Consider the following 70718-nt stretch of genomic DNA (forward strand, 5'->3'; position numbering starts at 1 on the left):
GGCATTCAGTCCCCATGGGCAGGGACCTTCTTCCCCTACCCATATACCAAGGAGGGTGGGCTCCTCAGCCACCCCCCATACCTCTGGGTCCCCTAAAACTTCCTCCATTTCCTTTTTAATCTTATCCCAGGTTGACCCCTGTACCTGGTATGGGCCCTGGTCCTCCCTTATCCATTTATCCAAAAAATCCTTTACCCTGGCTTGCCAGAACCCGCAACTACCATCACGAGAGTTCGCGATACCCCCTCCAAGCAGCTGCGTGGACTGTTGGGGAGGGGGACTTACAGGCTGCCACTCACCTATCCAATGCGATGCATCCGAGTCATGGCACCAAGATGTTAGGGGGCTTATTCCTTCACCCACTTACTTCCCTGGTCCTTCTCGCATGAACAGAGAGCAACAATACCCGAAGTCCAAAGGTGCAAACAATTCAATGTTTATTGGGGTGAACTTCCAGCAAGCATGATTCCAGTTTCCTTCCTTAGTATCCTCCTTCCCAGCTCTGACACCACAAAGCCTTACACCTGTGTCCCTGTTCCCATTCCTGCCCTTAGCCAAACATGATTCCAACTTCCTTACCCCCATTCCCTGTTCCCATCTCCCCCTTTAGCAAAACATGATTCCAATTTTCTTACCCCCATTCCCTGTTCCCATCTCACACGCCCACCCACTTCCTCATTGACTACAGATTATATAGTAAAACTTGAGTTCTGCTTAGCTATACCTTAACCAATCATTTTCCTGAAATTTAACTAACCAATCCTAACAGATTGTAACATGATTATGTAACCAATTATATCCCACCACCTCAATTAGTTTACACCCAGCAAAATTAATTATACAGCAGACAGGAACAATCACAGAACCAGACAGAGATTATACAGACAAACAACAGCAAAGTGGGAACTATAATGACAAAACAATACAGAAGTGAGGATTTCACATCCCAGCTATTGATAAGTGAGTTCTTGCCAGCCTTTCACATTTTCTAGGCACTTCCCTTTCTCTGGAGGTGATAGGAATACAATCCTGTCCTGATAGTGCCTAACAGCCCAATAGCACCTTATTTCAATGTGACTAGTTTGGAATGTGAGGATGTGACCGTTCGCTTCCCAGCTTATGGCTGCCTCTGCTGCTTAGCCAAAGGCCTGAGCCTAAGCACAGGGCCTCAGACTGTCACAGTAAGAGAAGGCCCTTACACTGGCAGACAGTGGTTTTGATTCTTTCTTTTATACCTCTATCACTAGCCAAGTGATAAGAATACACCTAAATTCTTAGAGTATAGGCCTTTACAGACAGGCCTGAATATCTATATCCTAACACCAGGACTGACTGAACGGGCATACCACTCCATTGACACAGGTAACGCTCACCCAATTAATTAAAGTCCAACCTTACCGGGTGTCTCCTCAAGCTAAAACTGCTATAGAACGGGAGATCCAGGATATGTTACGGATGCGTGTAATCCGCCCCTCTGAAAGTGCATGGGCATCTCCAGTCATTCTAGTTTCCAAATCAGATGGGGAGATATGTTTTTGCATGGACTACCATAAGCTAAATGCTGTAACTCGCCCAGACAACTATCCAATACCACGCACAGATGAACTATTGGAGAAACTGGGACGGGCCCAGTTCATCTCTACCTTGGACTTAACCAAGGGGTACTGGCAGGTACTGCTAGATGAATCTGCCAAGGAAAGGTCAGCCTTCACCACACATCTCGGGCTGTATGAATTTAATGTCCTCCTTTTCGGGCTGCAAAATGCACCCACCACCTTCCAAAGACTTGTAGATGGTCTCTTAGCGGGATTAGGAGAATATGCAGTCGTCTACCTTGACGATGTGGCCATATTTTCAGATTCCTGGGCAGACCATCTGGAACATCTACAAAAAGTCCTTGAGAGCATAAGGGAGGCAGGACTAACTGTTAAGGCTAAGAAGTGTCAAATAGGCCTCAACAGAGTGACTTGCCTTGGACACCAGGTGGGTCAAGGAACTATCAGCCTCCTACAGGCCAAAGTGGATGCTATCCAAAAGTGGCCTGTCCCCAAGTCAAAGAATCAGGTTCAATCCTTCTTAGGCTTGGCCAGTTATTACAGACGATTTGTACTGCAATACAGCCAAATTGCCGCCCCACTGACAGACCTAACCAAAAAGAAACAACCAAATGTCATTCAGTGGACCGAAGAGTGTCAGAAGGCCTTTAAGCACCTTAAAGCGACACTCATGTCTGACCCTGTACTAAGGGCCCCAGACTTTGACAAACCATTCCTAATAACCACAGATGCGTCCGAGTGTGGTGTGGGAGCAGTTCTAATGCAGAAAGGACCTGATCAAGAATTCCACCCTGTAGTGTTTCTCAGCAAAAAACTGTCTGAGAGGGAAAGCAACTGGTCAGTCAGTGAAAAAGAATGTTATGCCATTGTCTATGCCCTGGAAAAGCTACACCCATATGTTTGGGGATGGCGTTTCTACCTGCAAACCGACCATGCTGCGCTACAGTGGCTTCATACTGCCATGGGAAATAACAAAAAACTTATTCGGTGGAGTTTAGCTCTCCAAGATTTTGATTTCCACATCCAACACATCTCAGGAGCTTCTAACAAAGTAGCTGATGCACTCTCCCGTGAAAGTTTCCCAGAATGAGCTGGGATTGTCCTTCAGATGTGGAAAATATTGTTAGTCTTTATGTACTTGTAGTATATTTAGAGGTGCATGTGTCTTATTAACTCTGTTTTCCTAGAGCTCCAGGAAGAAATCCCAGCCAGCGTTTCACCCTAGCTGAGATTTGGGGGGGGCGTGTCATAAATATAAAGGGAAGGGTAAATCCCTTTAAAATCCCTCCTGGCCAGAGGAAAAATCCTCTCACCTGTAAAGGGTTAAGAAGTTAAAGGTAACCTCACTGGCACTTGACCAAAATGACCAATGAGGAGACAAGATACTTTCAAAAGCTGGGAGGAGGGAGAGAAACAAAGGGTCTGTGTCTGTCTGTATGCTGCTTTTGCCAGGGACAGAACAGGAATGGAGTCTTAGAACTTTTAGTAAGTAATCTAGCTAGATATGTGTTAGATTATGATTTCTTTAAATGGTTGAGAAAAGAGTTGTGCTGAATAGAATGACTATCCCTGTCTGTATCTTTTTTGTAACTTAAGGTTTTGCCGAGAGGGATTCTCTATGTTTTGAATCTAATTGCCCTGTAAGGTGTCTACCATCCTGATTTTACAGAGGTGATTCCTTTACTTCTATTAAAAGTCTTCTTGTAAGGAAACTGAATGCTTTTTCATTGTTCTAAGATCCAAGGATTTGGGTCTGTGGTCACCTATGCAAATTGGTGAGGATTTTTACCAAACTTTCCCCAGGAAGTGGGGTGCAAAGGTTGGGAGGATTTGGGGGGCAAAGACGTGTCCAAACTACGTTTCCCAGTAAAGCCAGTTAAAGTTTGGTGGTGGCAGTGGAAATCCAAAGGCAAAGGGTAAAATTAATTTGTACCTTGGGAAAGTTTTAACCTAAGGTGGTGAAAGTAAGCTTAGGAGGTTTTCATGCAGGTCCTCACATCTGTACACTAGAGTTCAGAGTGGGGAAGGAACCTTGACAACTGGAGATTTTGTCCAGCTCTAATGTCCACACTTCTAGCAGGACTTTGGCAAATTGAAAAGAGCTACAAGAACAAGCTGGTGGGGAGAGCTCCAAGGAGAGTGATCTCCTGAGGGTATTGGAGGCGAAGAAGGGACTCGACCCCCTCTGTAGGAACTTCCATGGGGTGGGGGTTTGTGAGAGCAGGGAGCTCTTCAACCTCTCTGGCCAAGGAAGGGAAAGACCCGACGGCTGACAGCTGGAGTCAGAAAAGGACTGGCTGAGACTAATATGCAAACATTAAACATGGAGCCATGGGAACAACTGACCGGGGGCCGTGGCTGGGTGGGTTCTGGCTCTGGGGTGTCCACCAGGGGGTCAGGTTGGAAGGTCACAATGGTCACTCCTGCCTTTGAAATCTATGGGTCTGGGTATCTCAGTGCAGTCTAGGGGAACAGACTTGTGCTCCACCCCTGACACTGAAGGCTGGCTCTGAGTTACAGCATTTTTCTGGTGCAGCCTGGCACAAGGGGAGGGTAAGAGACAGGCTAGTCGGAGGATGCTGTCCCTGATTTGAGTTCTTGGGTCAGGGATTTTGAAAGGAGCTGAAGGGATTTCATGGAATCATAGACATGGAGGGTTGGTGGGGACCTCAAGAGGCCAGCTGGTGCAGTGGTTCTCAACCTCTTTTCATTTGCAGACCCCTAAAAAATTTCATTGGAAGTATGGACCCCTTTGGAAATCTTAGACTTAGTCTGTGGACTCCCTGGGCTCCACGGCCCACAAGTTGAAAACCACTGACAACCTTTCACGGGCCCCTCACACACCATCCCCATTATTTAGGCTCTCAGATTCCATTGAAATTCAATTCCAGTGCCCAAGAGCATCCCTTATGGCAGAAGAGGAGGAGGAGAAAGGTCTGTTTAATGTCTCGGCACCAGTCCAGAAAGGGGAGGCACCTGGAGAATCTTTCAGAAACGGGAACTGGAATATTACTCACTTAAAAGCAAAATCAGCACCATGGCTGAGCCTGGGATCCAGCAGTGATGTCACAGCTGGATTGCGAGTGACTCCTGCTGCCAAGTGTAATGCCGACAGACCCGGGGTCTTGGCAGGTGGGATTGAACCTGGGAACCTTTGGAGCTAAAGGCATCGGCCTCTACCGCATGAGCTAAAGGCCAGCTGGCACTTAGCTAAGGCTGTAGAGCGGACTCACTCATCTCCCTCAGTGGTCTCTGTGCCTCTGGGTTACACAAGCATGAACCTTACCTCCCTTCCCCTCAATACCTGCCCTGCAGCTGAGTCCCCCATACCCCTCACCACATAGAAAGGGGGCTGGCAAGAGAACTAGAGCATGGAAGAACCAGGGGCTGGAATGAACTGGTGTGCCCTGTCTATAGAGAGCATTGCTGTTTGTAGCGCAGCGCTGTCTGGAGGGCAACAGCCTGAACTGCAGAGAGATCCAGGACAAGCAAACACCTTACTCACCATCGCTTTCCCAAGGGATGTTCTTTCCAAAAGGTGGCATGGTTTTCTCTTTGCTGCCGGTTGATCTTTCCATGCCGGAGCCTGGGCGGCCAGGCCGAGGTGCTGGCTCCAGGACTGCTTTGCTGGGCAGCCACAAGGTTCCCCAGAGCAGGCAACGGGGCTGTGGCCCCAAGGATGGGAGTGGGGGTGTTGCCTTAAGTCCCTACTCTGACTCAGAGCTTGGGGACTGCATGGCCAGGGAGGGGTTTCCTCACAAGGTCCTTTGGGGCTGCAGCTGCTTCAAAGCAAGGAGAAAAGAGAGTAGCGAGAGCCAGCCAGGCAGCAGCTCTGTTGAGCTAATACACAACCTAAATCTCCCTGTCTGCAGATTTAGCCCATAACTTTTTGTCTCAGCTTCAAAAGCAGACGGTGGCCAATTATTGTCCATGGCTAAATAACAGCCCCACATATTTGAAGACTAAGTCCATCCTCATCCCCCTGAGTCGTCTTTTCTTAAGACTAACCAGACCCTCACAGGTCAGGTTTTCTAAACCTTTTATCATTTTTGCTGCTCTTCTCTGGACTCGAGTCAATTTGTCTACAACTTTCTAAAAGTGCGGCAGACAGAACTGGACACAATACTTCAGCTGAGGCCTCGCCAGTGCCAAGTAAAATAGGACAATAACCTCCTGTGTCTTACATTTGACACTGCTACTAATACCTCATAGAATCATAGGGTTGGAAGGGACCTCATGAGGTCATGTAGTCCAGTCCCCCGGCACTCATGCCCAGGACTAAGTGCTAGAGAACATAGGGGAGAAATCAAATCAGAATCTTACATGTCTGTATAGTAATGCGAGAAGTATGGGAAATAAGCAGGAAGAACTCAAAATGCTAGTTAATAAACAGACCTATGACATAGTTGGCATCACAGAGACTTGGTGGGATAATATGCATGACTGGATATTGATATGGAAGGGTAAAGCTTGCTCAGGAAGAACAGGCAGGGAAGAAAGGGAGGAGGTGTTGTCTTATATATCAGAAATACACTGGGACTGAAGTTGAGGTAGAAATAGGAGACAGACTTGTTGAAGGTCTCTGGGCAAGGGGAATAGTGGTGAAAAACAAGGGAGATGTCATGGTAGGTATCTACCACAGACCACCTAACCAGGAAGAAGAGGTAGATGAGGCTGTTTTTAAACAACCAACAACATCATCCAAAACACAGGACTTAGTGGTGATGCGGGATTTCAACTACCCAGACACCTGTTGGGAAGAATCATATTAACCTGTTTCACAACTGCATCCTATTATTGACTCATATTCAGTTGGTGATCCCCTATAAACTGAAATAATAATATAATATCATGCTGAAAAAGAGCATTACAACCACCTAGCTAGATACTCCCCATTTTGTAGTTGTGCTTTTGATTTTCTTTCCTAAGTGGAGTACTTTGCACTGGTCTTTATTGACTTTCATCTTGTTGATTTTTAGACCAGTCTCTAATTTGTCAGGGTCACTCTGAATTCTAATCCTGTCCTCCAAAGTCTTTGTAAACCCTTGGTGTCATCTGCAAATGTTATAAACATAAAGACAGGTTTCAGAGTAACAGCCGTGTTAGTCTGTATTCGCAAAAAGAAAAGGAGTACTTGTGGCACCTTAGAGACTAACCAATTTATTTGAGCATGAGCTTTCGTGAGCCACAGCTCACTTCATCGGATGCATGCCGTGGAAACTGCAGCAGACTTTATTTATACACAGAGAATATGAAAAAATACCTCCTCCCACCCCACTGTCCTGCTGGTAATAGCTTATCTAAAGTGATCATCAGGTGGGCCATTTCCAGCACAAATTGTGCTGGAAAATTGTGCTGGAAATTTCCAAATTGTGCTGGAGTCTTAGAACTTTTAGTAAGTAATCTAGTTAGGTATGTGTTAGATTATGATTTCTTTAAATGGCTGAGAAAAGAGCTGTGCTCATAGAATCATAGAATCATAGAATATCAGGGTTGGAAGGGACCCCAGAAGGTCATCTAGTCCAACCCCCTGCTCAAAGCAGGACCAATTCCCAGTTAAATCATCCCAGCCAGGGCTTTGTCAAGCCTGACCTTAAAAACCTCTAAGGAAGGAGATTCTACCACCTCCCTAGGTAACGCATTCCAGTGTTTCACCACCCTCTTAGTGAAAAAGTTTTTCCTAATATCCAATCTAAACCTCCCCCACTGCAACTTGAGACCATTACTCCTCGTTCTGTCATCTGCTACCATTGAGAACAGTCTAGAGCCATCCTCTTTGGAACCCCCTTTCAGGTAGTTGAAAGCAGCTATCAAATCCCCCCTCATTCTTCTCTTCTGCAGGCTAAACAATCCCAGCTCCCTCAGCCTCTCCTCATAACTCATGTGTTCCAGTCCCCTAATCATTTTTGTTGCCCTTCGCTGGACTCTCTCCAATTTATCCACATCCTTCTTGAAGTGTGGGGCCCAAAACTGGACACAATACTCCAGATGAGGCCTCACCAATGTCGAATAGAGGGGAACGATCACGTCCCTCGATCTGCTCGCTATGCCCCTACTTATACATCCCAAAATGCCATTGGAATAGAATGGCTCAATAGAATGACTATTCTTGTCTGTGTGTCTTTTTTGTAACTTAAGGTTTTGCCTAGAGCAATTCTCTATGTTTTGAATCTAATTACCCTGTAAGGTATCTACCATCCTGATTTTACAGAGGTGATTCCTTTACTTCTATTAAAAGTCTTCTTGTAAGAAAACTGAATGCTTTTTTTCATTGTTCTAAGATCCAAGGGTTTGGGTCTGTGGTCACCTATGCAAATTGCTGAGGATTTTTACCAAACCTTCCCCAGGAAGTGGGGTGCAAGGGTTGGGAGGATTTTGGGGGGAAAGACGTGTCCGAACTACGTTTCCCAGTAAACCCAGATAAAGTTTGGTGGTAGCAGTGGAAATCCAAGGGCAAAGGATAAAATTAATTTGTATCTTGGGGAAATTTTAACCTAAGCTGGTAAAAGTAAGCTTAGGAGGTTTTCATGCAGGTCCCCACATCTGTACCCTAGAGTTCAGAGTGGGGAAGGAACCTTGACAGCCGTAGTCTAGGCTAATTAGATTGTGAGGTCTCTGGGACAGGGAATCTTTTGTCCCATGTTGGACAGCGCCTAGCACAATGGGGTCCTGGTTCATGGCTCGGGCTCCTGGGTACTAGGGTAATATAAATAATGAATAATAATAGTTACATCTGATTTAAGCTCTGGAAAATCAGGTAGTTTGTGACTACAAGAATGATTTAAGAATTAATACAAGAATGGCTGAAGGCAGTGGTTCTCAATACAGGGATACCCCTGGGGATACGCAAAGGTCTTCCAAGGGGTACATCAATTCCTCTAGGTATTGGCCTAGTTTTAGAAAGCACTAGCAAAGTCAGTGACTCGTTTATAGTGCTCTATGTACCATACACGTAAATACCAGTGCAATACTTATATTCCAATTGATTTGTTTTGTAATTATAGGGTAAACATGAGAAAGTCAGTAATAGTGGGCTGTGACACTTTTGTATTTTTGTGTCTGATTTTGTAGGCAAGTAGTTGTTAAGTGAGGTGGAACTTGGGACTACCCAAGGCAAATCAGACTCCTGAAAGGAGTAGAGTAGTCTGGAAAGGTTGAGAACCACTGGCTTAAGGTAACTTTATCCCAGTCTCCCTGCAACTACATGGGAAGGAGATTTCTGAGCAGATGGCTCTTTAATCTAGCAGACAAAGGCATGACAAGAGCCAATGGCTGGGAGCTGAAGCTAGAGAAATTCAGGCTAGAATCATAGAACTGAAAGGAACCTCAAAAGGTCATCCAGTCCAGTCCCCTGCACTCATGGCAGGACCAGCACCAAATATAACATCCTTAACAGTTGTTTGTGCAACTTGCTCTTAAAAATCTCCAATGATAGAGATTCCACAACCTCCCTAGGCAATTTATTCCAGTGCTTAACTACCCTGACAGTTAGAAAGTTTTTTCTAATGTCCAACCTAAAACTCCTTTGCTGCAATTTAAGTCCATTGCTTCTTGTCCTATCATCAGAGGTTTAGGAGATCAATTTTTCTCCCTCCTCCTTGTAACAATCTTTTAGGTATTTGAAAACTGTTATTATATCCCCTTTCAGTCTTCTCTTTTTCAGAGTAAACAAACCCAGTTCTTTCAATTTTCGCTCATAGGTCATGTTTCTCCAGACCCCTAATCATCCTTGTTGCTCTTATCTGGACTCTCTCCAATTTGTCAACATCCTTCCTAAAATGTGGTGCCCAGAACTGGACACAATACTCCAGTTGAGGCCTAATCAGCACAGAGTAGAGTGGAAGAATTACTTTTCGTGTCTTGCTTACAACACTCCTTCTAATACATCCCAGAATCAGTGGTGAGCTGGAGCCGGTTTGCACCGGTTAGTGCGAACCGATTGTTAAATTTTGAAGCCGGTTCAGAACAGGTTGTTAAAGGGGTGGGGAAGCTCAGACGGAACGGACAGGATCTGGCCCGCGGGACCGTCCTGTCCGCCCCACCTGAGCTCTCGGCTGGGGAGGCTCCCATGTGAATTTGTACTGACCCGGCGGCACTTTGAGCCTTCGGAGGTGGGTCCTTCACTCACTCCGGGTCTTCGGCGGCGTTTTGGAGGCAGGTTCTTCAGTGCCACCGAAGACCTGGAGGACTGAAGGACGTGCCGCCAAAGTGCCACCAAAGACCCGGAGCGAGTGAAGGAACCGGTTCTTGAGCTTCTGGCAGCTCATCGCTGCCCAGAATGATGTCTGGTTTTTTTGCAACAGCGTTACACTGTTGACTTATATTTAGCTTGTGATCCACTATGACCCCTAGATCCCTTTCTGCAGTACTCCTTCCTAGGCAGGAGTTCTGTAATCGTGATTAGCCTTTGGAGCAACTTACCTAAGGAAGTGGTTTAAGGAATATTGATGTAGCGCACACACACCGACATCAGGGAAGCCATACAAATGGTTATAAGCAGCTGGCCCATGAGAGTACAAGGCGAAACATCAACCTGTCTCACTGTCAGGCAAAGAAATATATCAGGAATTTAAAAAAAAAAAAAGACAAGGGGAAGTGAATGCAAACAGAATTTCAGTGAAACGCAGATTGATACGGCTGTAAGTGGTTGGATTGGAATAGCCACTAAGGGGCAGCAGAGGGTAAGGGATATGGAGAAGGGGCTGGTTTTACCCTAAGGTTTAGCCTGAGAATGGCTTGGAGGATCTGCTGGGCCCTAGTGTCCCATCTCCAAAATAGGCTCGTGCCATACTGTGATTATTTCAACAAGCGCCTAAGGGCCTCATGGAGGATAGGCACATCAATGGCTATTAGTCAGGATTAGGGTGACCAGATAGCAAGTGTGAAAAATCGGGACAGAGGGTGAGGGGTAATAGGAGCCTATATAAGAAAAAGCCCCAAATACTGGGACTGTCCCTATAAAATTGGGACATCTGGTCACCCTAGCCAAGATGGGCATGGAAGTGTCTCTAGACTCTGTTTCCCAGAAGCTGGGAATGAGCGACAGGGGATGATCACTTGAGGATTATCTGTTCTGTTCATTCCCTCTGGGACACCTGGCATTGGCCACTGTCGGCAGACAGGATACTGGGCTAGATGGATCTTTGGTCTGACCCAGTCTGGACGTTCTTATGCCTCTATAGGGAGCCTGATGGGTGCTGTAAAAACAGATAGTGACAAAGGCTCCCTACGCCCAAGAGATTACTTATGCAGCAGGGAAAGGCAGACCAGAAGTGGGAGGGAAAACAGACACACAGAAGGCAGAAAGGACTTGCCCAAGTTCATACAGCCATTAGTGGCAGAGTCAGGAAGTCACCCTTAGACTGTCGGTTCTTTAGGGAAGAGACTAGACTGTGTGTCTGGGTGTCTACACCCCCTCGGCACTACTGCCAACAATGATAAAACCCTTCCACGGTCTACACCGAAGCTCTGTCCGCCAGGCCAAGTTGTTTTCCTATGTTCTTGCCGAGAAAGGCAGGATGAGAAACAATAGCTGGACGTTACAGACAGACAAATGTGAAATAAGTAGGGTTGGCAGAATTCAGGTTTGATGGATCCTGTCCATGGGTATTTTTAAGCATTTTTAAAATTATATTATCTATTTGTACAAAATTAGTAGTGGGAGGGTCGACATCACATGTGAAAATATAAAAGGTCAATATGCTTAAACTTTCCTTACTTTTGTCTATCGGTAAATTTCAGTTTTTATGGTTAGAAATATTTTCCATTGGTTTGTGTGTGTGCATGGGGAAATTGATCTTTACCAACATTTACCAATAAAAATCGAATCCTTCCAAGCTCAGAAATAAGACCTACAGTTTTGTTTTGTTTTAACAGTGAAAGTGATTAACTATTGGACTCAACTATCAAGGGACGGGGTGGATTTCCCATCTCTTGAAGTCTTCAGATCCGCACTGGAGGCTCTTCAGGAAGATGTTTTAGTCATGCGCAATTTATTGAGATTAATACAGGGGCTACTGAGAGAACCTCTCCAGCCTGTGTGACGTGGGCGATGAGACCAGATGATCTAAGGGTCCCTTTTGGCCTTAAACTCCCTGTTTCAGAAGGTGTCGGTCCCTATCGTTCATTGTATAAAACTAACCTGGGGGGAAGGAACTGCATCCGGGTGTTCAGCTTTGTCCAGAGCGGATAGGGTGCTAATAGCAACCTTGTAGTTAAAACACAAGGCCAGAGCCTGGGAGATCTAAGACGTGAGTCTCATTGTTATTAGTGGCCTGCTTTCCCGAGGCACACCCTGGCTCCCATCAGCAGTGTCCTTGTTCTCATTTAGTATCACCCCTCCCGCTTTTTTTATATGGGAGGTGCTGAGATTATGGAGAAAAGTAACAGAATAAAGCCCTCAGGCAGTGGCCCTCCACCTTTCCAGACGACTGTACCCCTTTCAGGAGTCTGATTTGTCTTGTGTACCCCCAAGTTTCACTTCCCTTAAAATAAACTTGCTTACAAAATCAGACATAAAAACACACAAGTGTTGCTGAAAAAGGGCCGACTTTCTCATTTTTAACCATAAAACAAATCAATTGGAATATAAATAGTGTACTGACATTTCAGCTGATGTACCCCCTGGAAGACCTCTGCCTGCCCCCGTGTACCCCTGGCTGAGAACCACTGCCCTACGGAATGGAACCCTGGTAGTTGCAGCAACAGTAAAAATGGACAGTCTGTCATCTCTCTTCTTATTTTGTGTGAGACACTTTATCCTTCTACACAGAACAGTTTTGTCGTCATAAAAAGTACATAAGAACATAAGAACGGCCAGACTGGGTCAGACCAAAGGTCCATCTTGCCTTTGTCCTGTCTGCCGACAGTGGCGATCCCAGGTGCCCCAGAGGGAATGAACAGAAGAGGGAATTTAGAATTAAGGGCCCAGAATAGACAGGGGCCGGATGACCCGTGGCTGGAAATCGGCCTCGCACCATTGGAGTCAACGGGCCACACCTGGAGCTGGGCGCACTGGTGTAGTTATAATAAACTCCGTGGTGCCAGATCCCCAGCTGGTGTAAACCAGAGTAGCCACAATACGGCTGCTGAGCCTCCGGCCCGCCGCTGGCTGTGAAGCAGACAGATCTGCAAAGCTGCACAGCTGTAACTAGAGTTTTAAGGAGCTGTGAGGTGTGTTTCCCTGTTGCTTGGTCAAAGTGTTACCACGTGATTTCTGGTACCCACTGAGGCTCGTTAAAAAACTTGCAGTTCCTCCCTGCTTTGACTTTTTAATTGTTGCCTTTGCTCCCTGCTTGCAAAGTGTGTAATCCCCAGGGCTAATTAGGGAGAGCTTTGAATTATTGTCCCTATGGGGCTTGTTAGCCGCAGCAGAAATGTTGGCAAACAGTGAGTGTAAATGAAACCCGACTGCGTGCAGAGGGGAGCTAAGTCAAGGTGAGACATTAGTAAGGCCAAAAATCCCTGGAGAACAATTACAATGTAACAAGCAGAAGCAGACATCTAACACCAGATCCCCACCTGGGGTAAATCAGCCGAAGACCAGTCGAGTTCAGTGGGACTCCGCTGATTTACTCCGGCCAATGAAATGGACCCGGGTTCCGTGGAGAATTTCTCAGCAACAATCCCTCACAAATGGATGGTAAAGACAAGTACAGAGTAGCACGTCACAGCTAAACACCCTGCGACAGCCAGATGGCTCATGGGTGGTCTGGAAATGGGATACGGGGCCTTCCCCCTCTTGGGGGCACCAGCTTCAATCCGGTCCTAGAGCAGGGGGACGGGCTGGCTCGGATGGTGGTGCAGGGTGGGGAATGGGATATGAGGCTTCTCCACTCTAGGGGCAGCTGGCTCTGATCTGGCCCAAGGCCAAGGGGTCTAGCTGGCTCAGGGGGTTAGGAATAGGATATGAGGCCTTTCTCCATTAAGGGTTGCCACCCCAGCTCCAATCTGGCCCTGAGCTAGTGAATATGGGAATGGCATATGGGGCACTGGTTCCAGTCCACTAATGGCTGAGGGTCATTAGCGCAAAGGGGGCATTCGATTGGCTCAGTAAAAGTATTTGGCAGTGGCCCACCCCACTCCCAGGGCACATACTAGTGGAAACACCAAGACATCGGGCACCAGCTCCCAGCCCTGTTGTATTGCTTGTTGGAGGTGCCAAGTGTCAAATGGGGCAGTGACTCTGAACTCCCTTCCCGCTCCTGGCGCTGACCCTGCCGGGGAATGGCTCTGAGTCCCAGTGTGACGGTGTGCTTCAGGGAGTGAGGTGGGAGGTCCAGTAGGGGGCGCTGGCCCCTCGCAGTCGGTGCTGACCTCAATGCCCCAATGTGGTGCTAGGGGGCATGATGCATTGGGAATTTCCCTCTTTTGGGTTAAACTTGAAACCAACTCTCTGCTCCTAGTCGCCTTGTCACTTTTCCTTAGAGCTGGTGTCCAGCCCAAACGCAGACTCAGTTTGTCTCATTCTGCCTTCTTCTGTTCACTCTTTTGGTCTGAACTTGGTACAGGGCTCTTCTTCCTCTACAGTAATGCACCGCTATAGTGCACTGTAAAACAGCCACAGTGTCCCACCTCAGAGGTGGCTACCCTTCAAAAGGCAACGAGGCACCTCACAGGTGGGTTATTTAGATAACATTTTCCAAGCAGTTTCAAGTCTTTGGGTGAAAAATCCTCAGGACTGGCAATCAATCCAGCTATGATTAATCATTACAAAGAATCAGGCAACAACTGGAAATGCTGTTTAAAGCCTTGCAAAGGCTTTCTACTGAAAAAAGGTATCTGTTTTTATTAACATTCAGCATCCAATAAATGTAAGACAGGATTCCACGGGGAAGAAATGTACTGCAGTCATTGTTATAGCTAGTTTTCAATTCTCTTTGTATGAGTGAGACGAAATAAGGGAGCTCGATGGATAAATGAGATATTGTTTGCCTTGTTGTAGCCATGGTGGCCCCAGGATCTGAGAGAGAAAAGGTGGGTCAGAGAACACCTTTCATTGGGGCAACTTCTGTTGGTGGAGGGGACAAGCTTTTGAGCTAGACAGAGCTCTTGCCCACCTCTGGAGGAGGGAACCATAGTGTCACAGCTAAATACAAAGAACTTTGGCCCAGATCCTCCCATTGATTTCAATGGTCTGGAGTTTTATTATTGCTATTTTCCAGATACAACCGAAATAAGTAAAAGAATAAAACCCCAAGGAAGATAACACAGCTTCGGCAATAGTTAAAATGGTCAGACTGTCACTTCTCTTCAGGTCATATGTTGTATGAGACACTTGATCATAAGGGGTTCACACATGTTGTAGGAGACGACCTGCAATGAAAAAAGAAAAGGAGGACTTGTGGCACCTTAGAGACTAACAAATTGGTTAGTCTCTAAGGTGCCACACGTCCTCCTTTCCTTTTTGCTGATACAGACTAACACGGCTGCTACTCTGAAACCTGTCACTTGCAATGAAGCCGTCACTTTTAACATCTCTGCAGGCAAAGGACAAAGGAAGTTTAGTAGGCACCACAGGGTCTCCGGTTGTTGGGATTCCTTCCAAAGCCTGTTCCACTTGGCTGATCCAGCTCTGGGAGAGCACTTCATCCAGTTCCCTGGGGAAACTCACTTCTACTCCATATCTTATCACTCAGGTCCCTTTATTCAGAATACAGCAAAGTGACGCTGAGTTGATTTGACTCAGCTCACCCCACTGATGACATGTCTGAGCGACTCGCAAATCTGTCATGGATTTAGCCTCCCAACAACCCCAAGGGAAGCAGAAAATCAACATTAACTGTCCAAAAAGTTGATTAATGCAGAATTCAGTGCAGCCACTCGCCGTGCACTGGGCACCCTTAATTCTGCGATGACAGAGAGTTGGGGTGGTTAGTTTCCATGGCTGTGTCAATCCCAGCACAGTACTCAATGCTGAACTAGTCCATCTCCATGCCCATGAGACGCAGCAGCAGGGACTGGCTGGATGGGTCAGTGAACGGTTTGAACTGGCCTGCTTTCTCTGAGGAGTTATAGCCCGAGGAAACAGCTGGTGGGGCAGCCCCGGAGCTGATTGTACCAGGCGATTAGATCCTCACCGGTTACACTGTTGTTACAGGGAAACTCAGCTGAGCCCCCACACTGGGAGAGAGACACCTCCTCATTGACTCCTCCACCTTGAAAAACTACCACCATTGAGCTCAGACTGTGAACAATAATCTAGGTGCTGACTGGAGAGCTTTGGCTAGCCTCAGGGAGTGAATGGCATTGAAGATGACAACCTCCTAAAGTGGCCAGATAGAAGAGAAATTTTGGCTGGCCTACCATAAGGGTCTAGGAGAACCCTGCACTCATGGGAGATGGGCACCTTGTGTCCTTGGGCTTCTTTGCAAGTCTCCCAGGAGTTGGATCTATCTTATGCATGCAGAGAAAGTGTTTGTCCACAAATCAGTTTCCTCAAGGCCTTTTTCATCTCCTTGTTTCTCAGGGTGTATATAAAGGGGTTCAGCAGAGGGGTGACTGCAGTATAGAATACAGCCACTACCCCGTCGGATGCTTGACTCGAAGAGGGATGCAGGTATATGAAGACTGGGGGCCCATAGTACAGCAGCACCAGGGTGAGGTGGGCGCTGCAGGTGGAGAACGCCCGCTGCCTCCCTTGGGCCGTGCGGATCTTCAGGATGGCGGAGGCTATGTAGGTATAAGAAACGCAGATGAGCAGGAAGCAGCCGGCCACCACTGCCCCAATGTTGGCCAGAATGACGACTTGATTGATGGCTGTGTTGGCGCAGGCCAGCTTCAGCATGGCGGGGATGTCACAGACGAAGTATTCCACGTGATTGGGGCCACAGTAGGGCAGGCGAAAGGTCAGGAAGGCCTGGATCATGGCATGGATTGAGCCGGTGAGCCAAGTGCCAGCTGCCAGCCACAGGCAGGTCTTTCTGCTCATCACCACGCTGTAGCGCAGGGGGTGGCAGATGGCCAGGAAGCGGTCGTAAGCCATTACCGTATAGAGGAAGCACTCGGTGCTGCACAGGAAATGGAAGGCGTAGAGCTGCGCCACGCAGCCGCCGAAGGAGATGGCCCTGCCACCGGGCCCCACCAAGCCAGCCAGGATCTTGGGCACGGTGACAGAGGAGAGGCAGGCGTCGAGGAAGGAGAGGTGGCCAAGGAAGCAGTACATGGGCAGGGCATGGAGTCGAGGATCGCAGAGCACAGTCAGCAGGGTGAGGATGTTGCCCAGCAGGGTGAGCAGGTAGAGGAGGAGGAAGAGGAGGAAGAAGAGAGAGGGAAGCTCCCTGGTGTTTGGGAGACCCTCCAGGATGAATTCCGTCACTGGCGTTTGGTTTCCTGGCTCCATCTGCTTCCCCCCTGTGCAGAGCAACAGTAGCTAGAGCAGTGCGAATCAGAGCAGAAGTTACCCCAGTATGTGTCTGTCTGTCTGTCTGTCTCTCTGTCTCTCTCTCTCTCTTCCACACTCAGTTCAATGGAGTAACATGCCACCATAACTCAGAGGTCCTTTCACACTAGTCTCCCACCGGCTCCTCGTTGCAAGGCAAAGCACAGCGATTATTCATCCCCTCCGGTATCTATCTAGACCCTGTGACTGTTGCATGTGACAACCTCAGACTTTTAAATGTATTTTTTCCTCAAAATACCTCTCCCAGGGTTTAGCATCCCTGGATTTACAGCCTATGAGCTGAGGCACAGAACAGCTCAAAGACACACAGGAAGCCCGCATCAGAGCAGGAGATTTAAACTCAGGTTTCTCAGATCCATGGCTCGTGACTTCACTGCTGGACTGTCCTTCCTCTCATCTTGTCTCCTCTCACCTCATCTGTGAACAATGTCCTGCTAATGTAGGTAGATAAATAGCCTGATTACCAGTCTGTCACCTCCTGACCAATCACTATAGATTATCTATCTCTCTCTCTATCTACCCCTATACACACCACTGTTCTCTCTTGCACAGTATCCATCTAGCCTAGTTCTCCTCTTGTCACCCATCATCAGCCTGCTGGATGCAGGAAGGGCGTGCTGGAGAGATGCCGAGTGTCACAAACCACTGAACGATGCTGGAAGCTGACCCTGTTGGCCCGTGTATCTATTGCATGATTTCAGTTCCAGTTCCCACACTTGCCCACGCAGGAAAGTCAATGGCCAGAGCGCCTGCACAGATGACAGCCAGCATGAAATTAGGGGGATTGTACAAAGCAGGAAAGGGGGTATCCTCTCCTGATCAGGGAATGAGGTGATCCCAAACTGGGAGAGGTTAGGGAGAAAGGACCCACTAGAGGCAGATGAACTCTTAGCTCCCCTCTGTAGGGTTTCTTGTACCATGCGTCCTATGAAAGAGTTGGTACCAGAGCCTCAGATCAGAGCCTGGGCTGGATGGACCTTGGGTTAACCTGGTCTGGCAGTCCCTCTGTCCCTAAAGAAAAGCCGTTCCCCGGCTCAGACACACTCACCACTGTCACGGAACCGGGATGAGGAACAGCCGCTTCGTTGTCTCCGCTGTGGCAAAGTGCCTGAGTCAGCCAAGTATTTGAATGATATTTTCACCCTTGGGTACGCTGCTCACCACGCTCCTGGGAGCTAACTGTCTGATGCAAATCCAGGCGAAGCCTAGCCCCAGGTGTCCCGTTCCCAGGCCTGTCAGCAGGGGAGAGCAGGCATCCCATCGGGATTCTTCGCTCAGTGCCTGGCGTTCGCTACCCAGGGCTGCGTGGCTGCTAGCTACACAGAGATCCTTTTAACGTGCCTCTGGCAGCTTCCAGAGCTTTACTGGGATGAGTCTGCATGGAGCATGATCTAGTGGTGAAAACCCAGCAGGGCAACGCTCAAACAGGCCAGGCACTGTGGGGAGAATCCCAGGGCTCAGATTATAGGGGGCTCTGGGTTGGGACTGCGGGGCAGCAGCCCAGCTAAGGTTGGGGGAAGCCCGTTGCTAGAGTAGCAGTGGGTAATCCCTGCTCGTGTAAATCCACCAGAGCTCCATTGGTGTCAATGTGGCCGGACCCCCATGAGCATCGCTGGAGTCATAGCAGCACCTCTGAATCAGGGCAGCCGCAGAGCTGGCCGATGAGAGCAACCTAGATAAATAGGTCTTGCCACATTCATCTTATGTGGGTCTGGGAAGGAATTTCCCCCCAGGCAGTGACGGCGGGGTTTTCCGGCCTTCCTCTGCCATGGCCACCTGGATATGTCTCACTAAATCAAACCCCCACCAGTGCAGGGACCCTCCACCCCAGGAAATGGTGCACCTCAGTCACTCCTGTTTTCTGCCTGTGGATGTAATGTCTTGGTCTAATTTCATGTGTTGGCTTTAGTGGGAGGATGCTGGGAGGGGTTGGTGGCCTGCGAGATACAGATGGGCAGACTGGCTGTGCTGATGGTCCCATCTGGCCATAGACTCTATGGCATGTTACAACAATTCCAGAAGCCTCCATTTTATGTCCCCGTCTGCCTGGACCGCATGTTCCTGGGGGGTTGTATAGAGGCCTGTGTGTGTGAGGACTGAGGAGAATGAGCAATGGACTTTCAGCTGTTCCTACTCCAAGCCACTGACCCCAGCTCCTCCACAGAAAAGAGGCAGAACAGGGGAGGCCTGATTTCTGTCTCCAAGTCCCTCTCTCCCTGGTCAGTTCTCAGGAAGCTCCTGCTAGAAGCAGGATAATCATAGCTCAGGGCCCCAGCAGTTTCCTGCCCCCCAGTCTCATCAGGGTATCCTTCATCTCCTTGTTCCTCAGCGTGTCGATGAGGGGGTTCAGGAGTGGAGTCAAGTGGTGTAGAATACAGCCACCACACCATCCAGTGGGTGTCAGGATCCTGGCCTCAGGTAGATGAATAACCCAGCCACATGGTAGGTCACCACCACGGTGACATAAGCCATGCAGGTGGAGAAGGCCCGGCGCCTACCCTCGGCTGAGTGGATCCTCAGGATCGCTGAGACGATGTAGACATAGGATGTCAGGATCAGCAGGAAGCATGTTAAGGCCAGGAAGCCAATATCCACAAATGTCACCAGTTCGTTGAGCGCCGTGTCCCCGCAGGCCAGCTTCGGAACAGCTGGGATATCACAGAAGATGTATCCCACCCTATTCCCTTGGCCATAGGGCAGCTGGAAGGTGAGTGCGGTCTGTATGGTGGAGTGCAGGGAGCCTCCTAGCCAGGTCACTACTGCCAGGCACAGGCAGGCTTTGTGGTTCATAATGGCGCTGTAGTGCAGTGGCTTGTAAATGGCCAGGAAGAAGTCATAGGCCGTGACCGTGTAGAGGAAGCACTCGGTGCAGCCAAGGAAGCAGAAGAAGAAGAGCTGGGCCACACAACCCTGGAAGGAGATGTCCCCGCCGCCCGGCAGGAAGCCGGCCACCACCTTGGGCACCACCACTGAGGAGACCGTCATGTCCAGGAAGGACAAGTGACAGAGGAACCAGTACATGGGCTTGTGCAGCTGGTGCTCCCAGGCCACCGCCAGCAGGAAGAGCAGGTTCCCACACAGCGTCAACAGGTAGATGAGGAGGAAGAAGAGGAACAAGGGAACCTGCAGCTCTGGGGGTTATGGGAGCCCCAGCAGGATGAAATGAGTCAGCTGGGATTGGTTCACACACTCCGTTCACTCAGCCTGTGTCCCTGAAGGTGAACCCTGGTGTTAATGATTAATGAGCAGAGAAGCAATGGATGATCTTTGCAGGGGCATTTGGGACAAGAGTCACTCCTGTGCCAGGAGAAGAATCGAGCCCAAAAGCCCTGACTCCCAGCCTCTCCCCCTCTGCTCTACCCCACTTGACCCTGCTCAACTCCAAGAGCTGGGACCTGAACTCAGGAGTCCTGGCAACCAAATGCTCTTGCTTTAACCCCCTGGACTCCACTTACCCCCCAGAGCTGGAAACATAACCCAGGAGACCTGACTCACATCCCCTCCTCACCCCTTACCTCTCACTCACCACCCAGAGCTGTGAAAATAATCCAGAAGCCCCACCCCACCCCCAATCTTACCCACTGAACCCCATTTCCTTCCCGGGGCTGGGGTTACAACCCTACAACCCAGGAGTCCTGCTCCTAGCGTCCCCTCCTCATCTTCTAACTCCCTGCAGCCCACACAGGAAGTCTTTCTAAAGCCCCCATCTGAGGACTTTGGTGTCTAGTCCTCATGCTGGCCTCACTGCGCAGGTGTGGATTTCAACCGGGGAGCTCCACAGATCAGAAGGGGATAAAACTTCCCACTTTGGGGTCAAACTCAACTTCTAAGTGACCTGGGATAGGGAAAAAAAATGCTCTGGAAAGTCAATACTGGAACTGTCCCCTGCAGAGATTTTTGCCCTTCCCCTGGTATAGCCAGTTCAGGCCACCATCAAGGAGCGAGTGGCTGTTCTGTGGCATGAAGGACTCACTTGCCATGGGGTGAAATGGGAATTTTCACCAGCTAGGAACCTGGCCCTGTAGTGAGGCAGAGCAGCAGAGATAGGCTGAAACAGGTGACAGACCCGTCCTGCAGCTGCCCCTCTGGATACAGTTACCTGGAGTGTGTTGCAGCTGGGGTGCGTGGCTTGGTCTTCAAGCAACTCCCATTTGCTCTCTTCCATGCTCTGAGATCTCCCTTAAATCCCCCCAGTCAAACATTTCACACAGGAGGTGGCTTTGGCTCCAGTGTGATGCCAGCCCAAACAGGCAGGGACTCGCGGTAAATGTCCCCTGTGGGAGATCATCCCAGAGTTGCTGGCTGCAGAGTTTGTGAACTTGCCTTTCATGGTGGGAGACTGAGCTAGGTGGGTCCCGGTGCTGATCGTCTCTGGCAGTTTCTCTGTTTCTATGCATCGTTGCTCCACTCTGTTTAATTTTGCCCTTAGCTCTGGTGTGTCCTTTCTCTCTGCAGCTTCTTTTAACCTGGCTTGCCTCCTGCATTTGTCTCTGTGCTCTCGCCTCTTCCCCCTCATGTATTTCTCTCCCCCCAGTGCCACTCATATTAAACTGTGGACATTTGCTGTATTTTCAAGCAAGTAATGACGTCACCCATTGGCAAACCCCAATGGTCATCATTAGAAATGGTGTTTGGGGCAAAAATGAAGGCGACAGAGCATTGACTTAGCTGTTAAAGGAGACCATGGATCTTAAAAGAATGGCCCCGTGTGGGACTTCAGGGTGTGAGGTACAGGCTCAGTAGGGGGTGCTCTCCCCTCCAGTAAGTGCTGACCACCATGCTCCAGAATGGCACTAGGGGGCGCTTTGTTTCATGCAATGGGATGAGGGGGGTCAGCAGGGGTTGCTCTCCCCTCCAGGTCCGTTCTGAACCCAAGGTGGCACTAGGGGGTGCTGTGTTGCAGGAACTAGGGTGGTGAGTCTGTTGGGGGGTGCTCTCCTCTCTGAATCAGCGCTGACTGCAATACTCCAATATGATGCTAGGGGTGCTGTTCTTCAGGGAAGTGGGGCAGGGCGCTCAGTAGAGGGAGCTGTCCACTAGCAGTCAGTGCTGAACCCAATGCCCTGGTGCATTGCTATGGGGAGCTGTGCTGCAGGGAGTGGGGCAGGGGCTCAGTATAGCAGGGATCCTCTCACATACACACCCCACCAATATCCCCTTCCCTGCTATACCCCACATTCTCCTACACAAATACACACCTGTTCCACCCCCCTCCTGTACCCCACATTCCCTTGCACACACATACATCAGTTTCCCCTCCCTCCTGCACCCCGTGTTCACACACACACACCAGTTCCTTCCCTCCAGCATCCCACATTCCTCTCCACACACACACCAGTTCCACTCCTTCTTGCAGTCCTCTATTTTCTGTCTATGCACGTACAATGTTTCCTTTCCCTCTTGTCCCTGTCCCCCCACAATCTAGGTTTCCACTTCCTTCCCTCTGAGTTCCCTCTCTCTCTCTCTCTGTATATATATATAAAAATGTTAATTTTGGCTATTTTTCATAACTGGCATTTTATCTGCTAGCATATAAAATCTTCTCCTTTTGAAGCACTCACAAAGAATTTCCATCTTTCAAAATGGCCTCACTCCCCTTAGCTCTCAAGGGAAGTGAAACAACAGCTTCTCTCAGATGAGCTGCCCTTTTCCAAAATGGCCACCCCTCCCCGCTTGTATCCAGCAAGAATGAAGCCAGCAACCACCGCTGATAAAGCTTTTATGGGCAGCCCAGGAAATTACAGACCAGTCAGCTTATCTTCTGTATCAAGAAAGATAATGGAGGAAATAATTAAGGAATCAATTTGCAATCGTCTAGAAGATAATAAGGTGATAAGCAATAGCATGGATTTGTCAAGAACAAATCATGTCAAACCAACCTGATAGCTTTCTTTAACAGGGTAACAAGCCTTGTGGATGGGGGGAAGTAGTGCATACGGTATACCTAGACTTTAGTAAGGCTTTTGATACAGGCTTGCATGACCTTCTCATGGGCCAGGGTTTTTTACAAATGGACAGCGACATTTGCACCTGCAAAAGATGCTCATAGAATCATAGAATCACAGGGTTGGAAGGGACCTCAGGAGGTCATCTAGTCCAACCCCCTGCTCAAAGCAGGACCAATCCCCAACAAATACTCATGGGGGAGACAAAACGGCTGGCTGTGTTACAAGAGTGCTCTGTAAATGGACCATCTCTGTCTGTATGTGGATGTTTGCATTGTTGTAGCTGCATACCTCTCCCAGACCTGGAGATGAGCTCTGGGTAGCTAGACAGCTTGTCTTTTTTTCACCAACAGAAGTTGGTCCAACAAAAGATATTCCCTCCCCTGCCTTGTCTCGCTGCATGTCGATCGTGTGTTATCAGACAAAGTGCAGGTAGATGGTGCTCAAGGACACACAGCATCGCTCCTGGTCTTTGTAGGACCAGTCGAACTCACTGTTACCCTGTGTAAATGGTTTACTGTGGGCTAGCTGTGACTCAGGAGACCAGGACTCACTTCCCGGTTTGGCTGTAGGCTCTGTGGCTGATCACTGGGCACTTCAAAGGGGCCTAAGAGAGTCATGAACCATGCCAGGATGTACCAAGTCTTCATGGCCTCCTGCTGGGTCCTCAATTCCTGCCTAGAAAAGCTGCAGAGAAGCAGCCAATCTCAGCCCATGGGCTCAGATAAAAGGAGCGGCAGGGCCTTGGTGGGTCAGTTCCCAGCTGGGACCAGAGGATCGAGGATGGCAGCTCTGCTCTGGTTGCATTTGTTGGCTCTGCGAGTGAGAAGACCTGAGAACTATAACACAAAGGTAACAAGTGGAGGGGAAGGGAGGAGGTGGGAAGGGGCCCTGGGAAGCAGCAGCAGCAGCTAATTAAAGGGAGCAGCACATGGAGGCTGGGAACAGGGTCCCTGGGCTGGAACCCAGCGTGGTGGGTTCCTCCACTGGCCACTGGCAAAGGGGCCTAAGCCCCAACATGAGGACAAGTCTCTTTTAGAAGCCTGAGCCAAGGGTGGGATTTAAAAGGCCCAGCAACCGGGCTGAAGCCCCGGGTGAAGGCAGACGGTTTGATGGACTCTTTGCTACTCTGGAGCAGGTCTGTTTTTTCACTGTGTGACTTGGCCGGAGGGCTGAGCCACTGAAGACCTGGCAAGGGGGTTGGCCAGCTGGGAGTGCGAGAGAGGAGGGGTCATGAGCGGAAAAAAGATTGCAGTACCACACCTAGCTTCTAGGAGGTGGGTGGCCCCAATCCCAGGAGCCCAAGTCAAACTTAATGTCTCTGGTGCTCAGCCTGTGAAATGGGGACAATAACCCTTCCCTACCTCACAGCCGTGAGGATAGATTCCCTGGTGTAAGTGAATTGGGGGATGGAGAGGGAGGGTCATAGAGGAACCAGCGAGAGGCATGCCCTCAAAGTCTCCAGACTCCAGCCCTAGGTGGCCTTAGCTCAGCCAGATGCCAGGAAGGAGGACCTTTGAAATAGGAGATCTGGATGGAAATTTTCTGGGGAAATGTTTTTGACTTTTTTATTGGAAAATGCCAATTCAGCAAAATGAAAACTGCTCGCGAAGCAGTTTTGCATTCAGTGGAACACCCAACTCAAAATATTTTTGGCTAGAAAAGTTTCAACGATAGTCAAAACCTCCTGTCAAACCAGAAAGTTTCGGGGTTTTAACTTCAATTTGAAATTGCAGTAAATATACACTAAAAATGTTTAAATGGGAAAAAAGGTTAACATAGAAATAAAACATTGTGAAATTATCTAAAACCAATTTTTTTTTATTCACCCAAACTGATTTTTTTCAGATTTTTAACTCACAAACTTTTTGACTTTTCATCCCGATTTATAACAGGAACAATTTCAAAATGCCAAAAACTTCCATGGAATGGGAAAACCATCTGCTGCCCAGGCCTGCTTTGAAAGCAGACCTGCTCTCGTATAGTCCGAGAGCCATGCACCGAGGGGACTACACATTACAACCAAGAGTCGAAGTGAATTTTCTCAGTGTAAGAAGACAGAGGGGCAATAACTCCCATGGTGCCTTGACGAGTTACTCCAGCTGGGGGTACGACCTGCTCTACATTAGAGCTGCCTCTGTAACTGGAATGGAATTAACAAAGTTAGAATTTAGCCAGAAAGTGACGGGTAAAATATCTGCTTTGACCAAAAAGTGCCATGAGATTGCCAAACATTCCCTGCTGAGCCCCACAAGACCACTCTCTGCAGCAGAGCACCCCTTGCTGCCATGCTGGGACATGGGGGTCAGCAATGTCTCAGAGAGGACAGGGCCATCTACTGAGCCCCCCACTGTCCTTCCAGCAATACAATGCCCCCCTAGGAGCTTGCTGGGACACTGGGCTCGGCACTGACTCCAAGCAGAGCGCACATCCTAATGAGTAACCCACTCCACTCTCTGCAATACAGCACCGTCTCGCAGAGCCCCGTGCTCAGGACTGGCTCAGAGCGGGAGGCCAGGCCTGGAATATCAGGGAGAGCAGTTTTCTGTGAGAATTGCTGCATTACATTAAAGAAACACAGGACCTTTGGTATAATGCCCATAGTGATCACCAGATGCAACCTGCACGAGCCACCCATTCTAGCATGGCCACAGACTTTCCTCTCTGATGAAATACATGAATGAGCTCTTTCACTTTGCCCCAAACAACGATTCTAACAAGGCCCATTGGAGTTTGCCAATGGGAGGGCATCATTATGTGCTTTAAAACACAGCCAATGTCAACAGTTTAACACTGACCTAGCTCTGTGTGACCAGGGGAGTGAAATACACCAGGGGGAAAGTGGAGAGAGAACAGAGAGGATGCAAGGTTATAAGAAGCTGCAGAGAGAAAGGACATGTCCAAGCTGAAGAAGAAACTAAACAGAGCAGAGAAAGGAATAGAAATAGAGCAACTACCTGTTAGGATTGGCATCCCACAGCGCCTCATGCCAACCAGGTGTCCCACAGTGCCTGGTACCAGCTGTGTCAGAGGCAGGGGCAAGGACCCTGAAGTGGGCAACTCTGGGCTAATCTCCACAAGCAAGTTTCCCCTTAAGCCCTTCCAGGCTGAGGTTGGCTTCACGTGGGGGACAAGGCTACATTCTGTGTGAAGGGTTGGGTGTGGGAGATATAGAGGGGTGAAGACCAAGGGAGATCTCAGGGCACGGCATGGAGCAGGTGAGAATGACTTAGCATGCTGGCCATAGCAGCCCAGCTTGGACGCATAGCCAGGCACCACAGCCGGATGTGCGGATTCATAGACTGATAGATTAATGCCGGAGGAGACCAGCAGCAGCATCTAATCTGACCTCCTGGATACCACAGAATGTCATGCCCAATAACTCATGCCTCACTAACGCCTATTTCAACAAAGGCCATCTTGACTCGAAGATCGCAAAAGTCAGAGCATGCCTTACTTCCCTTTAGAGTCCATTCCCACGGCTAATCACCCTCACACGTATCAATGTGAACTTTGTTTGTAATTTGAATGTGTCTCTGTTTAACTCTGGGGTTCTGTTCCTGGGTGTGGGAGAAGAGGAGGGTCTAGTGGGCTGAAGCAGGGGAGCTGGGAGCCAGGACTCCTGGGTTTAGGCTGACCAGATAGCAAGTGTGAAAAATGGAGACGGAGGTGAGGGGTAGTAGGAGCCTATATAAGAAAAAGCCTCAAATATCGGGACTCTCCCTATAAAATTGGGACATCTGGTTACTTTACCTGGGTTCAAAGCTGGCTCAGGGAGGCAAATGGGGTTCAGTGGGGGCTGGGATTCGGCCCGTGTAGGAATGGGGAGTGCGATTTAGTGGATTAGAGCAGGGCAGGCTAGATGTCAGAACACTTGGATTCTATCCCCAGGGATGGGAAGGGATTGGGGTCCCCTAGATTGGTGAACAGGGGTTCAAACTGGGTTCTGCATAGCAGAGAGTTTTAGCTCAAACACCCCTGCAAAGATCACCCATTGTTCCTCCTTGGTTAATCATTAACACCCCGCGTACACTGGCAGGGACACAGACCGAGTGAATGGAGTGTGGGAACAGATCCCAGCTGAGACCTTTCATCCTGGTGAGGGTCCCGTACCCCCCAGTGCTGCGGGTTCTCTTGTTCCCCTTTTTCCTCTCCTCTACCTGTTGACGCTGTGTGGGAACCTGCTCGTCCTGCTGGCAGTGGCCCGGGAGCCCTGGCTGTACAAGCCCATGTTCTGGTTCCTGTGCCACTTGTCCTTCCTGGACATGATGGTCTCCTCAGTGGTGGTGCCCAAGGTGGTGCCCGGCTTCCTGACAGGCAGCAGGACCATATCCTTCCAGGGCTGCGTGGCCCGTTCTTCCACTTCCTTGGCTGCACCAAGTGCTTCCTCTATACGGTCATGGCCTACGACCGCTTCCTGGCCATCTGCAAGCCACTGCACTACAGCGTCATTGTGAACCTCAGAGGCTGCCCGTGCCTGGCAGCGGGGACCTGGCTAGGGGGTTCCCTGCACTCGCTGATAGAGACCGCACTCACCTTCCAGCTGCCCTATGGCCAGGGGAACCGAGTGGGATACATCTTCTGTCATGTCCTGGCTGTGCTGAAACTGGCTTGTGGGGACATGGCGCTCAATGAGCTGGAGACATTTGTGGACATCAGCTTCCAAACCTTCACCTGCTTCCTGCTAATCCTGATGTCCTATGTCTACATTATCTTGGCCATCTTGAGTATCCACTCTGCCGAGGGCAGGCGCCGGGCCTTCTCCACCTGCAAGGCTTACGTCACCATGGTGGTGACCTACTATGTGCCTGTGGTCTTCATCTACCTGAGGCCAGGTTCCCAGCACACTGTGGACAGGGTGGTGGCTGTATTCTACACCACGGTTACCCCGCTCCTGAACCCCTTAATCTACATTCCGAGGAACAAGGAGATGAAGGATGCCCTGATGAGTCTTGGGGACAGCAAACTGCTGGGGCCTGAGCCATGATTGTCCTGTGTCCAGCAGGAGCTTCCTGAGAACTGGACAGGGAGAGAGGGATTTGGAGATTAGAATCAGGACTCCTGGGTTCTCTCGCTGGCTCTGAGAGGGAAGTGGGTTCTACCAATTGAACTCCAGGTTCCTGGGGTCTACTGGAGTTTGTTCCAATTCTCTTATGGGTAGAGACACCCAGATTTGCCCTTGAGACTCTTGGGTTGTATTTCTGTTTCTTGCAGAGGAGTGGTGTCTGGTGGTAAGATCAGGGAGGGCTGGGAGTCAGGACTCCTGGGTTCATTGTTTACACCTCTGCCACAGGCTCCTGTATGACCTTGGGCAAGTCACTTGGCAACAGTTTCCCCATGCGGGTCATTTCCCTACTGCCTAACACCGAGGGTTGTGAGACCAAAGTCATTACAGACTGGGAGGAGGAGGAGAGGCTCCAGTCGCAGAAGCTAGAGAAACGCCATTTCAAGCTCATGTAAGAAGGGATCCTGGGGCAGAATCCAAGATGTTGGACTTGCTTTAGGAACACAGCAACGGCCAAACAACATCAGACCATTGGGCCATCCATCCCATCAGCCCAGCCCTCGGAAGTGTCCAAGCTCTTCCGCTCATAAAAATAACATGACGGCATATGTCACCACATGGTCTTATCTTTGTAAACCCCACCCCTGGTATACCACATGCACTTGATTTGTCTTGTCTCCGATTAGAACGTCCTCTCTTCAGGGCCTCTATCTCTGTGCAGCACACATGTGATCCTTGCCGGGGGCCTGTAGGCACGTCGGTGTTATGAAAAATAACCTGCAATGATTCCCAATGAAGGAAGGGTCTGTGGTGAGGCACTGGAGTGGGACTCTACAGAGGCACCGACTCCATGGGTGCTCTGGGGCTGGAGAAAAATTGGTGGGTAATGAACATCCATCGGCAGCCCCTATATTAGTTGCCCCCACCCACTGCTGTTCCCCTTCACCTCTCCCTCCCTCCCTGTGCCTCCTGGCTGCTGCAATCAGCTGTTTTTCCCCGTAGGTGCTCCATCCCCAGAGCACCCATGGAGTCGGCGCCTATGTGGAGTCCCACTCCAGTTAGTGTTGTTTTTCTGCTTCCCTTGGGGTTGTTGGGAGGCTAAATCCATGACAGATTTGCGAGTCGCTCAGACATGTCATCAGTGGGGTGAGCTGAGTCAGATCAACTCAGCGTCACTTTGCTGTATTCTGAATAAAGGGACCTGAGTGATGAGATGTGGAGTAGAAGTGAGTTTCCCCAGGGAACTGGATGAAGTGCTCTCCCAGAGCTGGATCAGCCAAGTGGAACAGGCTTTGGAAGGTTTCAGAGTAACAGCCGTGTTAGTCTGTATTCGCAAAAAGAAAAGGAGGACTTGTGGCACCTTAGAGACTAACCAATTTATTTGAGCATGAGCTTTCGTGAGCTACAGCTCACTTCATCGGATGAAATCCCAACAACCGGAGACCCTGGTTTTATTGCTCATTACAACAATTTTGTAACATAATGTGGTGCCTACTAAACTTCCTTTGTCCTTTGCCTGCAGAGATGTTAAAAGTGATGGCTTCATTGCAAGTGACAGGTTTCAGAGTAGCAGCCGTGTTAGTCTGTATCAGTAAAAAGAAAAGGAGGCCTTGTGGCACCTTAGAGACTAACCAATTTGCAAGTGGTCTCCTACAACATGTGTGAACCCCTTAGGATAAAGTATCTCATACAACATATGACCTGAAGAGAAGTGACAGTCTGACCATTTTAACTATTGCTGAAGCTGTGTTATCTTCCTTAGGGTTTTATTCTTTTACTTATTTCGGTTGTATCTGGAAAATAGCTATAATAAAACTCCAGACCATTGAAACCAATGGGAGGATCTGGGCCAAAGTTCTTTGGTGGATAATGAGCATCCATCAGCAGCTCCTGTATCAGTTGCCCCCACCCCCCACCTGCTGCCGGGCCCCGCTGATCAGTGCCTCTCCCTCCCTCCCTGTGCCTCCTGGCTGCTGCAATCAGCTGTTTCGCAGCATTCGGGAGGCTCTGGGGGCGGGGGGAAGAGCAAGGACGTGGCACGCTCAGGGGAGGGGGGTGAAATGGGGCAGAAAGAGGCAGGGTGAGGGTGGAGCAGGGAAGAAGAGGCAGGGTGGGGGTAGGGCCTTGGTGGAGCGGGGGCAGGGCCTGTGGCAGAGCCGGGGGTTGAGCACCCCCCGGCACTTTTGAAAGTCGGTGCCAGTGGGACTCCAAACAGCCTATGTCCCTTGCACTGTGCATGCCTTGGTTTCCCATCTGTAAAATGGGACTAGTGCCACTCCCTTTAGGCTGTTTAGATCCCAGGCACTTTAGGACAAGGACTGACTCTGCACAGTGCCTGCCACAGTGAAGGCAGATCCCCAGCTGGTGTGAACCTGTCTTAGTTCCATTGGAATCAATGGTTCAGATTTCCAGTTGGTGTGAACTGAAGTCAGTGGGAACATGTCAGTTTATATCAGTAAGGGGCTGGTCATATGGCCATATCTATATGTAGTGAGATTTCTATAACTTTCTGGCCCAGTAGAATTACTTTCCTTGGTGCTCAGTTCATTGTGTGTCGACGTAATCAATTTCTCAGTCGTAGAGGTTCACGTTCCCATCTAATGGGTGATGATTTCCCCTGTGCCGGTCTGTTGAAAACCCAATTTTCCACCAAAGAAAAGCTTCAACGGATCATTTATTACTAGTCCTTAATAATGATGACAGTGGTTGGCTTTTATATAACTCAAGAGGTTCTCATCATCTGTACACTTGTCTGATCCTTTTTTGAAATTTAAAAAGCTCTTGGCCTCAATATCTTGTGGCCATGAGTTTGTCAGGCTAAGTGTACAAATATAAAAAACGGTTTAGGGCTTAAGTGGTATGTAACCAGTGAGCAGACCATCTGCGCACTCTGCTGAACTTCCTATCACACTTTTACTTTAGGTTGGAAATTTCAAAGACACCTCCCAGGGGCTAAGTGTCTCACTGCCATAGACTTTTGTCTTCCTTTGGAAATTCCAACATTAAAATCCTTTTTCATTTCATATTTTTACTGTTCTCTTAAATTTCACTTGTTCTCTGCCGGTCTCGTAAATGGCCCAGTCCTCTCCAGACACCGGTTTCTAGATTTATTTTTCATTGGAACGCATAGAAAAAGCACAGAAAACTTAGAGACAAGTTCCAATCAAACAACAGCTGAGGGCAGGAAACAAGAAAAAAAAAATTATTCCCAGGTTAGGTTTATTCCCACCGCATATTACTCAAACTTCAAGCACAACCACATGCAGAAGACACAATACATAAGCAGCACAAACCCAAAACACGTTGTGTGTGATGAGTGTAGATTCCTCACATTTGTTAAATCTTCTATTAGCATTTTTATTCCCTTTTTTTACTTATCTTTCTAGTTCTATCTAAGCAGAGGATGAATTTTTAAAAAAAACACCTAATTGACTGAGGAGAGTAGGTCCCATTTTCAAAAGCCATTCAGGTGCCCAGTTCTCACTGAAATTCCATGGGGACATTGGCCAGATTTTCAAAGGTATATCGCCACCTACCGGTGCAGATAGGCAACTAGTGGGATTTTCAAATGGGCCTTGGTGTTTCGGTCCAGATTCTTGTCACAGTTCAGAGCAACTGCACTGGTATTTCTCCATAGTGGTCCAGCAGGGGCATCTCCCTCAGGCTTCCAGCTCCCTACCTGTAGGCTTCCTTGGGTGGAGACCTATGTCTCTCTTCCTCCTGACTGGGGCTTTTCCAGGCTTAACAGTTCCCTTCACCATGCTATTCCCTCAAAAACCAGCCTACCTAAGCAGCCCTGCATTGCTTCTTCCCTCTGGGTGGTGCACGGCGTAATGGCCTCAGTTATAAGTTACCATACAGTTCTTCCTAAGCAAGCATATTTTATTCTTAAGGTAAAAGCAATACAGAGAAAAAACATAAAAGAACCTGCATGCACAGTAATAAGCTTAGCAGAGATCACCCCAACTCCAACATGGGCTCTGTCAGGGGATTAGTCCTTCAAACCGCACAACCAGGTCTCTTCCGTGGTCACCAGCTCATAACAGCCTCAGCTCAGAACTAGCTCCAGCATGACAAGTTTAGTTCATTCTTTATGCAGGATGGGGGTCTTTGATCTGGAGTTTCCAGGGGCAGGTAATCCATAGAGAATGGGTTTTTTCTCCACGCGGCATAGCTTTGAAAGACCTCCAAAGTACTCCGTGACCCCCTTCACATGTACTGTCCCAAACAGTTCTTTGAAGTTTCTCACATTTCCCCAAGATTTCATTCATCAGTCTCCTACAAAAGTTACATTCAGTCCACAATAACGCATGCACAATTGTATTTGTAATACAACAGACCCCAAAGGGATTAAACTTAATTCAATAAGGTTTATTCAGGAAATTCCCGTATCTGTCACACCTTTAAAAATCTGGCACTGGACATCTAACTCTCATTGATTTCTATTAGAAAATCTTTTGAAAATCCCACTAGGTGCCTAATTATCTTTAAAAATCTGCCATAAGGTGTAGATTTATGAAGGGGTTAAATAAATTCCACTATGTACAAAGAGCTTCTAAATAGGCTAAGTGTTTAACTCCTATGGAAAGTAACTGGGAGTCTGGTGCCGGACTCACTCAAGGTGCTCTTAGAAACCTTATTAGGTGTCTAAAAAATGCCTTTGAAAATCTGGTCCTCAGACACGTACTTCCCACAGCCTTTCAGAGAGAATAAGACTCCTAAATGCCTCCATCAATTTTGAAAGTGAGAGTTAGGTTCCTAAATCACTCAGGTGGTTTTTGCAAATTTTACCACAAATAAGTTGATCTTTAGGGCGTGGTGAAAAATCCAGTGGTTCTCCCAGGAATTTTAGGCAGCTACCTAGGGCAGGTGCTTGGTGAGCTGTGGTTCATGCCAGAAGATGAAGGGAATTTTTTTCCTTCCCCTTTGGTTTGCAGAAGATGCTGCACTTGCTTCTGCAGATCTGTGTAATAAAGATGAGATTTTCAGAGTCTTCTACAAAATTTGGCACTCCAATTACTTTTAATTTTGATGCAGACTGAGTATGATGGGCCCTTAGGCAGCTTTGAAAATGGCAGCCTTACCGTATGTTAAACGAGAGGAAGGGATTTTCAGGAGCGTTTCTGCGATTTGTAGAACTCCAGATAGATAGAAGGGGCTGTGTGGGGATGGGGAGACACACCGAGGCTCACAGAAGCCACGATGCAAGCATGCAGATGTATTTGTAGATGTATTTCCATGCAGACTCACGTGCAATTCCTGCAGCTGCTGCTCATCAATGTTCAGGCATTAGACCCCCTCTCAGTTTTTTCAGAGCCGCTTTCACCTCCTTGTTCCTCAGCGTGTAGATGGCTGGGTTCAGCATGGGCGTGACCGCGTTGCCGAAGATCTGCACAGCAATCATCAGCACTTTGCTCCGCTGGGGCTGAGTGTAGATCAGGGCACAGGGACTAAAGAACAGCGTCACCACTACCAGATGCGAGGCGCAAGTGGAGGCCGCTTTGCGCCACCCTTCGGCCGAGTTCATATTCAAGACGGAGTAGATGATCCTGATGTAGGATGCGAGGATGAGGAGGAAGCAAGTCATGGGCACCAGACCAATGTTTGTCAAGGTCACGGTCTCGATGATGTACGTGTCTGCACAGGCCAGCTTGACCACCGGGAAGATGTCACAGAAGAAATAGTCCACCACATTGGACCCACAGTAGGGCAGCGTGAAGGTCAGGCTGGTAAGGATGGTGGCGTGGAAGGAGCTAGTGATCCAGGTGCCAGCGGCCAGGAGGGCGCACACCCTCCGGTTCATGATGAGCAGGTACCGCAGCGGGTGGCAGATGGCCACATACCTGTCATAGGCCATGACAGTGTAGAGCAGGCACTCGGTGCTGCCCAGGAAGTGCCCAAAGAAGACCTGGGACATGCACCCGCCCAGCGAGATGACTCTGCTCTGACCCCAGAGGATGGTCAGATATTTAGGGATGATGATGGAAGAGATTCCAATGTCTAGCAAGGAGAGATTGCAGAGGAAGAAATACATGGGGGTGTGCAAGCGGGGGTCAGCGAGGATGGCTGAGAAGATGGTCAGGTTGCCCAATAGAGTGCAGAGGTAGAAGGCTAAGAATGTGATGAAGAGGATGGTCTGGAGGCCATCGGCATTGGGGATCCCTAAGAGGATGAAATGAGTCACCACAGTGTGGTTGACCAGCCCCATGTGAGATTTATTCCTGGGTAGGGGAGAGAAATAATGCCAGTGAGTTACTGAAACAAAAAGACCTATGTCCTATAGCTGCAATGGTCACCCTTCCTTCCACTGCCCCCGTTACTCACTGTCATTCGGAGTGGTGTATATTTCTGTCACTGGGTTGCCAGTTGGGATCACGTCGTCACTGGGCTGGCGCTGATCATAGAGAGAGAAAATATCTGCTTGTTCTTACCATCCAGAGAAGAACAGACAAAGGGGACATCTATTCTATTCTATTCTATTCTATTCTATTCTCTTCTCTTCTCTCCCTACTTACTCCAATTTCTTCAGTTCTGTTCTATCTAGGCCCTTACCCCCCATTCTCACCACAGTACCTCAGAGCCTTCCATTTGTGGCTCACATTTCTCACTAGCGGTTTGTTCTCTCTCTTTCTCTCTCACCCTCTCTGCAGAGGAATGGCCGTGTGTGCAGTGCAGCGCTGTGTTTTGTCGGGTTTTGTTGTTATAAATGCATGAGCTGCGACGGGTTTGTGTTAAGAAAGAGGGGGCGGATGGAACATACAAACCAATGAATGTGGTGATGAATGACCTCAGCTTTGTTCGTGCTGTGCGTTGTTTGGGGGTATTTATGGGGGTTAGAGAGGGAAGGAAAAGGAAAGAAGGAGAAGGGGAAGAGCCACAGCCAGAGGTGGTGGAATTGGGGCTTGACATAGTTTCCATCATATCCAGGGTTCACAGTTGGGTTGAATGGCCCTCAGCATCCTCACTCCCCATTGTTCCAGGGCCCCGAGGCACAGCTTGTCATCACTCTGCTGTGAACAGCAGGCTGGACTCTGCGGATGTGAAGGGGGCTTTCTAAGGTGATATTTGAAGGACAATGGCGAAGTGCCTGTTTGCATTTTGCCAGGGAGTTTCCCAGGCAGGAGAGGCACAGGAAGTGGAGATACTGGTGAGTTTAGGTTCTGACAGATGGAGAGAGGAAGATAAATGATACAGAGACAGGCAGGCAGGTACTGCACAGGGAAGGATGAATGGGCAGCAGGATCAACTTCTCTCTATAGAAAATATTTGTCTGACACCTTTCTCGGCGCAAGGCAGAGACTGACAGGTTCAGAGACAGACACAAACTGAGGGACAAAGAGAGAAGAACTTTACCAAAGCAGGAGCCTTACATTGGCTGCATTGGGAGAGGCCGCTCCAGCTGACGGGAATTCTCCCTTTCTGTCCCCCGGCCATGAATCTTGTCTAGCACCATCTAGCTTTCTTATCCCAAATGGCCCATCACCCAGGAGAGGTGCACAGCCTGGGTGCTTGGTATCCAAACGGGAGACCTAATCTGCAGCATATCACCCCACGCTGTTGCAGACCCCACTGCTTTCTCACAGCTTCCAGCCTCCTTACGGCTCTCCCTGGTCTTTAAATCTCCTTCGGGCCCTTCAGGACCAGGGCCCTCAATTCCCAAGAGGAATTGAATGCAATTCAATTCCCAATGAATGGAGATTTGGCATCGTTTCAGCTAATGCTCATGGAGCTCTGGGACCGGGCCCTCAGGCAGCATCAGTAAGTGTAGTGTCATGGAACTGAATCGGCCAAATCCCCACCTCCACCAGGGTCCAGATTCAAGTCTTGCTCCCCCTGACCTGACTCCTGAGCAATTCCATTGGATTCCCTGGGGCTCTTTCCCCTAGCACCTAGCCACGCACCTGGTGTAAATCAGGAGTTACACCACTGGAATCAAGGGAACTATGTAGATTTCTACCAGCTGAGAATCTGGCCCAGCCATTGAAGGGGGGATGGGACATTCATGCTCGTCTAGGCTCTCCGGCTCTGTGACACAAGCCAGGGAATTCCTTTCCCCGCCCCCCCACCCCCCCCGTGGTGTGAAATAGGAGTAAACTGGGCCAGAGGTTCAGCTGGAGGGCTCTGTATCCAGCACAGCTTTCTCCTGGGTTTGTATGTCCTGTTCCTCTGCCCTCATCTCTGTGTCTCTGTATGCACAGGGATGTATTCATGCAGTGGTGTGGTTATGTGTGAGGGTGAAATTCACCCCTGTGCAGATGGAGGACAGCCTGCGCACGACTTCACATTGCTTTTTACAAGATACTAGAGACTCCAAGAAGAGCATCGAGTCGTTTTGGGCAGTACAGTAGGTCCCAGCAACTCCAGCTAGATCCTGGAGTTACCTTTCCTTCCTGATTGAATTGGCCTCGTTAGCACTGGCCCTCCACTTGGTAAGGTGACTCCCATCTTTTCATGTGTTAGTATATTTATACCTGACTACTGTAATCTCCACTCCATGCATCTGACAAAGTGGGTTCTAGCCCACGAAAGCTTACGTCCAAATAAATTTGTTAGTCTCTAAGGTGCCACGGGATTCCTTGTTGTTTTTTGTTGATACAGACTAACACGGCTGCCCCTCTGAAACCTTTCAGGTGGTTAACTAAACCCCAAGGAGATGACATCATTCACCTATCTTCTTGCCTTGCCCTCATAAACCCTGGCATGAATATATTCATTTCCTGCCTCACCCCAGCCCTGGGTAACTTTACTGATTGCATGTATCACCCAACTGCCCTGCCTCAATCCTAGCAGAATTCCTTTGACCTTTTCCCTAAAGCTAACCCTTGGAAAACACCACTGCCCTCCTCACTTGCCCTGAGAAAACTCCACTGACATCCATCCTAAGTATTTCACCATGTTATATTTATCTCCTATTTTATAGGATCATAGAATATCAGGGTTGGAAGGGACTTCAGGAGGTCATCTAGTCCAACCCCCTGCTCAAAGCAGGCCCAATCCCCAATTCTTACCCCAGATCTCTAAATGTCCCCCTTAAGGGTTGAACTCATGACCCTGGGTTGAGCAGGCCAATGCTCAAACCACTGAGCTATCCCTCCCCCCCATAATATCAAAGTTGAAACTAGTGGGACAAAGGATAACAGGAGTAGAAGGAAAATGGGAAATAACAAAAGAACAGGATGTTGTTAGAGGGTTTATTCCTTCACCCTCCCACTTCCCTGGTCCTTCCTGAAGTCTGCATGTGCATACAATTCGATATTTCTTGGGGCTAACTTTCAGTAAGCAATGATTTTAGTTTCCTTCCTCAGCTTTCCCTTCCCAGCTCTGACGCTGCAGAGCATTTACCCCACGTCCCCCTTCCCAGCTCTGATGCCACAGAGCCTTGCCTGTGTCCCTGTTCTCGTCTGCCTACCTTAGCAAAACATGATTCCAGTCCCCCCCTTTACTTCCTGATTGATCTCAATCTATATAGTAAAACTTGAGTTCTGCTTAGCTGTACCTTAACCAATCATTTTACTGAAATTTCAGTAACCAATCCTAACATATTGTAACATGATTATTTAACCAATTATTTCCCATCACCTTAATTGGTTTACAGCCAACAAAATTAACTATACAGCTGACAGAAACAATCACAGAACCAGACAGAGACCATACAGATAAACAATAGAGAAGTGGGGACCATAAAGACAAAATAACAAGAAGCAAGGGTTTCACAATCACAACTATTGATAAATGAGTTCTTGCCAGACAGGATGCTATCAACTTTAAATCTTCTAGGCTCTTCTCTTTCTCTGGAGGTGATAGGTTGGATCACCTTTTTAACAGCCCAAAACTGCCTTATTTCAGTGTGACTGGTGAGGATGTGACCGTTCACTTCCCAGCTTATGGCTCCCCTGCTGTTTAGCCATATGTCTTTGCTTAAGAACAGGGCCTCAGAATATCATAGTGAGAGAAGGCCTATAAACAGGCAGACTGATTTTGATTCTTGTTTTGTGCTTCTATAACTAGCTAAGTGATAAGAATACACCTACATTCTTAGAGTATAGGCCTTTACAGACAGGCTGAATATCTACATCCTAGCAAATGTAATTATAGCAAAGCAGGGAGATCAAGAAAGATGGGTACGTCCAGAACAATATAGAGAATGAATAATCCGGTTTGTACATGAACAAGGACATTTTGGGGTTAAAAGAACATTAGCACAAGTTAACAAGGCAGTGTGGTGGCCAGGAATGGACGTGCAGTTTAAAAGATTTTGTCAACAATGCTTGGTGTATGCCCAAGTTAACCCTACAAGTAGAAAGACGAAAATACTGAGACACCAACCTGACACTCAGGGCCCATGGCAAAGATTAGAAATGGATTACATTGAACCTTTAAGAAAAACTTCTACAGGAAAACCCTTTTGCTTGGTGATCATAGATTATCTTTCAGGATGGGTGGAAGCAATCCCCACAACAGACAACATGGCTCAAACTACAGCTAAAGTTATATGGACCCAAATACTGAGCAGTTGGGGTATCCCTTTGGTCATGGATAGTGATGAAGGACCTCACTTCGTGGGAGCAGTGGTAAAAGCATTATTATTAATTATGGGAATTAAACAGAAGTGGCACGTAGTCCACTGATATCTGACTCAGATTGCAAAATAACCGTAAACATTTTAGTGATGCAACAGAAGGTCACCATCCCATGAATTATACACACAGATCGGGTCAATTTCATTCCAGGAAGATTGGCTGATGATAACAGGAGAAAAATCACTCCCTTGATCCAGCAAACTCAGATCTTAATGTACCCTCTGTAGTCTTGTCCCTAGATGCAGAGAAAGCATTTGGAAAAAGTTAAGGTTTTCAGCATTTTCCATATTCAGCTAGAAAGAGTGGCATGACACTGCTCCTTTTTAATCTCATTCTTGAACCACTGGTAATGTACATATGTCAACACTCAGTCATTGAAGATGTTTCTATAAATAAGAAAGAATACAAAGTCAGTTTATGTTCTAATGACATTTTTGTACTATTCATCAATCCCATCATGACTGACTGTAGTTGATGAGCTCTTTTGGAAAGATTTCTAAGTTTTGCATCAGGTGAAATAAATAAAAAAATATGGATATATCCAAAAGACCAGATCCTCCATAGTTTCAGCATTTCCCATTGGAGATATACAAGGAAATAACTTACTAAGGTCTTAAAATTTATCATAATCTTCCCAAAATTGTTTGTGTAAATATTGTGGAGGAAAATATTGTTGACCTGACCCCTTCCCACTTTGTGACAAGACCTAGGCACTATACGCAGCATAGACAAGCGCAGTAAGGCAAGAGACCTACAGGCCTGCATCCTGTAAGACTTAGCTTAAGCTAAGAGCATATGCTGGGCTGTGGTATTTTGACACAGGTAGCAAACTAGGCCAACCTTTCACCTAGCTCAAGTCTCTTGTTGTCTATTATGTACAAACCTCCCCCACCCCGCCCGCCCAAACCTGCAAAAGCCCTTAGACAAAACGCTGCCACAAGCAAACCGCAGATCTTGATCATAACAAAGTGCGTCAGCACAGTGCTAATTATAAAGCTGTTTACCTTGGCTCCTTATAAGGCTTTATTAACAATGCTTGAGTCATAAAAAAAAATAAGGAAATGTATCATTTGACTGAAATGTAAAAAGTATATAAGACTGGGATTATAGGGGCAGGACAGATGGAGACCAGGGTGGCACCTGTTTGTGACCATCTCTGTCTCCTTCTCCCTGCATGCTTGTATTCAAAAATAAAAGGACCTCAGACTGTTTGAACCAAACAGATGGTATGACTCGTTTTCCACAACAATATTAAAAAAAGTTTCCAAGGATATGGAGAGGTGGCATCTCATCCCGCAATCCTTACCAGGGAGAATAGAAACAGTCAGCATGAATAGCTGTCCAACAGTGATTTTTATATCATTAACCTATTGCCTTTTGAGGTCTGTCAAGGCTGATTCCCCACTCTGGCACTTTGTGTGCAGAAGGTGGAGGCCTGCAAAGACCTTAAAAAGCACACTGGCCACTCCAGGCTTGTATTCAACTCCCAAGGTTACAGATCCCCCTGGCCTTGGGTAGGCTGCCACCACCCAAGTGCCAAACATCTTTGAGAGCCCAGGAAGGCGCACTTGGGAATTTCTTCCTGTTGGGTACACTCAAGCTCTTTCACCTCTCCTCCGGGGAAGAGCAGAGAAAAGGAAAAGGAAAAGAAATTAGCTGTTTCTACCAGAGGAACCTGAAACCCCTTGTTCCTCTTAGTAGCTAACCGAAAAACGTGTGCACAGACCTCTTAAGACACAGAAATCCAATCACATTCTTAAAAAGAGTAATATGTATTAAAAACAGAGAAAGAGAACACATCTGCAAAATCAGGCTGTTGCTAGATATTAAAAGAGCAACTGAAAGGATTAAACACCAGGAATGGCTTTCCTGGGGCCCAGCTTAAAGAAAAGAAAACAAAAGAAAACAAAAGCACCTGTGTTTAACACAGAGGAACCCACAAGCCCAAAATAAAGAGCTAAACCTGATCGCATCTAACTAAACATTTCCTCTTCTATTTACATATCTGTAGTCCCAAATGAGTAAGTCTCGGTATGGGTGCTGATGATCTTCATACCTGGCCCAAGCTTCTTACAGCATACCTGCTTCGCTCGGTCTCTCCAGCTGAGAGAACAACAATAAACAGCCCCCAGAGGGGAAGGTTTTTTCCAATTTTAAAAGTTTCTAGTCTTCCCATTGGCTCTTTTGGCCAGGTGCCAACTCACTTCCTCTTACCTAAGCATTTCAGTGAGACTTCTTAACCCTTTACAGGTAAGGCAAGTAGAGAACAGCTACTGAGAAGGATGTTTATAGCTAACTGACTGGTGGGTGTCCATAAAAGGGTGCTACCCCCCATTTACCACAAGCCAGGGCTGGCCTTACCATGAGGTGAACTGAGGCGGCAGCCTCACGTGCCAGACTGGGGGGGAGGGGGGCACCACTAGGACCCAGAGTGTAGAAAATTGTGTCTGCTGCTGGTGCATCTGTATTCCCTCTGCTCTAGACGCACAGAGATGGGGGAGTGCTCTTCTGGAGAAAGGAGGGCACAAGAGACAGAACAGGCAGGCAGGAGAAAAGATGAGAGGGAATAACAGAAAGCAGCAGGAGCTGCAGGGAGAGAGAGGACAAGGAGCCTCTTATGTACCTCTCTAGCACCCCCAGGAGCCTTTACTGATTAACCCCAGCTTCTCAGGGAGCTTCCTGTTTCCTGCTGCTTCTCTGAACCCACCTGAGGAGAACAGGTCGTCAACTGGAGTAGTAGGAGCCAGTTAGGCCCTTAAGACGCTGATCTCTTCCCTCACTCAGGCCCTGCTACCAGCCTGCTTATTTGTCCCCTTCAACTGAGTGTTAGCTGACACAGAACAGCAGTCATGAGTGAAAGAAGAAAACACCCCTCTGGGGCAGCATTCAGAAAAAGAAAGCAAGCAAAGGAAGCGTTTCTATCTTAGCAGGAAGGAGCTCTCCGGAGATATATAGACACAAATGTTCACGGTGAGCCTTCCGGCCCCAGCGAGGATGTGAGTGGTGAGGAGACGCCTGATCTTCCAGTCAGAGTGCAGGTGACCTGGCAGCTACTGCAGCATCCATAGCTCCATCTCAAATGGATGTAACCGTGCACATTCCTGAAGAAAAGTGTAGATCAGAGTGTGGTGGAGGCCCAAGAAACAGCCGCTGCTGAGTTTAGTTCCTTAAGTCGAGATGATCCAAGAAGGATGTGGATAAATTGGAGAGAGTCCAGCGAAGGGCAACAAAAATGATTAGGGGACTGGAACACATGAGTTATGAGGAGAGGCTGAGGGAGCTGGGATTGTTTAGCCTGCAGAAGAGAAGAATGAGGGGGGATTTGATAGCTGCTTTCAACTACCTGAAAGGGGGTTCCAAAGAGGATGGCTCTAGACTGTTCTCAATGGTAGCAGATGACAGAACGAGGAGTAATGGTCTCAAGTTGCAGTGGGGGAGGTTTAGATTGGATATTAGGAAAAACTTTTTCACTAAGAGGGTGGTGAAACACTGGAATGCGTTACCTAGGGAGGTGGTAGAATCTCCTTCCTTAGAGGTTTTTAAGGTCAGGCTTGACAAAGCCCTGGCTGGGATGATTTAACTGGGAATTGGTCCTGCTTTGAGCAGGGGGTTGGACTAGATGACCTTCTGGGGTCCCTTCCAACCCTGATATTCTATGATTCTATGATTCTATTATCCAGGACTGTGGACCCACTTGAGCAGTAGCCCGAGGGACTTCCTTGTACTGCATGGGCCACAGCAAGTGAAAAACTTCATGTTCCCCAAAGACAATGAAAATAGAAGTTTCCATCCAACACATTACTGGCGTGAAATCCCCAATGGTGACAAAGTGGAGAGGCCGTGGCTTATGTACTCAGAAACCCAGAATGCTGCATACTGTTTCTGGATAGCTCAGTGGTTTGAGCATTGGCCTGCTAAACCCAGGGTTGTGAGTTCAATCCTTGAGGGGGCCACTTAGAGATCTGGGGCAAAAATTGGAGATTGGTCCTGCTTTGAGCAGGGGGTTGGACTAGATGACCTCCTGAGGTCCCTTCCAACCCTGATACTCTATGACTCTTCCAGTCTAACGTTCCAGCCATATTGGGTTCTACAGGAACAAAGGACTGGAGAAATCAGGCTAGAAGTCTGGCATGCCATGAGAAGGCAGCAAATCACCAGAGAGCATTCCATAGGTAGAAAGAGCTTGAGATGAAACTCAGGTTAAAGGCCACCAGAGATGATCAGTATCAAGAGAAGATTGCATCAGAGTCTCTTTACTGGAAATGTTCTGAAAAGGCTCATTGCCATTGTGAGAATGCTTGCTACCCAACACCTAGCACGGCATGGCACTTCAGATCAGCTGTATGTGCCAAACAATGGAAACTTCCTTAAAATTGTGGCACTGATGGCTGAGTTTGATGCTGTGCTCCAGGAGCATCTAAGAAGAGTCACCACCTGTGGCAAATTGCCGGCACTACTATGATGAGTCTCGCTCTTTCTCTTCTGGGCAGGGGGTCAGGGCACCATTTCTTGCCCCTGAACTGGGGTATTAACTGCCCCACTAGTGTCCTAGAGGAGGGGAGTGGAGAGGGAGGGACCAGGGCCCACCCTCTACTCCGGATCCCATCCCAGGGGCCCTAGGGATAGCGGTAAACCACTAGAACTAGCGGTTCCTTCCCCTGGGCTACTTCCCTCTCCTGCCATTCAGCTTGTGAGGCTTCCTACCCTCCCTCGGCACAAACCAGGTGTCCCTTTACCTCGGGTCTCGGTCTTCTTAGCCCACCGCAGCACTTCTCCAAATTCTCCTCTGCTTCGCTCCAAACTGCTCTCTGCTCCAACGCCAATCCACTCTGCTTCAAATCCTCCTCTTGTCTGATTGAAGCAGGGGGGTTTTATCATGTGACTGGCTTCAGGTGCTCTAATTGGCTTCAGGTGCTTTAATTAATTTATAGCAAACTTTCTTCCCTCTACAGGGAATAAGCTCCCTTCTAACACTCTCCTGCTTCGAGGAGCGGTGGGCGCTGTCCGAGGTTCTCTGCTCGGTGACCCCGACCGGTTTCCTCCGTCTGACCCTTTGATTGAGGGGAAGAGCGAGAGACCCCAGCCCCAGCCATTGCTGCTGTAGATACCATCATTACTGTCACCTAGGAGGGGTCCTATAACATGTGGGTGTACGTCCCCCCATCCCCAAAGCGCCCACCCTGCAGCCGTGCCCATCTTGTCGGGCACTCTCAGGAGAGGAATAATCGGTGACACTGGGCGTGGCACTAGGTAACTCGAGGGGGTGGAAGACCACGAGTGTCGAGGAAGCCCCCCCGCTCTAGGCCACCAGGTAACTCAGGAGGGTGGAGACCACGAGTGTCGAGTAAGCCCCCCTGCTCTGGGCCCAGGCTAGCCTGAACACTTCTCCCTCCTGAAGGCTGCTGTGTTATACCTTCTGTTTGCTCTTGTTTTGCTGCATAGTTTTGCTTTATCCTCTTTGGTGATTCTTTGTAAGTGTTACACAAATAAAATTCTTTTCTGCTTTAAAAAAACAAAACAAAAAAACCCCACTCTCCTGCTTCGAGGAGTGGTGGGCGCTGTCCGAGGTTCTCTGCTCGGAGACCCCGTCCAGTTCCCTCTGTCTGACCCTTTGATTGAGGGGAAGAGCGAGAGACCCCAGCCCCAGCCGTTGCCGCTGTGGATACCATCATCACTATCACCTAGGAGGGATCCAATCACACGTGGTGTACGTCTCCCCCACCCCCAAACCGCCCACCCCGCAGCAGTGCCCATCTTGTCGGGCACTCTCAGGAGAGGAATAATTGGTGACACTGGGCGTGGCACTAGGTAACTCGAGGGGGTGGAAGACCATGAGTGTTGAGGAAGCCCCCCTGCTGTAGGCCACCAGGTAACTCAGGAAGGTGGAAGACCATGAGTGTCGAGGAAGCCCCCCGGCTCTGGGCCCAGGCTAGCCTGAACACTTCTCCCTCCTGAAGGCTGCTGTGTTATACCTTGTGTTTGCTTTTGTTTTGTTGCATAGTTTTGCTTTATCCTTTTTGGTGATTCCTTGCAAGTGTTACACAAATAAAATTCTTTTTTGCTTAAAAAAAACAACACTCTCCTGCTTCAAGGAGCGGTTGGCGCTGTCCGAGGTTCTCTGCTCGGAGACCCCATCCGGTTCCCTCCGTCTGACCCTTTGATTGAGGGGAAGAGCAAGAGACCCCAGCCCCAGCCGTTGCCGCTGTGGATACCATCATCACTGTCACCTAGGAGGGGTCCTATCACGCATGGGTGTATGTCCCCCCCACCCTCAAACCGCCCACCCCGCAGCCGTGCCCATCTTGTTGGGCACTCTCAGGAGAGTCCCGGGCGTGCCTGACTGAGCTGCTGTGAGTTGTGGGGCAGCAGTGTGGTCTAATAGCCAGACCCCAGGCCTACGCCTCAGGATGCCAAGGTTCTCTTCCGAGCTCTGCTGCTGGGTGACCTTCAGCAAGTCCTGGCCCCTCTCTGTGCCTCTCAGCAGGTTTAAAACAAATAAAAGGAAGTTCTTCTTCACACAGCTCACAGTCAAGCTGTGGAACTCCTTGTCTGAGGAGGTTGTGAAGGCTAGGAGTATAACAGGGTTTAAAAGAGAACTGGATAAATTCATGGAGGTTAAGTCCATTAATGGCTATTAGCCAGGATGGGTAAGGAATGGTGTCCCTAGCCTCTGTCTGTCAGAGGGTAGAGATGGATGACAGGAGAGAGATCACAGAGATCACTCCCTCTGGGGCACCTGGCATTGGCCACTGTCAGCAGACAGGATACTGGGCTGGATGGACCTTTGGTCTGACCCAGTATGGCCATTCTTATGTTCTTATATTATGTTCTTATGTTATGTTCTTCTCAGTTTACCCATTTGGGGCTAATGATCCTGACCACCCTTTGTAAAGTGTTTTGAGATCTCCTGGATGGAAGAGCTAGGAGCCCAGATCTTCACAGATATTCAGGTTCCTGGTGATTTCAATGGGAGTTAGACAACCAAAAACCTCTGAGGATCTGGGCCTAGATGTTCTTACTTAGCACTAATTTTGTTAATGGCTCAACCCAGCTTCCCAGCATCCTGCCCAATGCCTCATTAATCTCCCCAATGCAGGGTCATTCACCCACTCAATGTCCTATCTACAGGCCAGTGATGGAAAAGGCAGTGCAAATAGTTCAAAGAAAACATTTTTAATTCTGAAAAAAATGGCTTTTTCCCCCCTTCAACTTTTTTTTCAAACAAGCGTCTGTTTTCGCTATTTTCCAAATATTTGGAAATACACAATTCTTTCTTTTCTCCCAGTGTATCTCAGCGATGCTTTCTGGGTTCCCTTCCTTTGGGTTTTTCCAACCTGCCAGCAGCATCACAATAATACTTGTGGGGTGGGAGAAGGAAAAAGAAAATAAAATTCTGAAAACTAATAAAAGTTGGGTCTGGCTCAAAATGCACAAAACAAAAAACATTTCAATTTTTTTCACACAATTGTTTCCATGTGCTATTGTCATGGGCTGTTTAATTTGAATAGACATGCTTTGTGGTGATAGGCTGGCCACCTAAGCCACATGGCCCCTTTCCTGCTCTCTGGTTGGGTGAAAGAAAGATTTAAGCCAGCTAAGGGCACACTGCAGCTCAGAATTTGGATGGTGGAAACCCTTGAAGAATGGACTAGGTATAAAAATGATCAGCATTTGTAGGGGGCCTGTAGAATTCAACAGAGAAAATTCAACCCTTGCTGAAGAATCCCCTAGGCTGATGTACACAGGGGGGAATTCGAATGAGTCAGGAGAAAAGGTGGTCACCGCATATTGTTCTGGGGTAATGGGGCATTTGGATCAGAAAAGTCACAACACAAACAAGCGGCAAAGAGTCCCGTGGCACCTTATAGACTAACAGACGTATAGTCGCTTTTACAGATCCAGACTAACACGGCTACCCCTCTGATACTTAACACAAACAGAGAGACCGGGGACAGAAGCAAGGCAGATGCAGAGTAAAAAGCCAGGAGGAAACAACCTGTAAGTACAGGAATGTGGCCCTGAGAGACAGCTAAGAGAGGGGAATTTGGGGGCACAGAGTCTTGGTACTAGAGGCAGGCTTGGGACGGTGAACAGAGGAGCTGTCTGCAGCTGTTTGATTCCGACTGTCTTCAGGGAAACAGGACTTTGGATACTCCTTGTAAATAAGCCAGATCGCATCAAAGTAAATACCAGACTCTAAAGTCAATTTCTCCTCCCAACCAAATGCTGACTAGCGGCTTGGGGTGACAATAAAATAGTACAACATTTCAAACATAAAAGGGGCATTTCTAGCCACAAAAGGATTTCTCTAACAGTAGAAAAAGTATTCTAATGGAAACCATCTCAGGAGATCCACACAGGCACAGAGCCCACTATGGCCAAATTGGCCTTTTAAAGGGGAGCATCTCCTTTAACTCGGATTCTGCAGAGTTTCGTTGATCCAGAGGATACATTTGGTGATTCTCGTGTATATGCTGGGGTGGCGCATGTCCAGATATCCATTGGAGACAATGCCCTGGACCACCCCGTCACACACCAGGGGTCCGCCTGATTCGCGGAAGGAGAAGAACATCAGTGACTGGCATTTCCCAGCCCAGCCTGTCTAAGAGAGTTCTCAGACTGTGTGACAGTTGCTTTCTGTCTCTGAAGGCCAAGCCCTTTCCACCGTGCAGAACCGGCCTGGAAATGGGTGGGCAGAGAGTGAAATCTAGAGATGGGCAGAATGATATACCGGTGGAAAAGGCAGTTTATACAAAACTGAATTTTTTCACAGAAAATTTTGATTTTACAGACAATTTTCTATTTTTGCATGTGGAAAATTGAAATGAAATATTTCATTCCATGGCAGTTCCATGCAAATCCGAATATTTCGTAGTTAGGAACCAGGAAAAAGCAGTTTAACATTTTGTTGAACTATCTGTGCATCGGCTCATAGGCATTGACTCCATGGGAGCTCCAGGGCTGGAGTACCCATGGGGCAAAATTAGTGGGTGCTCAGCACCCTACAGCAGCCCACCTCCTCCTCTTCCCCTCTCCCCAGCATCTCTCGCCCACTCTGAACTCTAGGGTACAGATGTGGGGACCTGCATGAAAACCTCCTAAGCTTACTTTCACCACCTTAGGTTAAAACTTCCCTAAGGTACAAATTAATTTTATCCTTTGTCCCGGATCCACTGCCACCACCAAACTTTAACTGGGTTTACCAGGAAACGTAGTTTGGACACGTCTTTCCCCCCAAAATCCTCCCAACCCTTGCACCCCACTTCCTGGGGAAGGTTTAGTAAAAATCCTCACCAATTTGTATGGGTGACCACAGACCCAAACCCTTGGATATTAGAACAATGAAAAAACATTCAGTTTTCTTACAAGAACACTTCTAATAGAAGTAAAGGAATCAGCTCTGTAAAATCAGGATGGTAGATACGTTACAGGGTAATTAGATTCAAAACATAGAGAATCCTTCTAGGCAAAACTTTAAGTTACAAAAAAAGACACACAGACAGGAATAGTCATTCTATTCAGCACAGTTCTTTTCTCAGCCATTTCAAGAAATCATAATCTAACACATACCTGGCTAGATTACTTACTAAAAGTTCTAAGACTCCATTCCTGTTCTATCCCCGGCAAAAGTAGCATACAGACAGACACAGACCCTTTGTTTCTCTCCCTCCTCCCAGCTTTTGAAAGTACCTTGTCTCCTCATTGGTCATTTTGGTCAGGTGCCAGCGAGGTTACCTTTAGCTTCTTAACCCTTTACAGGTGAGAGGATTTTTCCTCTGGCCAGGAGGTTTTTTAATGGGGTTTACCCTTCCCTTTATATTTATGACACTCCCTCTCCCTCCCAGTGCCTCTCACCCCCAACAAAACACCTGTTCAGGATACTCCTGGAGGCAGGGGGAGGAGCAGGGTAAACTGAAGCACAGAGGGGGGCCAGGACATGCCGAAGGTCACCCAGCAGCAGAGCTGGGAACAGAACCCTGGCGTCCTGAGGTGCAGGCCTTTGCTCGGGCTACTAGACCACACTGCTTCCTCACAACTCACAGCAGCTCAGTTGGGCAGTCCCAGGCACCACCGGCCCCTCAACCCCTGCATCACACGGCTTGTTAATTTCAACTCCCATCTTGTGTCCTCTGGAATCAGTACAGACCTGATACAAACGTCTCCAGCACTGAATTCCGTCCTGACCCGTGTCATCTGGGGCAGGTGCTGGGTCCTCCAGGACAGGACAGGTTTCTGGTTACAGGGTGTGGGGATATAACATCTGCAGGGCTGGAATTACGTCCACCCTCAAATCCAGTGGCTCTGAAGCAGATACAGACAGAATTGATCTGTGTGTGATCACACTCCCCTCCGTTTGGCTCTCTCTGTCTGGTAACAGGGGCAGTGCTGGCCAGCGCTCCCCAGGACCGGGAGATGCCATGTTGCTGATCCCTGTCTGGCTAAAGGCCAGATTTGTCTGAGTCAGAGGCACGAGAGAGATTCCCAGAGCTGCCCTCAGATGCCCTCGGTCCCTCCACCCTGACCCGCTGCAATAAGAGAGCCATGTTTCTTGTACATATTTGTCCATTCCAAGCCCAGAAGGGGCCACAGTGCTCGACCCTTTTAACCCCTGTGTAGTCCCAGCCCTGCGACATCCGTGAGTTAATTCCGGCTCGAAGTAGAGCAGAGCTGTTGGAGAAATATTCCGGCCCAGCGTGAGTCACACATTGCCAGGTGTTGAGCATCCCCAGGTGATGTCCAGCTGTGCAGACTCAGCTGGGCCTGACCCTCCCCCAGTCCATGCAGGGCGGTCTCCAGAGAGCCACGTGGCAGAGAGTTTGACACTGAGGTTTTCTGTTCTCCCACCCAGCCGTGTCTCCCAGCTGTGTGAGAAGCACTTTCTTCCCTGATCTGGTGCAGAGGGTGCTGCTGCTAACCCTGCTCAACGTGGCTGTTCTCTTCCCCGCAGGGTTCAGGCTGGTGGGGATGGGGGGGATGGGGCATAGGGAGCAGAGCTTTGCACAGGGCTCAGTGGAAGGGCCTGGGGCTGCTTCCCCAATACAGCAATCCTGGGGTGGGGGGCCGTGAAAGGAGGCAGCTTCTCCTCACCGTCTTGCCAGACCCCACCGGCCCGGTGGAGTGGGAAGCAGAGCAGGGGCAGCTGTTTTCATAGATCCGTGGGGATCCTGTCTGTGTTAGGGAAGCTTCCTACCCAGGAATATCACCCACCCATCGTGGGCGTGTGACATCCCCTGGAAGCCACATGCAGGGTAACAACCTCCTACGGCTGCCAGCTAACAGCCTCGCCCCTTTAGCTCAAGGACTGTGCCCCAGGGCTGGGGTCAACCACAGAGCCGGGAGGCGATTGCAGCAGCACCCTTGTGAGTCCGCCCAGATTCCCAACTCTTCCTGCAGCACTAGCTAGCCCAGGAGAGCTGTGAACACAGCTGGCGCCTCCGGCCGCCTGTGCAGGGCCCCGCAACTTCGGGGCTGTTCTATTACCTGGGCAGAGACAGGCACCTCCAGGGCTTGGCACAGACCTGTCCTGTCCCATCCCCCGTCCCCCACCCTGGCTAGTTCTAGGCTGCTGGGGAGGCTCTGCCGGAGGGATTGCGCTTGATTAACGGGGCGGGTGTTGCAAGGGAAGGGTGAGTCTGGAAAGATAAAAACCCCCATGGCCACAGGGGCAGATCTGACCTGGGACATGTGGGGCAGGTAGGGTGACCAGATGTCCCTATTTTATTGGGACAGTCCCGATTTTGGGGGCTTTTTCTTATATAGGCATCTATTACCCCCCATCCCCATCCCGGTTTTTTACACTTGCTTTCTGGTCGCCCTCGGGGCAGGGTTTCAACAGAGCTCCACAGCCACCGACCTCGATGGGATGCTCCAGTGAACTCAGTGGGGTGGGAGGGGATTGTCAGTGATCTCCTCCTTAGCTGGGTCAAAGAGGAGGGGGCAGGGAACCTGGGCTGGCTGGGTTGAAGGGCCAATCGGAGCAGCAGAGGGCTGAGTTGAGTTGAGGGGAGCGATGGGACAGGGTCCTTGATCAAACTCTCCAGCCTTATGGTGTCTCAAAGATGAGTTTTACCCATTCCCATCTCTCTGCCAGGCAAAATCATCGGGGGATGGGAAGCTGGGTGTCACTCCAGACCCCACATGGCCTTCGTCAAGATAGAGACAGGAGGAGATAGAAAAGGAGGCTGCAGAGGGTTCCTCATGTGGGAGGACGTGGTGGTGACAGCGGCTCCTTGTAACTGCAAACTGGGGTAAGAAATGCACCATCTGCCGTCCCCGAACCAGCCAGTCCCTGTCCTGGGGCTGGCCTCTTGTCCTTTTGGGCCACGAATGGCTTCAGGCACTGTTGTGCTGGGTACGGAAGGTGTCATCAATAGAGACCCTGATCTGCTGCTCCAGGAACGGTATTGTTACCCCCCTTGGCCTAAGCAGTCAGTGGGGTCTTACAGGATGTTTCCATTAGGAGGAGAAATTGCTGGTGGCATTAGATCTACTCTTCCATGAAATCCTTATTTTTACAAAGAATGTCCAAAGTCCTGTTTTTCTGAACACAGTCAGAGTTACGCAACAAGTGACTCACTTACTCACAGTCCCAAGCCTCCTTCAGCCAGCACTCAGTCCAAAAGCTCTCTCCCCCGGCTAAGCACAGGGTCACACTACCCATGCTTCTTTGGCTGTGGCTGGTGCCTTCTCTGGCTGCTTCTCTGCTCTTCCTGCTGCTTACCTCAGACACACACAGATCCATCAGTCAGTGCCCCAGCCCCTGTGTTTGCTAAATTGGTCCCTGGGGAAACCCCTTGGGTGAAACAGCTCAGCTTCTACTCCTCTGATGTGCCTGTGGCTATGCCTACATGACACAGCCTGTATCAGCCCAGCGTCCTAGAGCAGATGCAGCGTACTCTGACAAACAGGGTTTTTCTGCTGGTGTAAGAACACCACCTCCCCAAACGATGTTAGCTATTTCGACAATGGCCTTCTTCCATCCATAGAGCCACCTCAACACCGGGGGGTTGTCAGCACCGCTACGTTGGATAGGGATGTGGGGTTTTCCCACCTGTAGCCAACACAGCTAAGTTGTAAGTGTAGGCCAGGCCTGTGTGATGGGTGGTGATTCTAGTGCAGTGGTTCCCAAACTTTAACAACCCGTGAACTCCTTTCACTAAAATGTCAAGTCTTGCGAACCCCGCTCCAAAAAAATTAATATTTCCAGGGATTTTCTCCCTTACCTGAGCATAAATTATAAAAACAGTGATCCTGGAAATTGTTTTTTATGACAGGCTTTTTATGACACACTATTTATTATTAATTATTATTTATCATTACAGTATTAGTTTTATTACATTATGAAAATGGCAACACTCTTCCAAGATCTCAGTTTCATAGCTTGTATCACTTTGATTAAGCCTGTTATAAGACAAGGCTCCTATGTTTCATCAAAGAGTATCAGATGTGAAACAGCATGAAGGTATTTAAGAAGCCAACTCAAATAAAGAGTTCCTCCTATGCGAGTATTCGAGCGGTGAGCAGTCCAAGCAAACAACGCATGTTAAAACAAAGCTTAAACTTGTTCTTCATAATAATTTTAAAAACAACACTAGCAGCCTATTTAATTTTAAAAACAGCAAAAAATATCCACCTTTCTTTCCATTTCTTATAAGGAGTCTTGAAGTTTAAATCTCCTCAGTGTGATGGATGCGCTTGCTTTGATCTGCATAGCTCTTGGAAGTCCCCAGAGCTCCGGGCTACCGACCCCATGCTGCCCAGAGTCCCTAGGGATGGTCTGTCCGCCATTAGGGAATTTTTGCCTGAGACCCCCCTCTAATGTTTCACGAACCCCAGTTTGGGAACCACTGTTCTAGTGATTCAGCTTCCTCATTACCTAAACAAGCTTATAATCATAGCATCATAGAACTGGAAGGGACCTTGAGAGGTCATCTAGTCCTGTCCCCTACACTGATGGCAGGACTAAGTATTATCTAGACCATCCCTGACAGGTGTTTGTCCAACCTGCTCTTAAAAATCCCCAATGATGGAGATTCCACAACCTCCCTAGGCAATTTATTCCCGTGCTTAACCACCCTGACAGTTAGGAAGTTTTTCCTAATGTCCAACCTGAACCTCCCTTGCTGCAGTTTAAACCCATTGCTTCTTGTCCTATCCTCAGAGGTTAAGGAGAATATTTTTTCTCCCTCCTCCTTATAACAACCTTTTAGGTACTTGAAAACTGTTATCATGTCCTCTCTCAGTCTTCTCTTCTCCAGACTAAACAAACCCAGTTTTTTTCAATTTTCCCTCATAAGTCACGTTTTCTAGACTTTTAATCATTTGTGTTGCTCTTCTCTGGACTTTCTCCAATTTGTCCACATCCTTCCTGAAATGTGGCGCCCAGGACTGGACACAGTAATCCAGTTGAGGCCTAATCAGTGCAGAGTAGAGCAGAAGAATTACTTCTTGTGTCTTGCTGACAACACTCCTGCTAATACAGCCCAGAACAATGTTTCCTTTTTTTTGCAACAGCGTTACACTGTTGACTCATATTTAGCTTGTGGTCCACTATGACCCCCGGATCCCTTTCCGCAGGACTCCTTCCTAGGCAGTCATTGCCCATTTTCTATGTGTGTAACTGATTGTTCCTTCCTAAATGGAGTACTTTGCCTTTGTCCTGACTGAATTTCATCCTATTTACTTCTTTCTTACTTACATTTCTCCAGTTTGGCCAGATCATTTTGAATTTTAATGGCTTCTGTACATTGATCCTGGGTGCAACACTATGGTTAACCTCATTAAAGTGGGTGGCTCTAATGATCCATGATTGAATCCATTGTATTGGCCGGTCTGCAGCACCTGCATCCTCCTTGTATTTCACAGCACCATCACTGTGCTGCTGGGGGCCCACAATGTTGAAATAGGTGAACTGGGGAGGCAGGAGGTCTGGGTACATCACCGAATCCTTCACCCAGAATTCAATGATGAGACGGATGAAAAGGACCTCATGCTGCTGCAGGTACTTCCCGCTTTGCATCACCCTGGTCCCAATGATGTAGGTTCCATCATATCACCTCACCCCCAGTGACCTCATATAGCTGCAGGTACCATCCCCATCCTGTCACTGCACCCCCAGTGACCTCACACTGCTTCAGATACCACCCCATCCCATCCCCCCCACCCCCAGTGACTTCACATTGCTGCAGGTACCACCGCTGTCCCACCACCTCATTCCAGTGGGCACATGGACTCACAAAGTTGTACATGTTTCACGGGGAAGCCCCACCTGATCCCATCTGGCCCCATGCCCCCAGGACAGGACCCATCCTCCAACAGGAGTTTGATTTCCCTTCTCTCTCTCTCTCCCATCACAGCTGAGGGACGAGACCAATCTGACCCACACTGTGGGCACCATCCCCCTGCCCCGGTGACAGGTGTAGGAGGGGTGTAGCAGGGTGCTGGTGCAAGAGCATCTAATTAGCCCGGTCAGCTCCAATCAAGGGAAGCAGATTTGGGGCTGACGGAAAAGTCCTGATGCCGGCCTGAGGATTGGCAGCACCTGCCGGCCTGACAAGCCAAGGGCTATAAAGGCTGGGAAGGAGGCAGGCAGCAAGGGAGAGGTCAGTCAGGGAGGGAGCTGGAAGCCTCCTGGCTGAAGACTGATTCTGCCTGTAAACAGAGGAAACCCTGTAAAGACTATATCGTTTGGCACTGGTGGTGGGACAAGGCTAGGTGAATAAAGACACGGGTGTGGCACAACCCTCAAGTCTCTCCGAGCCTGATTTGGGAGGGCAAGCAGGCCCAGGAAGAGGGGCTGGTCATGCACCCCATTACAAGGGGGGTGTGCAGCGTGGCGGGCTGGGGCCTGACTACTACCAAGGAAAATGCCTAGCCCTCCCCAACTCTGCAGGAGGTGGAACTGAAGATCATGGGCAAGGGCATGTGTCTTCCTCAACCATATCCGCACTATGCCCTGTCCAGGATGCTGTGTGTGGGGGATCCCCAGAAGAGGAAGGCATCATTCCCGGTGAGTGTGGGACACGGACATGCGGCGCCCGGAACAAGAGGCTGCTAGAACTGGACACTGGCAGGGCTGGGCAGAATTGGGAGAACCAGGATCCATGGCGAACCAGTCAGAAACCAGGAACTGGAACTGGACTAGATCCTAGCACTAAAGGCTGTAGGACAGAAATCGGGGACCAAAATTGGCCAGCTCCTAGGAATCAGGGATGGAGGCTAGGAATCAGGGACAAGAACTAGGCTGGTCTTTTAAATATGGAATGGATCCTAATTATTTTGGGACAGGAACTGGCAAGATCATAGAAATCAGGGGTGGAAATGAGCTGCATGTTCAATAGGTTCTAGAAATCAGGGACAAGAATCAGCCACATCGTGGAAATCAGGGATGGATCTAAACAGTGAGGGACAGATCCTAGAAATCAGGGTTAGGAATCAGCTGGATCCTAGGAAATAAAAAGGGGAATTGCTGAATCGAGAACCCAAGGGTGGATCTGAGAAATCAGTAGGAAATCCTAGAAATCAAGGGCAGGAGTCAGCCAGATGCTGGAAATCAGGATTTGGAATCAGGGATGGGAATTGAGCAGGTTAAAGAAATTTGTGATGGATGCTAGAAATCAGACACAGGAACTGGCCAGATTCTAGAAATCAGGGACATGGTCCAGCTGGATCCCTGGACCTTGGGGTGGGAACTCCATGCAAGTCCTCAGAGTGACTTGACCATGAGACCCCAGAAAGAGGGGTACAGAGCTGGATTTCAGGACCATGAATACAGAATGCAGCCCGCCCTTTGCTTGGACATCTGTAAACCCATACCTGGTGTTTGCTTCTCAAGCATCTCCAGAGGCCCCCTGGTCTGTGACGGGAAGGCCCAGGGCATTGTCTCCCAGGGCAAACCTGATGGGTCAGCACCCCAGGTTTTCACCAGGGTCTCCAAATACGTCCTGTGGATCAAGAAAACTGCACAAGCTGATGCCATAGATGGGAGCATTCATCTCTTCTCGCGTGATTGGACAGACAGTTGAGTATTGCAGAGGCATGACTGGCTGGCTGGCTGGGTATTGCAGATGGATGGATGGATGGATGTGTAGCCAATGGTTTTAGTTGATTGTTCATTTATTGTGTGATGTTATGATTAACTAATATGTTAGGTCATATGTAATCATTGTATACAAAATAGAGTTAAATTGTAGGATTATAGAAGGATAAGATTGATCAGTAGTGAGACGTGATAATTAGGTACACCTTGTACCTTGCTGGTCTGGCTCCTTCGGGACGTGACCGGTCGCGAACCAGAGAATTTACAGGATCAGGAGAGGCCAATGTCTGTCCCTCTGCTGCCGGGCACAGAGCTCTGCTCTGACCTGAGAGGGGCCGGCATTGACGGAGTGGGGATGGGAGTGGGGGCGCTGTGGGGAAGAGGCAGGGCAGCTGCAGAGCCCCACGGCCAGGGCGACACTGCATCCCCTCTCAGTCAATGGTGCTCCAGTGCGAGGTTCTGCAGCCGCCCTGCCTCTTCCCCCGAGTCCCCCACCCATCTCTGCTCTTCTCCCTGAAGGAGAAGGATGGATGGATGGATGGATGGATGGATGGATGGATGGATATTGCAGAAGGATAGATTGATAGATGGTAGAGGGAAGGGTGGATATTGCAAGAAGATGAACAGATGGATATTGCAGAAGAATGGATGGATCGATGATGAATTGATGTTGAAGAAGATCGGATGGATGTGGCAGATAGGAAGACAGACAGATGTATATTGCAGAGGAAAGATGGACAGAGAGCTACTGGTGATCCAGAGAAATGAACAACAACCAGTCAAGCCTGCCATGAGATCTCCCTCCAGTCAGAACTTACTCTTATTTTTTTTCCAAGGCTGCAGTCTCTGCCCTAGCCGTATAGATTCCTTTCTATGTTTCTTCCCCACTATCTTTTTAAAATTCATATGGACGTCCTGTGCTGACATCCCATTGCGTCCATATAACTCTGTGGGGATTTTCAGGGATGGGAACAGGGGGTTCCGAGCTCGTAGCTTTCTGCCATGTTATATCGCGATTCCTAGAGAGGGCAGCTCACCTACTTACCAAATCAGCAGTCGGGGTCACCAGTGTTGTCAGTTGTTGGCCATTCTCTGTGTGTGCTGCACCAGCTCTGGCCAGGTAGCCCGTACAGCAGACTTCTATCGACCTGTCCAACGAAACCCCAGACTCGGTTCAGTGGGAGAGGCGCTTGGCCAGGTTTATTACTAACAGAGCACGGTATTCTTGTCAGCAAGTTAAGGAAGTATGGGCTGGATGAATGCACTATAAGGTGGATAGAAAGCTGGCTAGATTGTTGGGCTCAACGGGTAGTGATCAATGGCTCCATGTCTAGTTGGCAGCCGGTATCAAGTGGAGTGCCCCAAGGGTCAGTCCTGGGGCCGGTTTTGTTCAATATCTTCATAAATGATCTGGAGGATGGTGTGGATTGCACTCTCAGCAAATTTGCGGGTGATACTAAACTGGGAGGAGTGGTAGATACGCTGGAGGGGAGGGATAGGATACAGAAGGACCTAGACAAATTGGAGGATTGGGCCAAAAGAAATCTGATGAGGTTCAATAAGGATAAGTGCAGGGTCCTGCACTTAGGACGGAAGAACCCAATGCACAGCTACAGACTAGGGACCGAATGGCTAGGCAGCAGTTCTGCGGAAAAGGACCTAGGGGTGACAGTGGACGAGAAGCTGGATATGAGTCAGCAGTGTGCCCTTGTTGCCAAGAAGGCCAATGGCATTTTGGGATGTATAAGTAGGGGCATAGCGAGCAGATCGAGGGACGTGATCGTTCCCCTCTATTCGACATTGGTGAGGCCTCATCTGGAGTACTGTGTCCAGTTTTGGGCCCCACACTTCAAGAAGGATGTGGATAAATTGGAGAGAGTCCAGCGAAGGGCAACAAAAATGATTAGGGGACTGGAACACATGAGTTATGAGGAGAGGCTGAGGGAGCTGGGATTGTTTAGCCTGCAGAAGAGAAGAATGAGGGGGGATTTGATAGCTGCTTTCAACTACCTGAAAGGGGGTTCCAAAGAGGATGGCTCTAGACTGTTCTCAATGGTAGCAGATGACAGAACGAGGAGTAATGGTCTCAAGTTGCAGTGGGGGAGGTTTAGATTGGATATTAGGAAAAACTTTTTCACTAAGAGGGTGGTGAAACACTGGAATGAGTTACCTAGGGAGGTGGTAGAATCTCCTTCCTTAGAGGTTTTTAAGGTCAGGCTTGACAAAGCCCTGGCTGGGATGATTTAACTGGGAATTGGTCCTGCTTTGAGCAGGGGGTTGGACTAGATGACCTTCTGGGGTCCCTTCCAACCCTGATATTCTATGATTCTATTAATGCCGTATACCTGCTACAGGTGCACTCAACACATATATGCCCGAGACAAGGGACTCGGCTCAGTGAGGCCGGGACTTTCTGCTCCCCCCCTCAGCCAGACAAAGACACACCCTCTGTGACCCCCCCTTTTATACACTGACACAAACAATTTATGTATTGCCCCTCTGATGTGGTTGGTTACCACACTTTACCTGTTGGTTTTCTCAAAACACCTCTCTCCTTCACCCTGTCATCCTGACCTTATCTTTAGGAGGGGTCGGTGTGTCCCTGTATCATCTTCAGGGAGTGTGTTTAACTTGTGTTGGGGGTGTTTACCTTGTATTGCAGTGTTCTGGCACGATCCTTCGGGAATGTGCTTGTGTGAATGATTAGTGCCTAGAATTGCTCGGTTTTTTGCCATGGCAGCCCTGGTCTTGGCAAGTTTATGTATTGGACAGTGAACCTGCAAGCAGGCATCTGCTTAGTAACAGGGCCTGAGTTTTGGTTATAGCCTGATTCTTGCTAACTTTACTTTAACTCAGCAGGGCCTGACTTAAATTAAGGCCTTAGGTCTAACACCAGGATCCTTATAGCAGGCCTCATGTCTCAGGATCTCTCTTCTGATAACATCCTCTATGTCCATCCACCCCTTCACTCTATCCATCCCTCCCTCCCCATCCACACCCTTCTATCAATCCATCCTGCCATCCGTCTCTCCCTCTCTCCCTACACATATGGAAGTCTCCATCCCTCCCTCCCTCTCCACACACCCCCTCCATCCATCCGTCCATCCCCTGACAGTGTTACCCATTGCTGTAGTAACTCAGGTCTGTTCATGCCTTCACCTCTGCCATGTTTGCCTGTTAATTTCACTCTGTCTTCTGTCTGCCAGAATCAATGGAGTCTAGTGACATTCAGCCTTTGTCAATGTATAATTCCTTCCAGGGCCTTTAGAACTGGCCACCGCTATCATAGACAGCCAGGCCGGCATGTGCAAAGCCACCTGCAGGAGTGAGGTGTCCAAATGCCATTGACTTTCATTGGGTGTTTGGCCCCTAACACCCTGGCACCCCGTTTCACAATACCCAGTCCATCTCGTCAAGTGCTGGGGCTCAATCCCATGGAAGCTCAGCGCCCAGCATCTCCTAATAGGGGAAATGGAGAGATTTTCAGAAGCGCCAAAAATGCAGTGGGTTCCCCTAGTACATATGGCCAGGAGCAGGTACACACAGGAGTCCACTCAGCCCCTCACCCAGTTCAATGGGAACAGCTTCTTATGGAATCCAGCCTCACCCTGGACAGCTACCCAGGGTGGGGAATGGACATGGGGCCTTTCCCTTCTAAGGGCAGTCGGTTCCAATAAAGCCCCAGGGTGGGGACTGGCTGGCTCAGGAGCATGGGGATGGGACATGGGGCCTTTTCCCTCTCAGAGCACCAACTCTCCCAGACAAGACTGGCTGGCTCAGCAGGGTTGAGAATCTGATTACCGGTAATTGTTTTGGGTCTGGTCCCCAATCTGGGTGTCTGTGGGAAGTGGTGCTGTCACAGATGGGGGGATCTAGTCTCCCTCACCCATATCCCTCCCTCCAGCTCACACCCACACTGCGAGGTAGGGGGAGCTTTGAGAAGGATCAAGGGCTGGTTCCCACCAGAGATTGAGCTGACAGTTGGTCAAATCATGACTCCCACCACAGTAGTACCAAGCCAGGGCGAGAGCTCAGACTCTGTTGTTAGCTACCGAACCATTTCCCCCAGATTCACTCTAGATGTGCGCGGTACCCAGCCGTGCACAGGTGCTAGGAGCACCAGGGGGTCCCAGCTAGGTGGGTCCCCAGCTGTGCCTGGCCCCAGAACGGGCAGCCCCCCATTGGGCAGGGCTCCAGGGGCTCAGCTGTGGAGGGGGGTGACCCAGTTGGGCTGTATATTCCGCCCCCCGACCAGGAGCAAAGATGGCCAAGGACCACCGGGCAGGTAGAAACATCACACTGAGGTGCCCCCTCCATCCCCATCTCTGCTCCAGCCCAGGTGCCTGGAGGAAGAGGCCAACAAAGCTGGATCAGCGGATGTCTCAGCCCTAGCCACATGCCCCAACAGGCATGTGCACAGACCGGGGGGTGGGGGGTATCAATGCAAGCTGCATCAGGGGGCAGCTCTGCCCCATATGTGCACACCGCTCCAGGCTCTGGAAGGCGACTAGCCACAGAAGAACCTTCTTCCAGCTCCTTCACCGGGGCACAAGGAGGGAGGGGGGTGGCGTTGCTTTGCAAGATGCAGGCCAGCGAGTCTGTGAGCCTGCGAGTGGTGAATGCCCCAGCCAGACACAGGAGCCCTCCTGTTGCAGAGAGATGCTGAGATGAGGCCGAGTTGACCACAGCACAGGCCTCAACTGGCCCCTCCTCTTAGCAGCTGAGCCACCTCCCCCAGCACAGCAGGTCAGCAGGGCACTGCCCAGCGTGAGCGCAGCCCTGCGATGCCCATGGCCCCACCAGAATGGACTCAGGGGCTGAGAGGTCCCAGATGGCAGCTCCCCTTTTCCACCCTCACCCCCAAGTTGATGTGGTGGGGGGGTCCAAGAGCTGAGGTGGGAGAGCCCTCACCCACATCCCGGAGCACATGGCCCTGAGGTTTCCTGCCTTGCATTCCCAGTGCTGATCCAGACCTCTAACCCATCTCCCAGGCAGATGTTCCCTCCCCAGCTGCGCCCTGACAATGTTGCTCGTACTCCTGCTCCCCAGGGCTCAGGCTGGTGATTGGGGGGGTCATAGTGGCCCCGATGTGCACAGTCCCCAGGAGGTTCACGGCCCCAAACATGCATGGCCCCTGGACTATAGCACCCCAGATATGCACAGGCCCAGGGGTGCAGGGCCCAAGAAGTGCATAACCTCAGAGGGTGCAGGGCCCCACAAATGCACAGCCTCCAGGAGTGCAGAGCCCCAGATGTGAATAGCCCTGCGGTTAAGGGGGCCCAGATGTGCACAGTCCAGGGGTATAGGAAGCCACATGTGCACAGCCTCATGGGGTACAGGGCCTCACATGTGCTCAGCCCCCAAGGGTGCTAGGCCCCATATCTGCTCAGTCCCCAGGGTATTCAGGGCCCCAGAGCTGCACAGTCTCCAGGAGTACAGGGCTTCAAATGTACAAAGCCCCAGGGGGTGCAATTCCCCATATATGCACACCCCCAGAGGCTCTAGGGCCCCACATGTGCACAGCCCCAAAGGTTTACTTTCTGCTAGCTCTGCAGGGTGGCTGGTGACTGCCTTACTCTATGTGTGAACTCCTCCCCGGCAGGATCCAGGGGATGTGGTTTACCCTGAGCCAAGCGTCACCCGTCCTATAAGTGACCCCAGAGACAGACACGTTGTCTCCTTCCCCAGACGCCTTCTGACGATGCTGCTGCTGCTCCTGTTTCCCATGGTCTTTCTCCTGCCCCCTGGGGCTCAGGCTGGTGAGTGCAAGAGGGGATAGGCCCCCCTTGGCCTCAGAGGTAGTAGAGCTTGGCACTACTGGAGCTGTCTGCAAACCATGGCTCCTCCCCAGAGTCAGATGCTTCCACTGGGGCCATTGGAGTGTCCCCAGCATCCAGCTGGAGTGCTGTGGGGCTCCAGGGGCTATTGGTGTTTGCCCAGGACCCAACTAGGGAGCCTCAGGTCCGTGGGGCCTGGGGGCAGTTATCAGTGTGTGTGTGCCCAGAACAAAGCTAAGGTGCCCCTGAGCTTTGGGGTCTGGGGGCATCAGTGTATGCCCAGGACCCATCTGGGGAGGCATGGGGTCTGGGGGCAGGTGTGCAGGGACCTAAAGGGGCAAGGGGAGAGGAGGGGGTTGATGCTACCATAATAAATCCCCTGAGAGGGAGGCAACGCACAGAAATTCAATACGTTGCTGATGTGAACGGCCAACTCCTAGACAGGAAATGCAGGTCTGTGCAGTCTGTATGGTTAGAGCCGGGGAAGAGGGGCTAGGAGCCGGGACTCCTGGGTTCATTTTCCAATTCCACCAAACTCTGGTCTCGGACTGGGTCTGTTCAGTGCCTAGGACAATGGGGGCCTTGATCTTGGTTAGCGGAGGGATACACCAGCTGGCTGGATCGGGAACCTGAATTAAATCCTTCTCTTGACACGTCTGCCAGGGGAGATCATTGGAGGACAGGAAGCCCAGCCTCACTCCAGACCCTACATGGCCTTTGTAAGAATACAGAGAGAAGGAAAGGGAGGAAACATGTGTGGAGGGTTCCTGATCCGGGAGGACGTGATGGTGACGGCAGCTCATTGTAACTGCAACCTTGGGTAAGAAATGCAAGATCCCTGCCCCTTAGCCAGCCATTCTCCGAACATGGGGCCAGGTCAAAGGAAAGGCCCTGGAGTGCTGGCATGATCTACACACACCCACTTTAACAAGGTTAATGGCCCATGCCTGAATCCAGAGTATTGGCCTGTCTGCAGCACCTGCATCCCCTTGTATTTCACAGCAACATCTCCGTGCTGCTGGGGGCCCACAACTTTGAAATAGATGAACTGGGGACGCAGAAAATCTGGGTACGGCGCCGAATCCCCCACCCAGAATTCAATGACGAGACGTTTGAAAATGACCTCATGCTGCTGCAGGTACTGGCCATATCTCAGCCCCCACCCCAGTGACCTCACACTGCTGCAGGTATCACCCCATCTCATCACTCCACTGTGACGGATTCCCCTTGGGGTGCTGCTTAGAACTGGGTACCACTGGGGTACCACTGAGCCCACCTGACCCAAAAGCCTGGGCTCCCTTTACACTGTAATGGTGTGACAGGCTCTCAAATCCCCTCTAGCATAAATACATGTAGGGACACATCCAGCTGCAGCTTCACAACGATGCTGAGATCAGCACTGCATGGGAAGGATTGGCTAAGGAACTGCCCAATACTCAGGTGCACACCCCTATCTAGAGACTAAATCCAAAATTGCACCGTCTTGTCCTGCACAGAGAACTATACAGCGTAAGGTCATGAAATTCACCCCCTCCCTCAATGTGGAGGGGGATACGCACAGCTTTCTGCCCCAAGTTATAATTTCCATATACACACTGGGTTTTAAACAAAACAAAACAAGTTTATTAACTACAAAAAAATAGATTTTAAGTGATTATAAGGGATAGCAAACAGATCAAAGTAGATTACCTAGGAAATAAGACAAATATGCAATCTAAGCTTAATATACTACACTGCTTACAAGTAGAAAATTCCCACCCTAAATGTTGTTTTAGCAGATTGCAGAGATTCTTGAAGGGCAGTTGCATTTGCCTGCAGCTTAAAACTTCAGATATTTTATTTACAGGCTAGACAGTCTTCCAGCCTGAGCTCAGTCATTCTGCCCTCATTCAGTCTTTGTTTCTTAGATGTTTACAGCCATCATCCTGGACGGGGATTCAGTGAAGAACGAGCCATGATTATGTCACTCCCTTGCCTTAAATAGGTTTTACATATGGCGGGAATTTTTTGTCTTCCAGTGTGATTCCCACCCCTGGTCAGTGGAAAAATACTGATATTATCATGAAGTCCAGTACCAGGTGGCTTCATCACATGAACCTGCAGCCATAACATAAAGGCTGTTTGCAGTGTTCCCAGGAAGGCTTGCCTAGGAAGGCTCCTCAGTAAGAGATTAGCATCTTCTAAGACCTATTATTCTTCCTAATGGTCCTTACCAGACATCAATCTAGACTGATTGCTTTCTGTCTAGTGGATATTCCCCAGGTGTAAACACATTTGTAATAGGTGCATAGACGATATTCCTAACTTCAGATACAAAAATGATACATACATATAAATATGATAGTCATGTTCAGTAAATCATAACCTTTCCAATGATATCTCACATGCCTTATTTTGCACAAAATATATCATAATTGTCCCATACTCATACCCTAACATTACTATGAAGAAGATGGGTGTGATGGGCTCGGTCACAGAGATCCCCTAGGCCCTGTCACCTGATGTGCTGAAATTACCTCTGAGCCCATTTTTCCTGCCAGCCTAGGCCTCCAGAACGCTGCCTGGTTGAGCCAGACATGCTAGCCTGCTGCAACACAGACACAGACACAGAATCCGGGCCACATCCCCAAAGCTGCAGACCTTAACTGAAAACAGCTCAGCAGGTCACCTGTCTCCAGCATTCAGACACCTAGCTCTCCGTGGGATCCAAATCCCAAATAAATCCATTTTACTCTGTATAAAGTTTATACAGGGTAAACTCGTTAAATGTTCGCCCTCTGAAGCACTGAAAGAGAGATTTGCACAACTGTTTGCCCGCCTGCCCCCCCCCCCACTCCTCCAGGTAAAAATTACTACACTGGGTTTATTAATAAACAAAAGTGATTTTATTAAGTATAAAAAGTAGGATTTAAGTGGTTTTTAGCAATAACAGACAGAACAAAGGTTTCAGAGTATTCACAGAGAAAAATAAAACAAAACACGCAAGGCTAAGCTGCATACACTAAGAAATCAGTCACAAATGATAACTTCTCACCCTAGATGTTACTTCAGGTAAAATCCTTCTCAGGTCAGTTGCCTTTTCTAACCTGGGTCCAGCCTGTTCTCACCCAACCCTGTGGTTACAGTCCTTTTGTTTCCAGGTGCTTGCAGGTATCTCTGCGGAGTTGGGGGGCCACCTCTTAAGCCAGCTGAAGACAGCTGTTGTTTGCTTCCCTCACTTTATATAGAACTTCCCGAAGGCAGGAAACCTTTATGTGAAATCCCACTCCCTCTGGAAAAGTACCAGATTCCAGATGGAATTCAGTATCAGGTGAGAGGGTCACATGTCACTGTAAGGCCCCCAGCCTCCGTTCTTCCTGGGTGGGCCCACAGGTCACAGGGAGGCTTGCAGGTAATCAGGGCCATTCACAGGTCATTGTTTCTGAAGCACCTTTAATGGCTTCCACTTCAGGTGTTTGCATCAGCAATACGAGTTTATGTCTTGTTCGCCTACCGCCAGACATGGAAACAATCCATGCAAACAAATAGGGTGAACACACTCAGTGGATTATAAGCTTTCTAATGATACCTTACAAGGGGCATTTAGCGTACAGCAGTTATGTCATATTCATAAGCATATTTTCATAAACCGTATGGAGTGCAATGTCACAATGGGGTGTAATGCCACCCTGACCCCCAGTGAATCCACACTACTGCAGGTACCACTTTCATTCCATCCCCCCCCCCCCACTGACCCCCCCACTGCAGCATGTAGCATCACAGTCACATCACCCCTCCACCAGTGACCTCACTCTGCTGCAGATATCACTCTGTCCCATCACCAAGCCCCCTGTAGCCACATGGCATCACAGATTTGCACAGTTCTCATGGGGATGCCCCACCTGGTCTCATCTAGCACCATCCCCCCAGGATAGGATGCATCCCCCAAGAGGAGTTTGATTTCCCTTCTCTCTCCCGCCCTTCACCCTGCATCACAGCTGATGGACAAGGCCAAGCTGACCCAGACTGTGGGCACAATTCCCCTGTCCCAGAAGAAGGTGAAGAAGGGGGCAGTGTGCAGCGTGGCTGGCTGGGGCCAGACCAGTAGCAAGACAAACTCCCAGCCCTCCTCGACCCTGCAGGAGGTGGAACTGATGGTCATGGACAAGAAAATGTGTCTGTCTCAGCCCTATCTGCACTATGTCCCATCCAGGATGCTGTGCGTGGGGGACCCCCAGGAGAGGAAGTCGCCATTCCTGGTGAGTGTGGGACAGGGGCACACAGTGCCTGGGACAAGGTGCTGCTAGAACAGGAGACCGACAGGGCTGGGCAGAATGGGGAGAGTCAGGATCCATGGTAAGCCAGGCAGATCCTGGGAACCAGGAATCAGAATTGCCCAGATCCTAGGAATCAGGAATGGAGGCTAGAAATCAGGGACAAGAACCAGGCAGTTCTTTCAAATGAGGAATGGATGCTAATAATTTGGGACAGGAACTGGCAAGATCACAGAAATCAGGGACAGAAATCATCTGGATATTCAACAGGTTCCAGAAATCAGGGACATGAATCAGCCACATCCTGGAAATCAGGGATGGATCTTAATCGTGAGGGAAAGATTCCAGAAATCAGGTTTGGAAATCAGACTGATCCTAGGAGTCAGAAAGGGGAATGGCTGAATCAAGAACCCAAGGTGGATCTGAGAAACAAGCAGGAGATCCTAGAAATCAAGGGCAGGAGTCAGCCAGATGCTGGAAATCAGGATTCGGAATCAGGGACAGGAATTGAGCAGCTTAAAGAAATCGGGGATGGATGCTAGAAATCAGACACCAGAATCGGGCAGGTTCTAGAATTCAGCGACAGGGGTTGGTTGGGTCATGGGGTGGAAGCCCTGGGCATGTCCTGGGAGTGACTTGACTGTGAACCCCCAGGAAGTGGGTTACAGAGGTGGATTTCAGGACCGTGAATACAGAATGCAGCCCACTCTTTGCTTGGACATCGGTAACCCTGTGCCTGGTATTTACTTCTCAGGGCGACTCTGGGGGCCCACTGGTCTGTAATGGGAAGGCCCGGGGCATAGTCTCCCATGGCAGCGGTGACTGGTCAACTCCCAGTGTGTTTACCAGGCTCTCCATATACGTCCCGTGGATCAAGAAAACTCTGTGCAAGCTGAAGCCTTAGAGGGGAGCATCCATCTCTAGTATGAGTGGAGAGCTAGACAGGTATTGCAGAGCAATGGCTGGCTATTGCAGATGGATGGATGGATGTGTAGCCAATGATTTTAGTTGATTGATCATTTATTGTTTGATGTTATGATTCAACAACATGTTATGAGTTAAATTGTAGGATTACAGAAATATAAGATAGATCAGTAGTTAGAAGGGATAATTAGGTATTAGGGGTCTCAGTAAGGAGGGCTCAAACACAAGGTCTACAGGCTGAGGCCTGTAAGATAGTAGCTTATCCACCCTACGCCATAGGATTAAGAAATGGTTGACATAAGTGACCAAAGAATGACCCTATGCCACAAGATTACGGGGAAAGATGTACCCACATGTGGCGCTGCGAAAAATGAACACTAAGAGTAATTTTTTGCTTACAAGATCCCCGGCAGTGACATTTTTCTAACATGTGCCCTAACTGTAGGGTGCATAATGTGCATAAAAGCTAATGAGGCATAGTTGAAATCACATTATAAAAAAAGGATGCCCAGATCAGGAAAATTGAGCTTCCTATTGGAAACACCAGCAGGAACCACCCCTCTAGAGATGATCATTTGGCCAGGCATCCATCAGACCTTTAGAATATCATGAAACGATGTGAGTAGAAGTATATTTGTCACTTGTTCACCGGTCTTTATAGAATTTCTAGATGTTTGGGTAATCATAACTTTAACTGTAACTTCAATAAAACTTGTAAAACAGACAGGGCCTTTTATGCGTGAAATGTATGTGTGGTCACAACCCTTTGTCCTTGTGTTCCTAGAGACTCTAAATCTGAAGCAAGTAGCAGAGGTGACTTTCACTCTGTGAGTTTGAAACTGTAGCCACTAGAGCCGAACCTACGGTGGTGTAATACCACACTACAAAATTCCCTTTAAATGAAAGAAAAGGCAACAGATGGATGGATATTGCAGAAGGATGGATAGACAGAGGATGGATAGATACTGTGAAACAATGGATGGATGGACATGGCAGATGAGAAGGTAGAAGGATGGATGGATGGGCAATACAGAAGTATGGATGGATGGATGGATGGATGGATATTGCAGAAGGATGGCTGGATAGATGGATAGATGAATGGATGTATATTACAAGAGAATAGACGGATTGATATTGAAGAAGGATGGATGATCATGAATAGATACTGGTGAACGATGAATGGATGGACATAGTATATGAGAAGACAGATGGATATAGAAGAAGGATGTATGGAAGGATATTGCAGAGGAAAGGAGGACAGAAAGCTATTAATGTTCCAGAGAAATGAACAAACAATCGAGCCTGCCGTGAGATCTCCCTCCAGACAGAACTTACTCTTCTTATTTTCCAAGGCTACAGTGGCTGTCCTAGCCGTACAGATTCCATTATGTGTTTCTTTCACACTATCTTTCTAAAATTCATATGGATGTCCTATACTGACATCACAGCACCTCCATATCTCATCAAACTTTGTGAGGATTTGCAGGGAGGAGATAAGGGGGTTCCCTAGCTCATAGCTTTCTGCCACGTTAGTTCATGACTCCGACAGAGGGCAGCTCACCAATTTACCAGATTAGCGGTCGGGGTCACCAGGGTTGTCAGTTGTTGGCTGCATGTGCGTTCTCTCTGTGTGCTACACTGGCTCTGGCCAGGTAGCCCGTACAGCAGACTTCTATCAAACTGTCAAAGAAGACCACAGACACAGTTCAGCGGTGAAGGTGCTCGGCCAGGTTTATTGCCGACAAAGCACAGTATCACTGCCTTATATGTACTACTGGTACACTAAGACATTTATGCCTGTGACAATGGGCTCGGCTCATTGAGGGGGGTGAGTCTCCACTCCCCCCAAAACCAGGCAAAGACAACCCCTCTGTGACCCCCCTTTTATACACTGGTACAAATAAGGTATGTATTGCCCCTGTGATGTGGTTAGTTACCACTCTTTACTGTGTCCCTGATGGTTGGCTCAAAATATCTCTATCCATCACCCTTTCATCCTGACCTTATCTTTAGGAGAGTCGGTGTGTCCTTGTGTCACCTTCAGGAAGTGAGTTTACCTTGTATTAGGATGTTCTGGCACTGTCCTTCTGGAATATATTTATGTGAACACTTAGCGCCTAGGAGTGCTTGTGTTTTTGCAACACCAGCCCTGTGCTTGGCAAGTTCATGTATCAGATAGTGAATACGCAAGCTGGCATCTGCTTTGTCACAGGGCCTGACCTGTACTCATAGACTGACTCTTGCTAACTTTACCTTATCTCAGCAGGGCCTGACTTTAGTTCAGGCCTTAGGCCTTACACCAGACCCTTTAGGGGAGGCCTCATGTCTCAGGATCTCTCTTTCGACTATACCTTCCATGTCCATCCACCCTTTCTATCTGTCCCTCTCTCCCTCCCCATCCACACCCTTCTATCAATCCATCCTGCCATCCTTCTCTCCCTATCTCCCTAGGAATATGCAAGTCTCCATCCCTTCCTCCCTCCCCATATACTCCCTCTCTCCCTCCATCCATTCCCTGACAGTGTTACCCATTGCTCTAGTATCTCAGCCCTGTTGGCGCCTTCACCTCCACCATGTTTGCTTCTTAATTTCACTCCCTGTCCTGTAGCTGTCGGTATCTATCGAGTGTAGTGACATTCAGCCTTCTTGGGTGTTTATTTCCTTCCAAGGCTTTTAGAAATGGCCACCGCTATTGCACACAGCCAGCGGGAATGTTCAAAGCCACCTGCAGGAGTGAGGTATCAAAATCCCATTGACTTTCAGTGGGAGTTGGGCCCCTAATATCCTGATCCCCCCCCTTTACAATTCCCAGCCCATCCTGTCAAGTTCTGGGTCTCAATCCCATTGAAGCTCAGCTCCCAGCATCTCCCAATTCGGGGATATGGGGAGATTTTTATAAGCACCGAACATGCAATGAGCCCCCTAGAATGTATGGCCAGGAGCAGGTACGCACAGGAGTCCACTCAGCCCCTCACCCAGTGCAATGGGAGCAGCTCCTCATGGGACTCAGCCTCACAGTACACAGCAACCCTTCATGTGGGGGTGGGTGAGAAATGGATACGGGTGTTTCCCCTCTATGGGGCAGCATCCCCCATCCAGCCCCAGGGCCAGGGACTGGCTGGTTCCTGGGGATGGGGAATGGGAGATGGGGCCTTTCCCCTCTAGGGGGCTCTGACTGCAAACCAGACCCAGGGCTGGGTACTGAATGGGTGGATGGGGAATGGGACATGGGGCCTTTCCCTTTTAGGGGGAGCCAACTCCCATTGAAGACTGGCTGGCTCAGGGGGGTTGAGAATCAGATGCATTGTTTCTGCCTCCACCTGCAATGCGGGGGTCTTTGGGAAGCCATGCTGTCAAAGACAGGGGGCTCTGGTCTCCCAGATCCATGTTCCTCCCACCAGCTCACACCCACACGGAGGGGAAGGAGAGCCATTGAAAAGGATCAAGGGGCCGGGTTCCCACCAGAAGCTGATCTGAGTCTTGGTCAAACCACGGCTCCTCCCACATTAGCACCAAGGCAGACTCTGTTGTTAGCTGCTGAGCCCCCTCCCCCATCTTTGCTCCAGATGTGTGTGGTGTCCAGCTGTGCACAGCTACTGGGAGTAGAGGGGGAGATCCCAGCTAGGTGTGTCCCCAGCTGTGCCTGGCACCAGAATGGGCAGTCCCTTGCTGGGCAGGGCTCCAGGGGCTCAGATGTGGGGACTGGTCTCCCCCACCACACCCATGTGGTGGGGTTTCCAGGAACAGAGATGGCCGAGGCCCCACCTGGCAGGTGGAAACATCACACTGACGTGTCCCCCCCAGCCCCCGTCTCTGCTCCGACCCAGATGTCTGAAGGAAGAGGCCAGTGAAGCTGTCAATGGATGTCTCAGCCCTAGCCACACGCCTCATCTGATGCATGCTTGGAGCGGGCGCTGGGGGATAGTACAAGCTGCATCAGGGCTCAGCTCCACCCCAGATATGCACAGCTCCAGGCTGGGCCAGTGCCCATATGTGCCCCAGCCCCAGCTGTGGAGGGCGCAGAGCAACAGAGGAACCTTCCTGCAGCTCCTTCACCTGGGTGCCAGGGAGGAGGGGGAGCAGTTTTGCTGTGCAAGACAGCAGGCAAAGGCGTCTGTGAGCCTGCAGCTTGTGAAGGTTCCCGACCAGACACAGGAACCCTCCCAGTGCAGAGAGACGCTGAGATGAGGCCGGGTTAACCACAGCACAGGCCTCAGACTAGGCCCCTCCTCTTAGCGGC

General features: G+C 49.2%; 3 protein-coding genes and 2 pseudogenes across 4 annotated transcripts; 2 read left to right on the plus strand and 3 right to left on the minus strand.

The window, feature by feature from the left end:
- Window positions 1-12292: 12292 nt before the first annotated feature.
- On the minus strand, window positions 12293-16896 carry LOC140896637 (olfactory receptor 10S1). Its single transcript, XM_073308560.1, has 2 exons — window positions 15986-16896; window positions 12293-12320 (listed from the first exon to the last, which is right to left on the minus strand). The coding sequence occupies exons 1-2, from the start codon at window positions 16894-16896 to the stop codon at window positions 12293-12295; spliced, it is 939 nt and encodes a 312-aa protein (XP_073164661.1).
- A 2323-nt stretch (window positions 16897-19219) lies between these two features.
- LOC140896772 (olfactory receptor 10G6-like) lies at window positions 19220-21121 on the minus strand (annotated as a pseudogene).
- A 5836-nt stretch (window positions 21122-26957) lies between these two features.
- LOC140896773 (olfactory receptor 10G6-like) lies at window positions 26958-27888 on the plus strand (annotated as a pseudogene).
- A 5138-nt stretch (window positions 27889-33026) lies between these two features.
- LOC140896636 (olfactory receptor 10D3) lies at window positions 33027-34114 on the minus strand. The gene has a single exon (XM_073308559.2). It carries the CDS (start codon window positions 34112-34114, stop codon window positions 33182-33184), a length of 933 nt encoding a protein of 310 aa, XP_073164660.1. The 3' UTR covers window positions 33027-33181.
- Window positions 34115-61189: 27075 nt separating this feature from the next.
- On the plus strand, window positions 61190-67202 carry LOC140896638 (mast cell protease 3). Of its 2 annotated transcripts, none has more exons than XM_073308562.1 (5): window positions 61190-61283; window positions 61965-62121; window positions 62304-62439; window positions 65279-65539; window positions 66309-67202. In XM_073308562.1, exons 1-5 carry the CDS (start codon window positions 61226-61228, stop codon window positions 66456-66458), a joined length of 762 nt encoding a protein of 253 aa, XP_073164663.1. In that variant the 5' UTR covers window positions 61190-61225; the 3' UTR covers window positions 66459-67202. The 2 variants fall into 2 exon arrangements, with proteins under 2 accessions (XP_073164663.1, XP_073164664.1); XM_073308563.1 differs by having other exon boundaries at window positions 65423-65539.
- The last annotated feature ends 3516 nt before the right edge of the window (window positions 67203-70718 follow it).

This window comes from Lepidochelys kempii, chromosome 13, assembly GCF_965140285.1.
Source record: "Lepidochelys kempii isolate rLepKem1 chromosome 13, rLepKem1.hap1, whole genome shotgun sequence".
NCBI classification, from domain to species: domain Eukaryota; kingdom Metazoa; phylum Chordata; order Testudines; family Cheloniidae; genus Lepidochelys; species Lepidochelys kempii.

Coding starts and splice junctions, on each gene's coding strand:
- LOC140896637 (XM_073308560.1), bottom strand. CDS start 16,896: ATGGAGCCAGGAAACCAAACGCCAGTGACGGAATTCATCCTGGAGGGT. Junction 12,321..15,985: donor AAAAAGGCCTTGAGGAAACT/GATTTGTGGACA, acceptor CTGTTCTGTGTA/GAAGGATAAAGTGTCTCACA.
- LOC140896636 (XM_073308559.2), bottom strand. CDS start 34,114: ATGGGGCTGGTCAACCACACTGTGGTGACTCATTTCATCCTCTTAGGG.
- LOC140896638 (XM_073308562.1), top strand. CDS start 61,226: ATGCTGCTGCTGCTCCTGTTTCCCATGGTCTTTCTCCTGCCCCCTGGG. Junction 61,284..61,964: donor GCCCCCTGGGGCTCAGGCTG/GTGAGTGCAAGA, acceptor CACGTCTGCCAG/GGGAGATCATTGGAGGACAG. Junction 62,122..62,303: donor CATTGTAACTGCAACCTTGG/GTAAGAAATGCA, acceptor TGTATTTCACAG/CAACATCTCCGTGCTGCTGG.